The sequence below is a fragment of the Anas acuta genome, chromosome W, assembly GCF_963932015.1.
Source record: "Anas acuta chromosome W, bAnaAcu1.1, whole genome shotgun sequence".
Lineage (NCBI taxonomy): Eukaryota > Metazoa > Chordata > Aves > Anseriformes > Anatidae > Anas > Anas acuta.
In genome coordinates, this window is record NC_089016.1 from 25,951,878 (window position 1) to 26,023,966 (window position 72,089).

General features: G+C 45.4%; 1 long non-coding RNA gene and 1 pseudogene across 1 annotated transcript; one reads left to right on the top strand and one right to left on the bottom strand.

The window, feature by feature from the left end:
• The first annotated feature begins 16,100 nt into the window (after positions 1-16,100).
• Positions 16,101-46,096, top strand: LOC137847441 (aquaporin-3-like; annotated as a pseudogene).
• Positions 46,097-54,214: 8,118 nt separating this feature from the next.
• Positions 54,215-55,552, bottom strand: LOC137846733 (uncharacterized). Its single transcript, XR_011090614.1, has 2 exons — positions 55,456-55,552; positions 54,215-55,380 (listed from the first exon to the last, which is right to left on the bottom strand). It is a non-coding gene; the product is annotated as an uncharacterized lncRNA (long non-coding RNA).
• Positions 55,553-72,089: the final 16,537 nt, after the last annotated feature.

Genomic DNA, 72,089 nt, shown 5'->3' on the forward strand with positions numbered 1-72,089 from the left:
TTTGGGATTCCAGTAGCAATGTCTTCTGATAGAGGTTCACATTTTTGTGCGCAAGTGGTACAACAGATAAGTAAGATCCTAAAGATAGATTGGCAACTGCATACTCCTTATAGACGGCAGGCAAGTGGACAGGTAGAAAAAAATGAACCATTTAATTAAACAACAAATAGCTAAAATCGGCTAATTTGTCATGGCCTCAATCCCTCCCTTTAGCATTACTTAGAATCAGAGTTAAACCTAGAATAAAAGGGAATATGAATCCCTTTGAAATCTTATATGGAAGGCTGTATCAATTTCTATTTAGTGGAGAGGACGTAACGCAGTTAGGATCAGAATATTTATATGCTTATATAACTGAACTTCAGAAACAATTAAATAAAGTACATAAATTTGTTTTAGGGACCAGGGCTAGAGGGTTGGATCAACCAATCCACCCCTTTAAGCTCAGGGATTATATATATATAAAGACTTTTTCAGGACAACCCCTACAGGAAAAATGGAAGGGAAGTGGAGGGGACTATACCAGGTATTACTGACAACACACACCGCCATTAAGATTAAGGAGCAAGCAGCTTGGATCCACTATTTAAGGGTGAAGAAGGCCCCGGCGAGGATATGGACCACCACCCCAATCGGACCAGAAAAAATGCAGTTTTCCTGATCCTAATGATTGCGGGGGTGTGGTTCTCGGATTTGGGGTTGGCAATTTGGGATGAAAACTTACACCTGTCCCTGATACAAACAATATCTCAAGTAATTAATAAGACAAGATGTTGGGTATGTACCCATCTGCCAGAGAATGGGAATAAGGGTGTATCGTTAATCGGGATTCCCTTGCCTGCAAATTTATCTTGGACTAATTTGTGGGAAAACACATCTTGGGGTCGAAAATATGAAGAAGTTTTGGAACTAGAAGTGAGTAGCTTCGTGCCGTTGGAATCCTACTATGTATGTGTACAAAGGTGTAACCCGCCTAAGGGTATGGGAAAACAGGATTGTATAAATACGAATACTACTTATGTGGGAAATCAGACATCTTGTAATCGAGCAATTGATATTAGTACGACTAGCGGCTGGGCAAATTCAACCAGCTGGCCAGTTCCAGAAGGAAAAGAGTGGTATTGGCTATGCAATGATACAGCCCGTAAGATCTTGCCTGAGAATTGGAAGGGAACTTGCACTCTTGGAGCAGTAGTCCCCAATTTGACGATACATGATGTAGTGCCTCGAGGTTACTTGAGAAATCATATCCGGAGAATCAGACAAAAAATTAACAATCCGTTGATAGAGAGACCCACCGCTTTTCATAGTTTTGTTCGATGGTTTATCCCATGGTTAGGAGTGAGTGAATTGGAAAAGGCGATAGTTAATATTTCTGCAATTATAGAGAAGTTAGAAAACAAAACTCTGGATGCTATAAAGGCTCAACAAGAAGAGATATCTAGTTTATCACAGGTAGCATTACAAAATCGGATGGCCCTAGACTTGTTATTGGCTGCTCAAGGGGGAGTCTGTACAGTAATAAACACAAGTTGTTGTATGTATGTAGATCAGAGCGGAAGGATCTCTGCTGACCTGGAAGAAATACGGAAGCAAACAAAGATCATACATGAAATCAGTAAAGATGATCTTTCATGGAATTTTAGTGAAATAAGGAATAAGTTAACCTCCTGGTTGCCCAATTTCCAATGGTTGAAACAAGTTTTCATTGCTCTAATCGTGCTAGTGGTGTTAGGAATATTTGTGTGCACATTGTTTAGATGCCTGCTTTGTTGTGTTACTGCAAATAATAAAAGTATCTGATGCAAAAGAATTTGTATGGAAAAAGAAAAGGGGGGATTGATTAAGGAGACATTGGGGAGGCAAGGACAATAGACATTGGGGAGGCAAGGACAATCCCCAGATAAGGAAGCGGCAGACAGACAGAGAAACAGATGTAAGGACTATAAATCTCAAAACAGAACATTGGAATTCATGATAAAGATACAACAAACAGAAGAATCTGCAAAAGCCAGCTCTTGCAATTAAGAAACGTGCCAACTCAGCAGAATCCTGACCAAAGGTGAAAAGTACAGTGTGAGGAGGACTCGGGGTCTTCCTCCCAAAGACCACTGCCCACGTCCTGAAGACCCCTGCCCACAATTCTTGGTAGGCTCTACGCAGGCGCAAGGTGCCAAAAAGCTAATTAGCATGAGAAACGAGGGAAGGCGGGGATAGGTGATGAATATGTATAGGCACTTGTAGAATATTAAAAGATTGATTGTATAAATTCAAGACTGCTTTCCGCTTTGGGTATGCACGATAGGTGGAGAGATCCCCCGTGAATACACCACTTAAGGAGATTTCGGCTTCAATCTTTGAATCACACCACAACCTTGTCGTTTTTAGTTGCAGTTCCACACCTTGACCTCAGTTTGGTCCCATATTTCAGGCTCATAAACTGTCCAATTGTTAATAAGGAGAATAAGCTGTAAGGTTACCAGGACAGTCTTTGTTCCTAAGGACGTATGATTCCCCATAATGCACAACTGTTTACCAGCAAGGGGCAGTTGTGTGCGTGGGTCCGCTTCTCTCAGCTTGAGCTTTTTCCCAGCTCCGGTGCGCCTATTTCCAGCTACTTTCTGTACGAGCTTCTTTGAGCAGTTTGCCGAGTCTGGCTGAACCTATCTTCATGAGGCAATCAATGTGCCTGTTCCCGTCCTGGTCTCTGTTCTGCTAGCTGGTCCCTATTCATTCCTTCTTTCTGCTTCTTTATTGATGACGTAACATCAATACATCATCACATCGTGTTGCCTTCTTCTTTTTTTTTTTTTTAATCTTGAGGGCAGGCTCCCCTCTTATACCCTTCTCTCCACAGCAGTCCTTTTCAAAACAACTTTTCATTGGTCAAACAACTTTGAATGTAAAAGCAACAGCAAACAAACAGCAACTTCCATGCCTTAATGTCTGGAGAACAAGCAACCCTGAGACTGCATGGCATCTCCTGAATCACCCTTCTTTGTTCCCTCTAAACTCTTTTACATTCCTGACGGCCTCATCCTTAAGAGTCTGATGTTATCATCAACCATAGGGCTTGGCGACCCCCATGGCAACACTCCCACATCTCCCCCTTCTTTATTAATATCAACCATCTTCTTGACACGAATTATTATGCCATATATCACAACCACAACAGCTCTTTCACTCCCCCTCCTTAGATGAGGAGGGGAAGAAGTAAAAGAAAGAACAATTCACAGGTTGAGGTAAGGATAATTTAATTAAAGGGAAATAATAATAATAATAACAATTAAGGAAAGATTATTATTAACTAAACAATTTAACTAATGGGGAAAAAAAACGGAAATGGGAAAAGGGAGGGGGAAAGGGAAAAAAGGGAGGGAAACAAACAAACAACAAATAAAGGCTATGTGGAAGTGCAGAGGAAAGAAAATACTCTCTACTTCCCACAAATGAGCGATGCTTGACCACATCCTTGAAGCAGGGCCTCAACGCACATAGCCGGTGTTCAAGAGAAGGACCGACAGTTTCATAATGAGAGCCCACTCCTCCCCTCTTCTTCCTGTTTCCACCTTTTATTGCTGAGTGTGACATCACATGGTATGGAATATCCCTTTGATTGCTTTAGGTCAGCTGCCCTGGTGATGTTTCCCTTCTCACTTTTTTACCCACCCCCTAGGAGGGTTAGAGAGTCCTGATGCTGTGCCAGCACTGCTCAGCAGTAAACACAACACTGGTGTGATACCACTGCTGTTCCAGCTACAAGTGCAGAGCACAGCACTGTATGGGCTGCTGCAGGGAAAGTTAACATCCAAGCCAGACCCAGTACAACCTCCACCATAACATTCCATAACATTTGTGTCACACTCAGATCCCCATACTTTAGCATACAAGTATTCTCATCATTATTCCTTGTTCTTTAACAGGACAAGGATTTAACAGGACAGGATTAATAGGCAGGTGTATCTTTTCATTCCATAGGTCTTTCTTGGAAAATGTTCATAAGAACTGTTGACAATTAGGTCTTCATCTGCCAAAGTGGTCACTCAGGGCAGGCAGAGTTGGATGTCTGGACACCAGCACCAGCTTAGCTCAAGTCCTTGTTGCACTGCCCGGCTCTTTGCAAAATTACCTGTCGTTGATCCTACAGCATCTTCCTACAACATATAACTTAGATTACAGATTAGTTTTCTCTCAAGGTTAAATCACCTTGAGGAACGCACTTGATACCCCCATTCTTTTGCATGACCCACCAGCTATACCCTGGTCCTTGGGCAAAGACAATCCCACGAGTGGGTTTGCCTTTTCCCGAGGCAGGAGCAACCCACACTGCCTTCCCCATCCACCTTCCTACATGCACTACGGGAACTTTAGTTCCTTTCACAGTGTGTAGGGGTTTTGTTTTGGCAGGACCAGCACGGCTGTCAGACCCCCTATTGTTAACTAGCCAAGTGGCTTCTGGTAGATTTATGTCCCATTGTTTCCAGTCCCAGCACCCAATGCTCGTAACATAGTCTTTAACAGTCCATTGTACCTCTCAACCTTCCCAGAGGCTTGTGAGTGATAAGGGATGTGGTACACCCACTCAATACCATGCCTCTTGGCCCAGGAGGTAACAAGATTGTTTCGGAAATGACTCCCATTGTCAGACTCAATTCTCTCTGGTGTACCATGACGCCACAATACTTGTCTTTCCAGGCCCAAGATAGTGTTTCGGGCCTTAGTTTTTAGTCATTCTTTTAACCCATGGTCCACCAGGCAGCCATGAAAATAAATCCCATTCCATATCCTTCCAGGTTTGTGCTGGGACGTGGGCCAATTTTCTAATTTCCTTTGTTATCTTTTTAACCACTTTTCCATTATCGTCAATTTGTAAGCAACAATTAGAATCATTTAGTTTACCACACACACACCCCTCTTCTGCTAGTAGATAGTCTAAAACCATTCTATGTTGAAAAATAGCATTCCTCATCTGGGTAGACTGGTCAGCTAAGAGATCCAAAGCTGTCGCTGTTTGATTGGTTATTATTTCGAGGACAGCTTGTAACCTAATTATTTGATTCAAATTATAAATAGGTTCTCGGGCTCCAGATATTACTTCATTCGGGTTCCAGTTAGCTGGTACATAATACTGTATGATTCTTTCAGGAGGCCATTCATTTTCTCTCCATTTTTGAGCACTACCTCCAGCTAAAGAGGCATCAATATATCGTTTTTCCCTATTAAGATCATCATATAATTTTATTCCTAAATGATTCCTTGTATTTGTGATAATAAAAAGAATAAGGGTCTTATGTACCTCACGTAGCATATTCCTGACCAGTCCTTTGTTAGCCTTTTATAGGCCTGTTTACCACATACCCAATAATGTCCTTTTAAAGCCCACGTCCTATTTGGAAAAGGACTGTCCCATTTCTTTTTATTCCTTGGGGCATGAAAATACAAGGTATTCTCATTACCAAGTGGTCCCGTTACAATGTTTGCTTCATTAATACTCGTATATATACACTTCCAAGCTCCCACACTAGATTCCCACTCACAATTACAGCTGAGTTCTCCTTCATGACTTGTCATATTACGAGCTGACCAGAAATGTTTAAAAACACACTTGCGTCCCCGTTCTCATTTTGCCACCTCCAGCAGTAGACTCTTACCACATGCTGCTCCCTAGTGGTGTTATCACGCTGACAACTCAAGATTTGAACGTCGAATTGTCCTTCTGATTGTGCTCTTGCCATGGCTTTACATCCAGGTCCAAAAAATTCCTTATAAGAACATTTCAGCCAAGTCCCATTTTTCAGCTGGACATGTGTAGCATTCCATTTTCCTTTACTTGCTGTACAGTTTATAGGTCCACATTCAGGATCAGTACATTCATATCCAGGAGACAGAGTCCATTTACAAATGCTTTCTCCTACCTTTACTGTTCCTGTTCTGTTTAAGCAGTATATACCTTTTTCTGATGAGTGCAATTGCCACGGGCCCTCTTCCTCTTCCCAGAATTGTGTACCATTATGAACTTCACTCAAATTACTAACCCACCACTTAGGTTCAACTGGGCCAGCTACCTAGGGCCAACTTTCAGCTCCACCTGGTCCCCCACAAACCCAGCAATTGCTAAGATTAAAAGCCACTTCCTCCCCCAGAATGAAAAAGTTATTCCCATGGCTCAATTGCCCTTGTAAGAATAGTACCAGGAAGTATAACATCCTTCTGCATCGTCCAGAGGGTATTGTAGGGGTGTGAGAAATGCCTTCAATCAAGGGGTTGGGCCCACTTCCAGGATCTATAACCCCAAGCAGAACTACAGGCTGGGTGAGGAATGGTTGGAGAGCTGCCAGGCAGAGAAGGACCTGGGAGTGATGGTGGACAGTCGGCTGAATATGAGCCAGCAGTGTGCTCTGGTGGCCAAGAAGGCCAATGGCATCCTGGCTTGTATCAGAAACACTGTGACCAGCAGGGCTAGGGAGGTGATCGTCCCCCTGTACTCGGCTCTGGTGAGGCCGCACCTCGAGTACTGTGTTCAGTTTTGGGCCCCGCGCTACAAGAAGGACATCGAGGTGCTTGAGCGGGTCCAAAGAAGGGCGACGAAGCTGGTGAGGGGCCTGGAGAGCAAGTCCTATGAGGAGCGGCTGAGGGAGCTGGGCTTGTTCAGCCTAGAGAAGAGGAGGCTCAGGGGTGACCTTATTGCTCTGTATAAGTACATTAAAGGAGGCTGTAGCGAGGTGGGGGTTGGCCTGTTCTCCCATGTGCCTGGTGACAGGACGAGGGGGAATGGGCTAAAGTTACGCCAGGGGAGTTTTAGGTTAGATGTTAGGAAGAATTTCTTTACTGAAAGGGTTGTTAGGCACTGGAACGGGCTGCCCAGGGAGGTGGTGGAGTCACCATCCCTGGAAGTCTTCAAAAGACGTTTAGATGTAGAGCTTAGGGATATGGTTTAGTGGGGACTGTTAGTGTTAGGTCAGAGGTTGGACTCGATGATCTTGAGGTCTCTTCCAACCTAGAAATTCTGTGAAATTCTGTAAATCTATTTGAGCTTCGGTCACTGTTCAGCCTTTGAGGGTGATCCAGCTCCTGGAAAACTAATTACAATAGCTTTAAAAAAAAAACTCTTACTATATACATACATTTTCGTTTGCTTGTTTGTTTCTTTTTCTGGGACAACTTGACTTCAGTGCGGGAGAAGTCCGGTTGAGGCCCTCTCACTTGGCAGTCAATACCCATAGGGGTTGCCTCCCTCGGTAGACTATACACACTATACACACCGCAGTAGAGAGTCCTGCCCCGGTCTTGCCTTCTCCCCTTTCTTCGTTGCAGGCTTGTCCCCTTCTTCTGGCATTCTTAATTTATGCAGAGCGAGCCTTATTGCCAGAACATTAGTTCTTTTTTAGCTTTAACTTCAATTCCCCAGGAGCAGACTCAACCCTCCAAGTTTTGGTATTTATTGGTCCTTTTACTCTAGATGCATGGGTCCAACCCCTTTCTGCTGTTCTCACAGCTGTTTCGGTGGTAAGTAAAACAAGATACGGTCCCTCCCACCGGGGTTGTAATGATTCTTCTTTCCAAGCTTTTATTAAGACCTTGTCCCCGGTTGTATTTGATAAATAGCAAATCCTAAAGGTGGTGTCTGAGCCATTATTCCAATTTCTCTTAGTTCTTGCAATCTTTTCCCAATAGTAATTATATATTTCTGGATACTACGATCCTCAACTACATTGTCTCCCAGAGGCATTCCCTGTGAATAAGGCATACCATATAACATTTCATATGGTTATAATCCAGTCTCACTGTGTGGTTTAGTTCTTATGTTTAGAAGTGCCAATGGTAAGCATCTAGTCCAGGGCATTTGTGTCTCAATCATTAATTTAGCCAATTGCTGTTTTATTGTTTGATTCATTCTCTCTACTTTCCCTGAGCTTTGTGGGTGCCACAGAGTATGATATTCCCACTGAATACCTAATGATTGCCATAATAATTTTATTTTTTTAGAAGTAAAGTGTGTGCCCTGATCAGAATCAATGTACTGGATTATCCCATATTTAGGTATCAGGTGTTCCAATAAAATTTTTGCCACCACTTGTGCCATAGCTGTTGCTACAGGATAAGCTTCTACCCATTGTGTTAAATGATCCATGATTACCAATAAATACTTTATTCTCCCTACTTTGGGCAATTCAGTAAAATCAACTTGTACTCTCTCGAAAGGCTGTTAAGCTGTTTTTCTTCCTCCCTGTCTTGGGTCTGTCCCCTCCCAGCTCTTACTGCACCCCCAGCCTGCCCGTTGGCACGACAGAGGAGGCAGCGGTGGCTCACTGGCTTGAGGCGCTTGCATAACCCTGACCTCGCGACGTGGAGAGAGATCTGAGGTCACGGGTTCGAGACGCAGCATGGGGGTGCAACGTTCCTCCTTTTGGATAGATGTCCTGGTTTCAGTTAGAACAGAATTAATTTTCTTCCTAGTAGCTGGTGGAATGCTGTGTTTTGGCTTAGGATGAGAAGAGTGCTGATAACACCCCGATGCTTTAATTGTTGCAGAGCAGTGCTTATACTAAGCCAAGGACATCTCAGCCTTTTGCTCTGTCCTGCCAACGGGCAGGCTGGGGGTGCAGTAAGAGCTGGGAGGGGACAGACCCAGGACAGGTGACCCAAACTAGCCAAAGGGGTATTCCATACCATCTGACGTCATGCTAAACAATATATAGGGGTGGCTAGCCGGGGGGAGGGGGCCGGACTGCTCGGGGTTAGGCTGGGGATCGGTCAGCGAGTGGTGAGCAATTGCATTGTGCATCACTTGTTTGTACATATTATTATTACTTACCTATTATCACCATTGTATCATTATTATTATTATTGTTATTATTATTATTGTTAGTATTATTTTCCTGTCTTATTAAACTGTCTTTATCTCAACTCACGGGCTTCACTTTCCATTTCTCTCCCCCGTCCTAGAGAGGGAGGGGGGAGGGTGAGCGAACGGCTGCGTGGTGTTTAGCCTCCGGCTGGGTTAAACCACGACACCCTGCCACCTGCAAAGTACTGTAGCATGCGTGTTAGATCGGCAATTGTCACACCAGACAGTAGTCATGCACTGTTTTTTTCAGATGACCAGATCTCCCACATCTATAACATATTATCTGATTTCGGGGGGTACATCTTGGGGGTGCACCATTGTTTTGCCTTGCTATAGCAATTGAGGGATCATCAATGGCTGTCATTATAACCTGTGCCACCACAGCTGCTTGCCTGTACTGATCAACTCTTTCTACTCTTTCCAACATCTCTTCTAAGGGTGCAGTTCTCGGCAGTGTGGCTAAGATATTTTGAGTTTTTGCGTTTGCGTTGTCAAAAGCAAGCATTCTAAACATACTCTTTTTAGACTCTGCTGTTAGATCAGGATGATCAATGATTGGGGAAGGAGTTAACAATAAGCGTGCCAAGTTTCGACAGTCAAGTGGACACATTGGTTTTGCCTGAAAAATCCATTGAATTATCTGTCGAGCCTCCTGGGATTGTAATCCATAGTCCAAAACCATTTTTCGAGCTTGTTGTAAAAGCTTGCAGTCATGTGGCTGCCACAACCCAGTGCCTTGCACAGGGTCGATAATAATAGGGCAGGCCAAGGATGTAGCACGCCTATGCCCCTCTATGAAAGCATCGCATATGATGTCGGAGCACCTGTCCCTCCTTGGTGCCGATGGTGTTGTAGAGATGGATAATGAGGGAGTCGGCTCCAGTGGGGCAGACGAGAGAGGAAGCTTCTCTGAATCTGTAATTTTTAAGTTCTCGAATTTCACTAGCAGTTCTTGGAACAACTCCTCCAGTGAAGGTCAATTTTCACAAGCTGCTGCTGCACCTCTCATTGGCGAAGCATCCCGAGTGGATTTATTGCTGCCTGGCAGCGGCACAGATGCTGGCAGCACAGCTTTATCAAGATTTTGATAAAAATCTTGGCACAGGGCGTGGGGAGGGCAGCCTCCACTCCCCATCAGCACTCTTCTCTGATAGTCCCTCAGTTCTTTCTGCCGCTGACTGATTTATTGGAGAGGTCATACCCCGAACTGCGGTGGGTGCAAGAACCGACGATAAAGATCGTGTCAGCCGCATTCCTGAGGTCTCAGGTTTCGTACTCGGCGTTCTGAGAAAGCTTGCGCTGCCGCCATAGCCAGCTGCCGTTCAGTTTTCATACCACACAGCACATTAATCACTGTGTATCTCTATTAATCAATCTCCGCGTCCCACCACGATCTGTATATTCGGGACTGTGCTCGGAGTCTCTCAGCGTCTCTCAGGTCTCTTAGCATCTCTCAGCATCTCTCAGAGTCTCTCAGGTCTCTCAGTGTCTCTCAGGTTTCTCAGCGTGTCCAGGTCTCAGCCTCTTCGGGCGACATATGTTGCAGGAAGAACGGCCAAAAACACGACAGACACTAGTATGGTCAGATCATGCTCTCCCTTTATTACCCAAATAGCCTAACTTTTATAGTGAACTTAACAGGAGCAGATAGTGTCTCACACAAGATTATTGGTCAAAAGAACTCAGGCAAAAAACTACAAGAAAACAACCCCACCTGCAAGAAAACAACCCCCTTGTGATTAGCAGTGATGCAGATCCCGTCCTTGAAGCCAGCTGCTAGCAACAATATTTTTCTAAATTCCTCAATTGGGCGATGTGGGAACACTGTCATGGGAACTTCTCATAGTCGTCCTGGTAGCTTGGTTTGCTAAGCTGCAGCAAGCCATGGGATCTTTGCTGTTTCAAAAATCCCTCAACACAATGGGATGCTTTTGCCATTAATTCCCAGTTAGACTCACTTCAGCTTCCAGTACAGTTAGTTGTTGGGATCCCCCTGTCACTTCAGAGATACAGATGAGTTCTGTCCCTTGGTAGCCTGGTGGCATTAAGGTACGTTGTGAGTCAGTGTCCACGAGAGCTTTGTATTCTTGTGGTTCCGATGTGCCAGGCCATCGGATCCACACAGTCCAATCAATCCGGTTATCCCTCTCCTCTACCAGGCCAGAGGCAGGGACCCTCTAGTCCTGGCTGGAGTGTCTGCCACTTAATTCTTGCAGATGAGAAGCAGAGGTCCCTTCATCAGGGTCAAGAATAACATCAGCCCTTCTACTGCCCCCGTGGTCACACAGATAAAACCACAAGGTGCCACGTGGTATGCGTCTTGGGTACTCTCTCCCTTGAGCAGGAAAATGCTGATTCTTAATGGCTGAAATATCACTCTGTCTAGATGAGGAGGAATATGCTCGTTCTACAAGGTGGTCAAATCTTTTGGACAGTTTTTCCACAGCTGAGACACAGGCCCGTAGCAGAGCAGAGAGATTGTCTTTGTATTTTTGAAGCTGGCAGGACAGATTATACACTGTTGGTCCCATCCCCTCATCCCACTGAATTACTGCCAGTGTACTGGCATGTGCTGATGGTGCACTCCGCACCAATTTATGCCACATGGATGTTGTGCACTGGACTTCATCGGGATCTTGAGGTGTCTGGGTGTTGTACAAATCACTATAAATCATCTCCAGAATAGCTAATTCCTGCAGATGCTGGAGACTTTTATCCATAGTGGTCCACTTGCCTATTTGATATACAATATCTTCCTTATGGGGATATCTTTCTTTCACAGCTGCCAGGAGTTGCCTCCAGAGGCTGAGAACCTGTGTCCCTCTCCCAATTCCTTTGTGTGGTGTAATTACCTGAAGTAACTAGGAAAATAAAACTAACATTCGCATTTTTAAGGAAAAGGTACAGCATTGAAGAGGTTTTCAAGGTAGGGCATAACTGCATTACCTGAGCGTTCCCTAGGCTTCCAACCTTAGATGCTATTGCACTGGGGAAACTTGGTGTGCTAGCCCTAAGGAACACCACGGAACGTGGAGTGGAGTGGAGACACCACGGCTAGGCTCTGTAACCAGGTGGGGCCTCGATTGTTCTTGTGCACAAAGCTGCACTTTTTGCCACCCTGAGCCAAAGACCTGTCATGTTTTGACAAATGCTGTACCCTAGTGTACTTTTTGCTCATTATAATATCATTATAATACCAAAACACACCTCCATCCCAAAAGCTACCCACCTCCAAGGTGCGACCACCCCTCACTGAGCATGCGCTCTGAATTTCTCGGAGCCTATTACTTTAAATGGAGACGGGAAAACTTTACACCAATCATAACTAAGATATGCTTGACTAGAGTCACTCAAGCTCCACCTAAAAGATAGAAAATAATATAAATTGGCCCAAGAGAGAGGGGGTGTTAGGGAAGATACCACCGTCAGGGGAGATACCATCCAGAGGACATACAACATCCTTAGGACCTCCTGACTCCTGGGATCAGTCGACGGGCTGAGCCTCTCTTCCCCCCCCATTGGGACGCCTTTCAGTGAGATCTGAATACTTGCTTATAAATCTCTATAGAGTCTTTAATCCTTTTAACGCGTTTATTTCTAGGCTGCGCACCTGTAACACCTGTAACATCTGTAACACCTATAACACCTATGTATTTCATGCATGCTAGCTTGCTTTTGCAGACAGTCACTATCGCTGGCAATCCAAAAGAACCTGATTATCTGTTGCTGTAATAAACCATACTTGACTGCATTGTGATAGCTCTCATTAAGTGCAACTAGGGTGAGGGTGGTTATCCGTGATAGTTCAGTGTTCTGAATCTAACCAGACCCCCAGACGGTTAATGAGTTTTTGGTGAATGTCTGAATGGACCCCCAGACTGTTAATGCGTTGATGGTGAATGTCTGACTGGACCCCCAGACGGTTAATGTGTTTTTGGTGAATGTCCGACTGGTTCAGTACCCTGAATCCGACCGGGCCCGTAATGGTTAATCAGCTACACCCTTTAATGCGACACTTTGTCAATTACCATTTCTCTAGAGAGGGATCCCAGCTGCTTGGCTTCATTGCCTTCTAATTGTTGGCTATTGGCCCCAGCATCCCAGCATCGAAGTAGCCAGGTGAGGATGTGTTTACCTGGGCGTCGACCATAATCCTTTCGTATTTCTCGCATCTCACTCAGGGATAGGGATCCAGTGGTTTCTGATTCCTTTATGATTTCCATCTCTTCTTCCTGCTGTTTTTGTGATGGCTCTGCTTTAGAGGTGCCTGCCATTTCCCCTTGTTATAAATGGCTCAGGATTCAAATTAGGATTAAATAAAAAAATAGGATTTATTAGAAGAATATAAAGGAATAGAGGTAAGCAAACAGCGCTGGGTGCACCGGGAGTCTCCGCTCCACCAGGACGCACACCAGTTACATCAAGCAGCTGATTTTTATGCTCCTAGACTAATACATATTCATTACTACTTCTAAAAAAATAGATTATTATAATTAGCTTCCGGGGTCCAGTTCCTCCTACTGGAGCATGCGCATCAGTCTCCTCTGGGGGTCTCTAGGGGTCTTTCATGCTGAAGGCTCGTAGTCTTCCTCTCACCCTTTGTACTTACTCGGCACTATTCCAAGTTTATGGAACACTCTCTGTACACTCTCCACAGGTCTTGTCTCCCAACCGTCCTTCAGCTTCTTTTTTCTTCCTCTTAATCTCTTGGCCCCCCCTGGCCAGATACCAAGGATCTCATAACAGTCACCAGCAGTCACCAGTTATTATCAGTTGTTCTGAAACTCCCAAACAGGTTGACGACTCACGAGCAATTAAAACATTCTTTCCCAGCTATTTACAGTCATCTACATAACATCTATAGCAGTGTTAAATCAATCTCGAAGAAGACAGAAAAAAAACCTGTAACTGTTAGAACTAGAAGTCAGGAATAACAAAAGCAAACAGGTTCATAAATTTAAGGAGTGTTTTCTGAAGACGTGATAAATTGACTGGAATGAGGGGGAGACTGGGGCACACTGCATCTGTGGTTCAAGAATTAAATTGCCAGTGCAGGGCCCAGGCAGACAGGATTCAAACAGAATTATTCTTTATGGACACGAATTTATGGACACGAATTGGAATTGTTAAAACATTCCTCACACCCTTCTCCCTCCTTCTTAGGAGAGCCTTCTTCTCTTACTAAACAAGCTGACTTCCATTTCCATTGTTTTGACTTGACTATGGGGGCGACTGATACCATAGTTGGTTGGTCCTCTGGGTCAGCCACAGCGTGTGTTACTTGGTCATCAGATTCAGAGACTTCCTCCCTCTCTTCAAGTTGCTGGATGATGTTAAACAGTGTTTGATAGGAGTAAGCCAGGACCCAGCACAATGCTGCAAGCTGTCGTTCTCCGGCATTATCAGGGTCAGGACATACAACTCTCAAACATTCTACCAGGTTTTTAGGATTTTGCACTTGTTCAGGGGTGAAGTTCAAGACTATTGGAGGAGACACCCGTGACAAGTACCTGCCAACATCATCCCACACACCTTGCCATCTGCTACCAGACTGTTTCGAGACAGATCCCCAGGTAAGCTTTCTAAACAATCAACTAATCTAAGAGAAAAGAGGAAACCCATTATTCAGAATTAGAAATAGCAATATATGAGTTACACATGGATATTCAAAATACTCAAAAATTGTTGTAATTAGCCCACTGTGAAAGAAGGAGGAGGTACCATTCCTGATATTATTCATAAACTGACATCCACATGAGGAAAGGAAGGCAGTGTAGTTCTGAATATTCTCTAACAGACAGTTTCCATGAGACCCAAATGATAACAGTGCAGAGCCTGAATGCCAGATTAAACTCAAGGCCAGTGCTTGGCAGCACAGTGAATTCAAAAAAAATAACACAGATTGTAGCACATTCTCGGATTGGATATAGAGGAGAAAGAGAACATGACACGGATTGCATGACATATGAACAAACAAGCCAGTATTAACAGGACACTGAACATGGTTACTAGCAAGTAAGTGTGTTAGCTGTACGCGTTTTAATCAATTCTATTGTTATCTCAACCCTTCGAGCCCCACATTGGGCGCCAGAAAGGACTGTGGTGGCTTTATCGTGCTAGGCAGCTAAACACCACAAACGCTCTCTCACTCCCCCTCCTTAGATGAGGAGGGGAAGATGTAAAGTAAAGAACAACTCGGGTTGAGATAAGGATAATTTTATTAAAGGGAAATAATAATAATAATAATAATAATAATAATAATAATAATAATAATGGAAATATTATTAATTAAACAATTTTAACTGAAGGGAAAGAAAAGGGAAAGGGGAAAAGGGAGGGGGAAAGGGAAAAAAAGGAGGAAAAACAAACAAACAAAACAAATAAAGGCTATGTGGAAGTGCAGAAGAAAGAAATTACTCTCTACTTCCCACAAATGAGCGATGCTTGACCACGTCCTTGAAGCAGGGACTCAATGCACGTAGCCAGTGTTTGGGAGGACAGATGTTTTCGCAAAGAGAGCCCACTGCTCCCCTCTTCTTCCTGTTTCCACCTTTTATTGCTGAGTGTGACATCATATGGTATGGAATATCCCTTTGGTTGGTTTAGGTCAGCTGCCCTGGTGATGTTCCTTTCTCGCTTTTTGCCCACACCCAGCCTGCTGACTCTGGGAGGGTTAGAGAGTCCTGATGCTGTGCCAGCACTGCTCAGCAATAGACACAACACTGGTGTGATACCACTGCTGTTCCAGCTACAAGTGCAGAGCACAGCACTATGTGGGCTGCTGCAGGGAAAGTTAACATCCCAGCCAGACCCAGTACACCAAGACATTTTGCTGGTGGCATCTAGTTGTTCAGTGATTCCTCTTATCGCATCTCTTATATAGTTTATGAATCTCTGCTGATAAATATAATTAATCCAATCCATATTCTTAGTGATCGTTATCCACCAGAACAGTCACTCAAACCCTGCAGCAATTTGATTCCTGGATTTCTGTTCATCGGGAACTCCCCTAGGCACCCCAATAGAATCTATGTATCTATAATCAAATGATACTCCTAAGTTTCTTTTACTTCTTCTGGGTCTCTACACTAACTCATGGATGGTGGTAAATGCTTTGTGGGGGTGGCTGCGGCAATAGAAACAGAGTAACTGGCAGCACAGAGGTAAACCTGTCTAGGCTGCTACCCTGTGGCAAGATATTGCTGCCCGGGTAGAAAACCTGGCTGTAAAGGTACGTAATGTAGATGCTCACATGCCTAAGAATCGTACCACCGAAGAACATCAGAACAACGAAGAAGTGGATCGAGCTTCGAAAATTGAAGTACCTCAGGTGGAGCTGGAGTGGGGATGTAAGGGTGAGCTGTTTGGAGCTCGATGGGCCCATGAAACATCAGGACATCTGGGGAGGTATGCCACATACAGATGGGCTCTCGATCGAGGGGTGGACCTGACCATTGAGGCCATCACACAGGTTACCCATCAGTGTGAGACCTGTGCTGCAATCAAACAAGCCATGAGGGTAAAGTCTCCCTGGAATGGGGGAGATGGCTTGGATTTTGATACGGTGAGGCCTGGAAAATTGACTACATTGGACCACTCCCACAAACCCGCCAAGGCAAACGGTACATACTCACCATGGTAGAAGCAACTACTGGGTGGCTGGAAACATATCCAGTAAACCATGCCACTGCCTGAAACACTACATTGGGCCTGGAAAGACAAGTGCTGTGGCAACAAGGTACAACAGAGAGAATTGAGTCCAACAATGGGAGTCACTTCCGAAACAATTTGGTTACCTCCTGGGCCAAGAGACATGGCATTGAGTGGGCGTATCATATCCCTTATCACCCACAAGTCTCTGGAAGGTTGAGAGGTACAATGGACTGTTAAAGACTATGCTACAGGCATTGGATGTGGAGACATTGGGACATAAATCTACCAGAGGCCACTTGGCTAGTTAACAACAGGGGGTCTAACAGCCGTCCTGGTCCTGCTGAAACAAAACCCCTGCACACTGTGGGAGAAGCTAAAGTCCCTGTAGTGCATGTGGGGAAGTGGATGGGGAAGGCAGTGTGGGTTGCCCCTGCCATGGGAAAAGGCAAACCCACTCATGGGATTGTCTTTGCCCATGGACCAGGGTACACCTGGTGGGTAATGCAGAAAGATGGGGATATCAAGTGCGTGCCTCAAGGACATTTGACACTGGGAGAAAATTAATCTGTAATCCAAGTTATGTGTTGTAGGAGGACACTGCAGATCCAATGACAGGTCAATGTCACAAGGAACCAGACAAGTGCAACAGTGATGTGAGCTAAGCTGGTGCTGTTATCAAGAAAACCAACTTTGCCTGCCCTGAGTGATCACTTTGACAGATGAAGCTGAAATCATCAACAGTTTTTATGAACATTTTGGGAAAAGACCTATGGAATGAAAAGAAGTACAGACCTATAAATGCTTCAATAGACAGAGAACAATGGTAATGAGAATATCTACATACTAAACTGTGTGGTGCCTGAGTGTGACACAAATGTTATGGAATAAGGTGTGGAGGTTGTACTGGGTCTGGCTGGGATGGAGTCACCTTTTCCCTGCAGCAGCCCCACACAGTGCTGTGCTCTGCACTCGTAGCTGGAACAGTACTGATATCACTCCAGTGTTGTGTCTATTGCTGCGTAGTGCTGGCACAGCATCAGGACTCCTTCCAAGCCCCCAGGAGACAGCAGGCTGGGGGTGGGCAAGTGATGGGGAGGGGACATTGCCGGGGCAGCTGACCTAAACCAACCAAAGGGATATTCCATAAGACCTGATGTCACACTCAGCAATAAAAGGGGGGGCTCTCGTGGGGGAGGGGGCTGTTCCTCCTGAACAACCACTATGCGTTTTGAGGCCCTGCTTCCCAGGACATAGCTGAACATTGCTCGTTGATGGGAAGTAGAGAATATTTTTTTTCCTTCTGTCTGTGCTTCCGCGCGGCCTTATTGTTTCTTTTGTTTCTTTTTCATTCCCATTCCCTTTCCCTTTAATTAAACCTTTCTCATCTCAAACCTTGAGTTCTCTGTGCTGTATTTTCTCCCCCTTCCTCTTTGAGGAGAGGGGGAGTGAGAGAGCGGTTGTGGTGGTGCTCGGCTGCCCACCTGAGTAAAACCACCACGGGTCTGCAGCTTGGCAGTTACCTGAACTGTCATGGAGCATCCCTTGCTTTTGCATCAGAACTTAAAGAGAGGTAGAGGTATTGATCATGGTCACAGAACTCCTACTAGGAGGTGAAGATGCAGTGTAGTTCTGTGGTCTCTTCTTTTAGTATGTGATCTCCTCCTCTGTCTCCGTCTTCCCTAAGATAAGATACTGGAGAGGGTGCTATTGGTAGGCTGCAGGAGTTTGCAGGAGAAGTAGTCACACTTCTGTTTGTTGGATCAATAAGCTTGGGGGGAATGAAATGAAATAAATAGGGGTTAATGAAATGGAACTTGCACTGCAAAGAGTTCTGTAGATTTGATCAGTGGAGCTTAGGTTAGAAGAACAAAGATAATTCTTCCTGAAGGATTATAAACTTTCATGTTTGTTTTCCTTTCATGGTAGAGTACATGGTGTGGAAGTATCTCTGAAATCTCTGAACAAACCCCAAATTTACTTTTCATGAAAAACGCTTTTTGTGTTTTCTGCATCTGTAGAAAATTTCTGCTTACTTTTAGAAACTAATAAATGATGTCTGAGTTGCTGCTTATACCAAGCTCTGAATCTTTATTTTTACTGCACACTGTTTTGTTTGAGACAGCGTTTTAGTAGGAGTTGGTTTGAGCATAGGTAGAAAATGTGTACTTGAATGTATATTTGAATATACACAGGTAGCTGTTCAAATACTTGGATACTGGTCCCAGAGCAGCAGGATATACACAACTCTGTGTCCCCTTGGATCTGTCTGTCTCTGCATCCAGTTCTGGTTTCCCAAAGTAGATGCAGGTTGGTGTAACGAGGCTTTTCCTGAACAGCACAGGCCTGCTCCAAAGTTACCAATTTGTTGTGTATCTGACTGCCGCCAAACAGAATGGGAAATGTTTAATGCAAAAGCATGGGAGTCTGCGTGGTAAAATATTAAATCTGAGAAGTACAAGAAAGAGCAATGAGAAATTTATTATAAGGTTGCCAAATGTGACTCAAAGCCAAACATCTCTTAAAACAATAAAACTTCCCTCACACAATCTGTGTTATCAGATTTTGTGATTTCCAGTTGAACTAGATACGTGTGCTGACTTCTATGCAGAATCTTTCCAGTAATCTGTATTGTTATTGGCACGCTGATTTAAAAATCTTTACTCTCTGCACACTCTGAGTAACTGGATGGTAAACAAGCCTTGTTACTTATCTTTACCTTAGACTTTATGTGCAAACTTTAATACCGTATTCATATAAGGTCTGACCTTTTCTACAGTTGCAAACAAGCTTCCAAATAAATCTTGAATTATTAAACTACCCTTTAAGTGAATGTAATGCAGTTCTCACGCTACTTTAGATTTCTCTAGCTTCCATTCCTGTCTCACAGAAATGCTTCCAAATGGCAAGTCTAAGCAAAGTAGCTTTATATTTCTTAATTAGGCAAAAGCTTCAGAGCTTTTGCCTAATTAAGAAAAACAAAAAGCTTTTGTTTGACCAATGATGAGATCCTATAATAAACATTATGGGCATGGAAGAAACTTTAATTCAGATGTTAATAGGCATACAAGGATCTGTTTCAAGTCATATTAAAGGACTACTGCTGTAATAAAAATTGGGGATTATCTTCTAAATTAGTAACATCAGTCTGGTGACAGCAGCTCATGTTCTAGTAACTGTGCTGTTCCTGTTTAATTGTGTGCATGTTGTCACATTAAGGGGTGTAGCTGATTAACCGTTATGATAGTTACCCACCAGAACAAAGACTCAAACCCTGCAGCAATTCAATTCCTGGCTTTCTGTTCATCAGGAACTCCCCTAGGCACCCCAATAGAATCTATGTATACTCTGTCATCAAATGATACTCCTAAGCCTCTTCTACTTCTTCTAGGTATTTGTGATGTTTCTCTTTCAAATGCCAGAGTGAAGGGCATAGCTAATTGAACAAGTGCACAAGTGCCTCCCCAATTAGATGGTGGGGTGGACCGTAAGATCTTCCCTCCACAGTACCACCAGAGATCTGCCCTGGGGGTCTCAAGTCTTGAGCAGTTTCCCATCAAGTCCTTGGTAGCATTCAAGGTCTTTGTGCACAAGGCAAATTCTCCCAGATGATGGGTAGCACTCACACCCTGCCATGAGAGGCAAGCTGTATAGTTGCCTACAGCTGTAGAGAATGCAGGGGGAAACCTGATATTGCTATCATGCAAGGAACAGCAAAGAGAGAGACTTAGAGTCCTCATTTCCCCAGGCAGTCTTTTCTTGTTACAATGCAATCATACATCACATCCCCTGGGAATCCTTGGTCCACCCCCATGGGAAGGGCACTATCTGGGCAATTGGTCGTACCGAGGCACAAGCATAGAAATAGCTATGGTTGAGACTCTGGATAGTATATTTGACCCATTCTGTCCAGGCATTCACATCCCCATACCCTGTTTGAATCTCAAATGTTTGAACTTCCGCATTTCAAAGAGGACCTCCTGTTTTCTCTCCTGTTTTCTCCTTGAGTTTCTCCCTTTCTCTGATGGCAATAGAGGATTGTTTCCATACAGCTATTCTCAATCTGGCTGTTGGGTCTCTCCCAGTTATTTGTTCTCTCTGCTCAATTGTCGCTGGGCATTTAGATCTCCCCAAGCTAACACCTCACAAGCATCAAACATGACAGACTGTGGTACATAACACTCTGTCACAGTCACCTATATTTTGACGGGGTATCCCGTCTTCCTATTATCTGGTCATGCCTTTTCCAACTTGCCAATTGACCAAGGCCTTCTCTAAGGCCTACAATTACTAGAAACATAATTAACAGTTGAATTTTCCCTGTCATTATTTTTAACCCTTAGGTTTCCAAATAATTATCAATACAAAGAATAAGATATATGTACTACTAGAACAAAAACCCCTTGGGAGCACTTTGATTTGCTATAGGCCAGTCCTTTCTCTCACTCGCAAGCCACACTCATTAGTTACCTGTGAAAATAAAAGGTTAGTTTACAATTGTAAGCTCTTATCCTGCTCAGAGTCCACTATGAGATTTTTCTCTTTGATTTCAACTTCCAACAAGTCTTCTGTAGGAACAGTTTCCCAGGTACTAGGGTCGAAGGATGCTTTCACTCGAGTATAGTGAGTCCAACCTTTTTCCGCAGTTCTTACGACTGATTCAGTGGTTAGTAATGGTCCTACCCTTTCAGGCCGGAGTTGACTCTTTCCAGGTCCGAATGAGGACCCAATTTCCTGGGTGATGGTGGTGAATGGGGAATTCCAAAGGTGGGGTTTGAGCCAACAGCCCACGGGTCCTGAGAGATGACAAAGAAGAGGACAACCCCAGAATGCAGTTCTTAAGAAAACTCTTTTGTTTTGAATTGTGGTATCTCATCCCTTCTGCCCAGATAGGTTAATCCGAACAGCGTCTCATATGGTGAAATTCCTATATCCTTTCTTGGTGCTGTTTGAACCTGTAGGAGTAAGCATTTTACCCAAGGAAGTTGGGTTTCTAACGCTAATTTAGTTAATTGCTTCTTTAATATCTGGTTCATTTGCTCCACCTTCCCAGAAGAGGAGGGCTGCCGGGGGTGGGGGGGGTGAGAATCCATCTCAATTTCTAAGGCCTGCTTTAACCCTTGCAGTAAAGCCAGTCACATGGTCAATTAGGACAAACAAATAACTCAGTAAAGTCTACCAGTATACTTTGAAAAAGTCAAATCCCTGGCTCCCGTCCCCCTCTAGGTGGGTTATGGATGACCTTTTTATTTACCTTTTGACATATGGTACATCCTCTGCATATTTGCTTCACTGAAGTGTATATTCCTACACAGACATACTTTCTTAGGACAACATCACACACTGCTTGCACCTCTGTCGCGTTAAGGGGTGCAGCTGATTAACCGTTATGGGCCTGCACTATGCAGCAATCTACGAATCTGCTTAACCAGAGCGGAAGGCTGTACTTTATTTAACAGATGACTAACCCTCTCCAGCAATTGTTTAAGATGATTATTCTCACTCACAAGTTTATCATTTTCAGTCACAAGTTTATTATTTTCATCCAAATGTTTATCCACTCTGATTCCTAATGTTTTTCCCGTCTCCCTTTCAAAGGCCAATGATGACTTCAATACTTCATTCTCTGATTTGAAAGCTGTATGTTCCACATCAGAGATCAGTTTGGGAGCAGGAGTTTCCTTAGTTTCCTGCTGAGCACAAGATAAACAGGCTCCTAAACACAACGCAAATCGTGCCTTTACCCTTTCTTTGACCAATCTTTCATGAAGCCTGAAACCGCTCAATGTGCTCTACCACTTTCTCCTCATCTTTCCAAAACTTTTGGGCCCACTCCTTCCCTGCCTGGGAAGGGGCACATTTGTATTTTTGCAGCAGTTTATCCATAGCAATCCTGCCGACTATGCCAATTTCTCTGTCGCGTTAAGGGGTGTAGCTGATTAACCGTTATGGGCCCGGTCAGATTCAGGGTACTGAACTATCACAGTCACAGATTCACCAGTAACGCATTAACTGTTAGGGGTCTGGTCGGATTCAGAACACTGAACTACCACAGTCATGGATTCACCAGTAACGTATAACCACCCTTACCCTAGTCGCGTCTAATGAGAGCTATCACAACTAGGAATAATGCAATCAAGTGCGATTTATTACAGCAACAGGTACACAGGTTCTTTGAATTGCCGGCGATAGTGGCTGTCTGCAAAAGCAAGCTAGCATGCATGAAATACACAGGTGACACAGGTGTTACAGGTGTTACAGGTGCGCAGCCTAGAAATGAACGCATTAAAAGGATCAAAGACTCTAGAAAGATTTATAACCAAGTGTTCAAATCTCACCCAAAAGCGTCCCAATGTGGGGGAAGAGAGGCTCAGCCCATTGACTGGTCCCAGGAATCATGAGGTCTTAAGGATGTTGTATTCCCTTGGGATGGTATCTCCCCTGACGATGGTATCTTCCCTAACATCCCCTCTCTCTTAGGCCAATTTATATTATTTTCTATCTTTTAGGTGGAGCTTGAGTGACTCTAGTCAAGCATATCTTAGTTATGATTGGTAAAAAGTTCTCCCGTCTCCGTTTAAAGTAATAGGCTCTGAGAAATTCAGAGCGCATGCTCAGTGAGGGGTGGTCGCACCTTGGAGGCAGGTCGCTTTTGGGATGGAGGTGTGTTTTGGTATTATAATGATATAATGGGAAAAAGTACACTAGGGTACAGCATTTGTCAAAACATGACAGGTCCTTGGCTCAGGGTAGCAAAAAGTGCAGCTTATCAGTCTCGGTGTGCACAAGAACAATCGAATCCCCACCTGGTCACAGAGCCTAGCCGTGGTGTCTCTACTCAACTCTACGCTCCGTACTGTTCCTTAGAGCTAGCACACCAGGTTTCCCCAGCACGATAGCATCTAAGGTTGGAAGCCTAGGGAATGCTCGGGTAATGCAGCTATGCCCTACCCTGTTTGAAAACAAACAAAAACCTGCTGCTCAACAGCAGCTGGGAGAGCGAGGAGCCAGAAACCTCCCTGCACACACCAGTCAGCACAGAAGGAAGGGGAGGAGGTGCTCCAGGTGCCGGAGCCGAAGCCCCTCTGCGGCCTGTGGAGAGGCCCCAGTGGAGCAGGCTGTCCTCCCCCTCCCCCCCCCTTCCTGATACTTGGGAAACTGACCAAACACCACAGCAAATATACCAAAACTTCTAGACTGTTACTTAGATACTGCCTGCATCCTTTTTCCCTGCTCATTCAACTTCAAACAGCTCTGTCAAACACTACATACCACATCTTTTAACACTTTTTAACACTTCTTTCTATCTTTCTCCAGCCTGTACTTTCACCAAAGTCTCAGTCATTGGCCAACTTAATTCCATACCGTTCTCCCTCCTGTGACTTGCGGAAAACGGACTCCACAATCAGCAAGACTGTAAAGTAGGTATGTTTATTCAGCACTGGGCAGCAAGGGGGTTAGTTCCATCAAAGTGGTGCGCACCTGACGCAGCAACTTGCCTTGGTTATATGCAGTAAAGAGGTACATATGCAAGAAGTTTCACAATACGCCTATACAGATTCATAACCTGTCCCCGCTTCGTATTAAAATTAGTTCCAAGGAGTCATTTCCATAAACTCCTCCCATCTGCGCTTGCACAGTGTATTCTGGTGGTGGTCGTCGGGGGTCATGGGGATGAAGATTGATGACTCTTCCTCATCACCACTAGTTGACCTCTTGTCTTTGCACAGACTCAGTTGCTCCTTGGCTCTTGTCCATCCTCAGGACCAGTTTCTGCCAGTTTCTTAAGATAGGCTCACACTTATTAGGAGACTGACCTTGGTAAGCGGCCCAAGGCTTCTTGCTTCAGTTAATTTGCACAATAGTACTAAGTAGCATCCTAGTTTAATGCTGTCAGCGCTCTATCTTTACTTGATAAGATTCTCCTAACTCCCTCTCTCACCTGGATGCTGAAACAACATATCAGTATAGAATATTTCATGCCATTTTCCTTCTTTCCTCTTTCTTCCACTCCGGATATTCCTATTTGAAGTGGCCAGCCTGGCCACACTTAAAACATCTCAAAGCCTATCCCTGCTAGGATTCAGGCTGCAACACATGTAGCTTTCATTGCCTGCCATTCCTTCATCTCTCTTCCTCTCCTTTCCATCCTGGCCCTGACTCCCCTGAAAGATTCTCTTCCTCTTCCTCCACCCCTCTGCCTCACTACCTGCTGCACTGTCAATACCATTAGTTTCGCTCTCTCCTTTTCCTTCTCATCTCCCCTCCAGACACACACCTTCAGGGCCTCCCGCAGGAGGGCCCCCAGTGACTGCTCACTACATCCCCCCACCTTCTGGAGCATTTTCCGTGTATCTTGCCAGGCTTTAATCACACAATGAACTTTCAAGAGCACTTGGGATACCAGGTCCTCAGGATTCATCCCCGACTTTCTCATTCTGACCCCAAGTCTCTCGTATGATTTCTGTGTTGCACACTATTATTATTCCAGCCAGGACTGGCAAGTGGGTATTTCTGCCCTGCCGGTACTACCCTTGGTCCCGGAGGATGAGCTCTTTCCCATTTTTGTATAGCAGGTCTCCTCCTGATCATTCCCCTTTCTTCCCCTGTAAACAACATACTTATAATTCCCTCCAAGAGTATAAGTTAGGTCGTAGGAACTGGTCTAATAGTTCAGCTAGCCTGATGGGGTCCTCAGTTAAAGACTTTGTCTCCTCTTAAAACTCCTAACCTCTCTGCTGGTAAGGAGAGAGGGTGTCCTTCCCTAGAGGGTGTCCTTCCCTAGAGGGACAGTGTTAATTGCAGTCCCTGTCACCCTTCCTGGAGTGACTGCTGCTGCCACGGGTACAATATTAGGATTATAGGGAGCATAACTAGGCTCCTTCTCTGAAAAAGGAATCTTATTGTTTACACATAAATTTAAAGCCTGAATTTCATCAGACCCATATTTTGGCCAAAATACTGCTGTTTCCTTAATTGATTCTTTTGTCCAGACGGATACACAATATTTAACCTTTTTATTATTTTTTTTCTTTTACAATCTCCTCTAATTTTGGGATTATGTTTCCAATTTCTTATCATTCTTCAGGAAGAACTGTTGGTAGGCACTCCCCCAGGGATATCTCCCTGTCCCCTGGAACTCATATTTCCCATTTTTCCTAGCCCTTCTCAGTGTGCTGCTACAGAAATTTCCCTCCTGCAGGGTACCACACACTAACGTTCCGATTCTGGAAAATGGGGGTGTACTGCCAAGTACTTCCCCGTGCAAGGGTCACCGCACACCTATGAGTTTACCAGATTCCCTGGTGTACTACTCAGCACTTCCCTGTGCAAGGATTACCATACACCAAGTTTCCCAAGACTCTTCCTTTCTCTCTCTTATATCACGCTTCGTCCATCTCTGTCCGCACCCCTTGCGGAGCTACGGAACCGCAGATCAGGACTCCACACTCGCTTCATACAAAAGTACGTCTTAATCACACATCACACAGAGTCTCACCTGACCCCCAAGGCAATACTTAATATTTCTTACCTTTGTCTGTGCATAGAGTTATCGGTTCCATTCTTAAACCCGGAGTGCCTACCTTCTTCCCTTCCCCACTAGTTCACGGATCCTGCCTCTTTAATCAGTCTCAGGCCCTCTGTCAGCTCTCCTCAGAACCTCCACCGTTGATGCACAGGACCCCTGAAATCAGCAGGGCATGCCTTCCTGCTGCTGTGGCGGTGATGCTCCCCGGTAGGTGACTGGATCCCGGAGGAGCCCCCAAATTGTGAGAAACACTCTGTAGCCAATAACTTAGGCTCAGGCGAGGATCTTAGTGAAGTAGTAATTTATTCGCGATTGCAATGGTGGGCGCCCCACAAGCAGGAAAGCGCCTACTAGTTCCAAAACACAGTTGATATACTTTTTGATGACAGGACCCTCCCCTGTTTCCCCACTAGGTGGGTAATCTAGGTTCACAACCTATCCCATGCTTCACAAACAATGCATGGACTTCAGTTGATGGCCTGTTAAATTTCAAATTTCTTTTGACATTTTTTACTGATTGAAGTGGTAATGTTTCTTCACTTATCTGACTTGACTTGACACCCTGATTTTCACCTAATTCTCCTAAGGAGTCTGGTTGTCTGCATTTTACAAGGTTGCCTGTTAAGCTTTCTTATCACTGCAAGCATATCTCAATACCACATTACTTTCCTTTAAACAATGGAACTGTGGAAAAACAACATTTCTATTCCCACAGCCTTCAGGCTTCTCTCTTCAATATTATCACTGCCAGCCTAGACTATCAAAAGAGGATAGTAATCAGAGGGGCAAACCAGGTTGGGAAGCTTTCTGGCAATGTCCCTGACCCTGGCCCCAGGGAGGAAGCAGACTTCCCTATGGGTAGGGTCAGGCTGACAAATAGGGCCCTCTGTTCCCCTGAGAAGGGAGTCACCTACAATGATTACCCTTCTATCTTTCTTCGTGGAGGCAGTCTTGAGGCATGGTGTCGACTTCCTCGCTCTAGGCATCCTCCTGGGTACACTTTCTGCCTCAACCTCACCCACCAGTCTCTCAAGCTCCAGGGCCTCAAATCTGTTATGTAAGGGCACCTGGGAAGGTGGGGCCAGTAGGGCCGATAAGGGGGGGGGGGGGGGGGGGGCGTTGCCTGCAAGGTAGAGCAGGGACCTGTCTACATTCCTCCTCAATTCCCAGGCCCCCTCCCTCTGCCCGACTGCAACAGGGCAGGGGGTCCACCCCCATTTGGGGTGTCTCACCCCAGCACCTCTCCTTCAGGCCTGGCAGGGAGTTGCTCCACCAGTCTATCTCCCGCTCACACGCCCTGATGGCCCTCAGCCTCTCCACGTCCTCCTTGAGCTCTGCCACCAGGCTGACCAGGTCATCCTCACACACACAGTATCTGCCTCCCTCAGAGGGCAGCAACAGGCTCAGGCACTCCCTGCATCCAGAGACCTAAATTGCCACATTTTTGAGCGGGCAGTCAGTCTGAATGTTTACAGACTTTCTAGGGAGATCTCTCAGCCTAGCATAGACCATTGCGGCCTAGCTAGTGGTAGACAGCCGTTAGATGAGTTGTTCTTATGGGCGGGGGGGGGGGGGGGGGGGGGATCGCTCTGCTCTGCCCATGCAAACTGCCGCACACCGCCCTGTTTGCCTGTCCTAGTCACCGCGCTCCCTAGGGGCTGCTTTTGAACGGCCGGGGAGGGGGCGCTGCTGGCTCCACCTATGCCTCGTCAGCCTCCCTTGCGAGGACTGCCGGGTCCTGGTGGCTCCCTCGGCTGCCTCAATGCCAGAAAAAAAAAGCCCTGCCTGTCCCGATCCCCTGCTCTGCTGCAAAACTCATCTGCCCTGGAGCCAATCGCCTCGGCAAGTAGTCTGTGGTCTACAGAGAGCTAAGCAGAGGATATCTAATTCCTAAAGGACTAAAGCTAGGAGCTCTCTCCCCTGCACCATTCAACTGCCCAAGGGAAATGGGTCAGCTTGGCATCTGTGCAGGAGGGGGACCCTGCCCAGTGAGAGCCTTGGTGCTTGCTACTCTAGGGTCTGAGTCTACTCTGGGATACGGGGCATGCTCCAAATCTGGTGCATCAGGGCCAATATCACTCTCCTTTGTTCTGATTTTTGCAGCTCATATGAATGCTGCTATCACTATCACACACTGCATTTTAGGAAACCTCCCCTAGAGAAAGCTTACAGCTTATCTGCTCGGCCAGTTCCTGGGCTCCCTTCTGGAAGCAGCCACCATCTTTGATACCTACTATGGTATAGTGGTGTCTTTATCACAGATTCACAAAATCACGGAATTGTCTAGGTTGGAAGAGACCTCCAAGATCATCAAGTCCAACCTCTGACCTAACACTAACCAGTCCTCCACTAAACCACATCACTAAGTTCAACATCTAAACATCTTTTAAAGACCTCCAGGGATGGTGACTCCACCACTTCCCTGGGCAGCACATTCCAATGCCTCACAACCCTCTCAGTAAAGAAGTTCTTCCTAATATCCAACCTAAAACACCCCTGGCGCAACTTTAGCCCATTCCCCCTCGTCCTGTCACCAGGCACGTGGGAGAATACACCAACCCCCACATCACTACAGCCTCCTTTAATGTACTTATAGAGAGCGATAAGGTCACCCCTGAGCCTCGTTTTCTCCAGGCTCAACAACCCCAGCTCCCTCAGCCACTCCTCATAAGACTTGTTCTCCAGACCCCTCACCAGCTTCGTCGCCCTTCTCTGGACCCGCTCAAGCACCTCGATGTCCTTCTTGTAGCGAGGGGCCCAAAACTGAACACAGTACTCGAGGTGCGGCCTCACCAGAGCCGAGTACAGGGGGACAATCACTTCCCTAGACCTGCTGGCCACACTGCTTCTTATACAAGCCAGGATGCCATTGGCCTTCTTGGCCACCTGAGCACACTTCTGGCTTGTATTCAGCCGACTATCAACCAATACTCCCAGGTCCTTCTACACCAGGCAGCTTTCCAACCACTCATCTCCCAGCCTGTAGCTCTGCTTGGGGTTGTTGCATCCAGCCTGCCCCAGGATCCCTGAGCAGGGACAAGGAGCTGGCATGCAGAAGGATCTTGCATTAACATCCTTGCATAAACATGCATGCTGCCTGTCCCTTCTGAAGACCCTATAGCCAGACATTGCAGCACTCCAGTCATGAGAGTGGTCCCACCACATCTCCGTGATAGCAATCAAGTCGTAGCCTGCCTGCTGCACGATGGCTTCCAGCTCCTCCTGTTTGTTACCCATGCTGCGTGCATTGGTGTAGATGCACTTCAGCTGGGCCATTGCCTTCTCCCCTGGCCTTGCCATTGTTCCCCCTGGCACAGCTCCAACAAGCCTTGTTTCAGCCCCATCCCCCATCTTACCGAGTTTAAAGCCCTCTCAATGAGCCCCGCCAGCTCCTGCCCTAGGATCCGTTTTCCCCTTAGAGATAGGGACCTGTCTACAGCCATCAGGCCGGGTGTCGAGTAAAGCGCCCCATTGTCAGAAAAAAACAAAATTTCTGTGTTGGCAGCAGCCTCTGAGCCACGTGTTTATCAGGTTGGCTTTCGGTGTCCTCTCTGTACCCCTCCCTGCCACCATAGGGATAGACGAAAACACCACCTGTACTCCTGCTCCATCCACTAACCGTCCCATATTCAGCCTCACATCCTATATCTGGACTGGAGCTTTTCAGCAGCCACTAAACAGAGCAACACAAGAGGGGCACCAAGTCACCTCACAACACCCAGGTAACTGCTTGTCAGCAGGTCAACAAGTAAGGTGTCCTCACCTGTCCTGGAGGCAGGAAGCAGTTCACACACCATACTCCAGGCAAGGAATCTCATCCCCTGCCCTGGGGTCAGGATGGTCAGTTGCAGTCAAAGGCAGCCTGGTCCCTCACATGCCACTAGCTATGAAGGCTGGCCTCTCTTAGGCACATGGGGTCCTGCAAGCCAGCTGGCCTGGGCTGGACTCGTGGGCTTAGATGGAGATGAGCTGTGTCTAGGTGCATAAATTATGAGGTTTCATATAAGCAAGCAGAAAGAAGTCAAAGACAGTTTCATTTGAGACATGCAAAGTGCAGAGGATGTTATACAGAAGGTTTTTCAGATCCCAAGGAAGATGTTTCAGTCTGTTCCAGGCCAGCATCAGAAATGAGTAGAAAGCTATAGGATATCCTGGGAAGGAAGAGAAGAATACGGGGATAGATGGGAACTATGCAAAACCCCTGCAAGGAGCTAAGCTAGTTTATGATCCCGCAACCAGTAAAACCACCATCTCAGGCACCGTTTCCTGTTAATTTTCAGAAGTATATCCTATTTGGCATCTTCAGTCCAAGAGCTTGCTCTCCTTGTTGTCCATTCGACTCCTTTGTCAGATTCTGGATCAGCCCCAACTGGACAGGTTCTGGTGGGGAAATGCATTGCTAACAGCCCTTTATCTTCAGATCAGCTGCCAGATACACACTGAAGAACAACTCAGACTTAATTTAACATGGTCTTCTGCAGTGATCTCACCCAAAATAAAAAGCTGCAGTTCAATGTGAAGGCTGCAAGACTCTTTTTATGTCCTCTGCCACTCTCCAACATCTTTCTGGCCAAAGGGGAGATGTGCTGCAGCTGGTGGGGCATGAGCTGAACCAGTCTGTCCCCCAGCACAATTCTCAGGGAAAATTGTCCTTCTTCAGCTATAAATGCCACCCAGCCTCAGCCTGTATAACAGTAGATGAATGGAGCCCATCGTCCATGCTCCAGAAGAACAGGATCAGAAGCCCTACAACTACTTAGACTCCCACACTACTTGCGGCCAGATTTACCAATATACTTTGTAGGAGTGTGACTTGCAATCACATGAAAAGGGATAGGACCACATTCCCACAGGTGTATAAATCAGTTTGGTTATATTTCGCACTTGCTTCCCACAGGTATCGCTGATGTACCACTGGTGTGAGAAACAAAGTTGTGTTTTTGCAGTAGAGAACTAATTTTCTGTATTCAAAGGTAGTTGTCTAATCATAATAAGGAGAAATGCTAAGTAGATAAGTGCACAGTAGAAGGCCTCGCTGTTCCAAAATAAGATAGAGGCTTGAGAAAAACAGGATGAGCAGTGTGAGAACAGTAAAACAAAGATCACAAGTTCTCAAAACATAAAAAAGGAAGAAAAAAAAAGGAAAAAGGAGAAATTAAAGGGTGGAAGAAAAAAAAATATACATATATGGTATTGAGGAACGTCGAGTAGCTTGTGAACCTGTAGTAGCCAACCAATAAGGAAACAGGAGAAATCAGGTGTAGGGTAATAGGGAATAAAAGGTTATGATTTGTTTATTATAATGCACTCCTAAATGGTAGGATGCCCACCAATGCAATCACAAATAAAATAGCTTCACAGAAGGTCCTGTCTGAAGAAAATTATTGAGAGTTTTCTCACAATTTGGGGGCTCATCCAGGATCTTGTCGCCTACTGAAGAGTTCTTACCACCACAGTGTCGCATTAAGGGGTGTAGCTGATTAACCGTTATGGGCCCGATCGGATTCAGGGTACTGAACTATCACAATCACAGATTTCACCAATAACGCATTAACCGTTAGGGGTCTGGTTGGATTCAAAACACAAAACTATCACGGTCACGGATTCACCAATAACGTATAACCACCCTTACTCTAGTCGCGTTTAATGAGAGCTGTAACAATTCAATCAAGTGTGATTTATTACAGCAACAGGTACACAGGTTCTTTGGATTGCCGGCGATAGTGGCTGTCTGCAAAAGCAAACTAGCATGCATGAAACACACAGGTGTTACAGGTGCGCAGCCTAGAAATGAACGCATTAAAAGGATCAAAGACTCTAGAAAGATTTATAACCAAGTGTTCAAATCTCACCCAAAAGCGTCCCAATGTGGGGGAAGAGAGGCTCAGCCCGTCGACTGGTCCCAGGAGTCAGAAGGTCCTAAGTGTGAAATGTGTTCATCTGATTCGTGTCAATATGGAACAATGCTAGGGCCACATGGTATGATGAAATGTGACCTTCTGTCTTACATACCCTTGTATAACCACAAATCTAAGAAAAACAGAGTGGTTAATGTATATAGTTCTTGTATCTTGCAAAGGAATGTTTTAGCAATTTGTGTCAATAGAGAGCTTGAAGGGAAATGTATTTGTAGGCTTTTCCTTGAAGTCTCTGATATCTGGGGGGGTTTCAGAATAACTGCTAACTATTATGACTATTGCATGGGACACTATGAAAGTCTCTGATATCTGGCCAGGAGATTAAGGAGACAAGGAAAGCTGAAGGACAACTAAAAGACAAAGCTTGCAGTGGACGCTGCACAAGTCTAACATACAGCCAAGCTGGACAAAGGAGAAGTACAAGAAAAAAAGCCTGGGATGAAGACTATGAGCCTACAGCACGAGAGACCCCCAGAGACCCCCCAGAGGGACCACCGGAGACTGATACGCATGCTCCAGTAGGAGGGTTTGGATTTCAGAAACTAATTATAATAACCCTGTTGATTTTTTTTAGAAGTAGTAATGAATATGTATTAGCCTAGGAGCATAAAAATCAGCTGCTTGATGTAACTGGTGTGTGTCTTGGTGGAGCAGAGACTCCCGGCGCACCCAGCGCTGTTTGCTTACCTCTATTCCTTTAATAAATTGTAAACTTTGATTATAGCCCTATTTTGAAGACTGAGCCATTTATTACAAAGCCTTTGCTATAGATGACTTCCTTTCCACAGCAAAGTTTACAAAGTTTACCTATTTTCACAGAATCACAGATTTTCTAGGTTGGAAGAGACCTCAAGATCATCGAGTCCATCCTCTGACCTAACGCTAACAGTCCCCACTAAACCATATCCCTAAGCTCTACATCTAAACGACTTTTAAAGACCTCCAGGGATGGTGACTCCACCACTTCCCTGGGCAGCCTGTTCCAGTGTCTAACAACCCTTTCAGTAAAGAAGTTCTTCCTAACATCTAACCTAAAACTCCCCTGGTGCAACTTAAGCCCATTCCCCCTTGTTCTGTCACCAGTCACGTGGGAGAACAGGCCAACCCCCACCTCACTACAGCAGAATTTTGAAGACTGAGCCTTTTATAACAGTATTGATGGAGAAATGAGGCAAGCCTTTAGTCATGTGGATGTGCGTTTTCAGAAGGGGTTATGGTTGAAAAAATGTTATTCTTTCTTCCACCTGCTACGACTTGTCCCTACAGCATTGCCACTGTGAGGCGGAGAGGAGTCGGGATGTGCTCAGAGCATGGAAGGGTTTGGTCCAAAATCATAACCAGCTTCCAAAATGAGTGCCCCTCAGCCAGGGACAGCCCCTGGGAGCACCATGCTTGTGTTTTAGTGTGTGTGCACAAATCTTGTAGGAGTGACCTGGGATCTTCTGCATCTCTCATGCAGAGGATGAAGGGCTGTGGGAGCTCTGTGCCTGTATGGGAGAAAATGGGGCAGGTGGTGGGAGAAATAGTAAAATCCCAGGCATGGCAAACACTGCCTGCTTGTCAGCAGGCAGAAACAGGGTATGCAAAGGGGGAAATGAATCCCTTGGAGCTGTCCTAGTCTATTCTTCTGTTAATGAAGTGCAACTTTGAGATTTTGTTTCTTTTAATAAGAAAAATCACTTTTTTTCCTTGTTCTCTACCACCCAGATTCCTGTGTGTCTCTTATCAGCTGCTTGAAACAGAAAGGGCTTTGAAATTGACTCTTTTTCCCCCCTGTTTCAGAGGACCTGGATAGCGGTTTAAACTGCATAATCCTAGGACAGAGGATATCCCTCAGTAGTTCTTGCTGCCTGCCCTGCCAGCAGGCTGAGCTGGGTGTGAATGCATTTATCTGCATCTGAGCCCAGTAAACATCTGTTATGGGCTTCAGAGAATAAATACCTGAGGAAGGCCATGGGATCCAAGAAGAGAGATTCATTCACAGGAGATGGTATTGACTGAACATGAATGTATTAGAACTGAGCAGTACTGAGGATGGATTTAAGGCTTGGTACTATTCACACTGAAGTCAACTTCCTGAGCCCAAAGGGAGGGAGAATGTTTGAAGTTTGCAGCTTACTTGAGATCACACTGTGTAATGTAAAACTTGTCCCACTGTAGATATTGGCATGGCTTCAGCTTCTCTCCTCCCTCACTTGCGTAACTGCAACTCTCTAAAACTCTTCTAGAGCAAAACCATTTCAGACCCCTGCAAAGCCTCTTTGCTGGTAAGAATGGACCTGGTGCTTGATTCTTGCTCTCTTTTAAAGAGGTTGTAAAGGTAGCAGAACATTGCCTAAAAAAGAAAGTGCCTTTTTATTTTTTTTTTGAGAAAAATAATCCAGCTAAGCAGCCAAACCCTGAGCAGCGCAAAGGTGAGGTGCTCTTAACTTGCAAGCAGCTTCCTCTGTGCACAGCACCTTGCACAACAAAGTTGCAGTTTGTGCCTGGTTTCCCTCCTGCTACAGGAATGGCAATGCTGATTCTGTTTCTTTTGATAATTAAGATGACCCTTCCCCTTCAAAATACACTTTCTGAATGGTGCATTAGGTTTGAACTTTATAGCTGTGTTGGAAGCACCCCTTGCTGACAGTGGTTAAGCAATGCAAATGCTGAAGGTATTTTCCAAGTGACTTGCTGTTTGTGTTATTGCTGTAGCAACTCGCTAAAGCGAGATTTCTAGTGGCAGGTCTCTGTGCTTTCCTTAAAGGCTAGGTATGTTTGCTTTGCTCTGCTGGTTGTAAATACCAAAGGTGACTCTGTTAGGTTTTTACATTTGCAAGAGAAGTAACTTGCTGCTGTAACTGATTTTCCAAGTTGGACTAACTATGATTCACTACTGTTGAGGCATGAGGAAAGAACAAAACTATTCTTAACTGCTTTTCAGTCAGGCTGTCCTGGATTTGTGGCCAGGTGGGAGCTTTTTGGGATATGAGTGTGCTGCAGACCACAGAAACCAAAATAGCAAAGTGGTTGGGATGGTCAAGGTGAGGGGAACCTCATTTAACTGTTGGCAGTGCAAAGCTTAAAGTCTGTGCTTGTGCTGCAGCCATCCAGGGTGGCACAGCAATTTCTAGCGTTGCTTGCTTGATTTGTGCCAATTTTCTTAAAGCCAGCTTGTAGCACTTGGAGTTTTTATTATTATTATAACTGTTTTGGTAGGATTTAAAAGGGAGTGGAAATCTTTCTTTTGAAAACATCACTTGGGATGCAGCTTTCCCCCAGCAATGCCCAACTCTGTGAGCAAAAACCCCACCAGAAACTCAGGTCTTTCTGAGAGCTGAAGCCTCCTGATCCAAGGGACATCAGGGATATCAGAATGTGTTCTTGCTTCAATGTGTGGGAGACAAGCTAAAGTAACGAGTTTCCTCACTAATGCCCAAATCCTCCACTGATGGCTGATCTTTTTTTGCTTTTTTTTTTGTGTGTGTGTGTGTGCTGAGAGCAGTCTCTCTCCATCTCTGAGCAGCATTATTGTAGCACATGGTACATGTATGGCGCAGCTCCCCTCAGACTCCCTCTTCTCTCTCAAGTCCTGCTGCCCCACCTGGCTCTGAGACAGCTGGTGATGAAAAGGGTTGTTAAGCATTGGAATGGGCTGCCCAGGTTGAGTCACCATCCCTGGAGGTCTTTAAAAGACGTTTAGATGCAGAGCTTAGTGATATGGTTTAGAGGAGGACTGGTTAGTGTTAGGTCAGAGGTTGGACTAGGTGAACTTGGAGGTCTCTTCCAACCTAGATGATTCTGTGATTCTGTGAAAAGAGCTGTAAGACTACAGACCATCCACCTCTGCTCTTCCCTGCTGGGCTGTTTCTGCCCAGGCTGACTCCAGCTGTGCTGGACAAAAGTAGCCAGACTGGGATCCGATGTTTCTCCCCTGCTTTGCAAGCTCTAAATGATGACCCATCTGTTTGAGAGATATTTTGAGGAAGGGCATAAATGGTGCTCTTTGTACTGTCCCTATGGCTTGTAGAGGTCCCCTCTGGCTGTGTGGGCTGTGGAATTGAGGAAGGTCTGTGGATGCTGGAGATGGATCTACCTTCAGATCCACCCAGCTGGTCCCGATACATGGGGAGGGCAGCAAGAGGTCATGGTTGGGGTTTGCACTGTATTAACTTAGTCTCACATTGAGCTGCAGGGAAGGAGTTGGGAGGTGGCTTTAAACTGGCTGTAGTGAGAGCCCTCCCTCCTCTTCCTCCTTGGGGAAGACTTTGGGAAAGTCCTAGGTTTTGAGTTCCCCTCTGATATGAAGAAAGGGGTCTCTGATACTTAAAATCTTTCATCAGTAGCTCAGGTTCCCTTCCTTCAGAGTATCCCCTGGGTTTGACTGCCCTTCTGGCATCTTCCCCACCTAACCAGAGGGCAGTGAGGGCTGAGCAATGTTTCCCATCCACCAAGGTGATTAGGGTGCAACAACTCATGCAACAAAACTTTCCCATCTTGATTTAGAGATCAGTCTGTCTGAAGTCCAAGTGCAAATGCAGACAGGCCTTTTGTGTTGCACCTGGAGGCGTGAAAGAGCACTGACAAAGAAGGAGGGAGAGGGCGAGTGAGGGAGGGAACCTGACTGCTGTGCAGAAGAGCGCTGAGTGCTACCCTCCTAAGTTCACCTACAGAACTGCTTTGCACAAGAGCTGTCTGTGAACCCAGGTGGCCTTGCTTCTTCATTAGCTCTTTCAACATTTTATTTTTTTGTTCTCCAAGGTTCTTTCATACTAGCTCTGACTAACTCCAGGCCTGTTGCAGGAAGCACGGCCGAAAGCATGACAGACACCAGTAGAGTCAGATCATGCTCCATTTTATTGCCCGAATAGCCTAACTTTTATAGTGAACTTAACAGGGGTGGACAGTGTTTCACACAAGATTATTGGTCAAAAGCACTCAAACAACTACAAGAAAACAACCCCACCTGCAAGAAAACAACCCCCTTGTGATTAGCACAAGCTGTAAATGAACTTGTAAAAGAAATGAAGAAAATTGCACGTGTCCCAGTTCAAATTTGCAATGGAATCGATCGAAGAGGATTATGGGAGGGGGCTTTATGGGTGGTGATTGGTTCCCTAAAATAAGGGTGGTTGTATTGGGGATATGTGGAGGATTGTTAATAATTCTATGTTTAATACCTTTTATTACCAGACTAATACACTCGGTTATACAAGGAATGCAAATATCTGCGGTACCTGTTGACCCAGAACCAGAAACCAGGGAAAGAGAAAACCCATTCCCTGATGATAATAAAAACAAACAAAGATCCAAAATCGGTATCAATTGGTATCAATTCGACAAGTATTGACTTGATTAGAAAGGAAAACACGAATCAATGCCATGAAAAAGGAGATGGGGGATTGTGAGATATGTTCGTCTGATTCGTGTCAGTATGGAACAATGCTAGGGCCACATGGTATGATGAACGTGACCTTCTGTCTTACATACCCTTGTATAACCACAAGTCTAAGAAAAACAGAGTGGTTAATGTATATAGACTAAAAGACAAAGCTTGCAGGGGATGTTGCACAAGTCTCTGACATACAGCCAAGTTGGACAATGGAGAAGGACAAGAGGGAGGAAGACTATGAGCCTTCAGCACGAGAGACCCCCAGAGAGCCCCAGAGGGACCACCGGAGACTGATACGCATGCTCCAGTAGGAGGGTTTGGATTCCGGAAACTAATTATAATAACCCTGTTGGTTTTTTTAGAAGTAGTAATGAATATGTATTAGCCTAGGAGCATAAAAATCAGCTGCTTGATGTAACTGGTGTGTGTCTTGGTGGAGCAGAGACTCCCGGCGCACCCAGCGCTGTTTGCTTACCTCTATTCCTTTAATAAATTGTAAACTTTGATTATAGTCCTATTTTGAAGACTGAGCCATTTATTACAAAGCCTTTGCTATAGATGACTTCCTTTCCACAGCAAAGTTTACTGACAACAGCTTAGAAATACAACTGGCACTAACATTTTACAGTGTGGGTATTGACATTTTATTTTTTAGAAAGGCAAAAAAAAATACATAATTTCAGTGACTGGAAATGTATATAAAGTTACATATTTCAAGGAATTCACACATTAAAGAATCTTTTAAAGCCTGTTTCTTTAACACATTGCAATTCCCCCCTTTTTTTTCTTTTTTGAGCAAACAATGCCCAATATAACATTTTTGCAAGTAACCCTTTAACCACGTTTATCACAATACCACATGCAATGATGATTGACACCACAGCAAACAGAATCCTTAATCCCTCTTTGACTAATCCCAGTAACCATCTATGCATCGTTTCAAACAAATCAGTGAACCATTGATTGAAAGGGTTGATACTATATTGAATCTTTCTCATGTGCTCTTTCAGGAAAGTAATGGATTTGTGAATTGACTCATTATGATCAAAAAGGTTTAAACAGTACATTCCCTTAAAGTCCTCACACCCATTCCTTTGAGCCAAAAGCAAGTAGTCAATAGCAGCTCGATCCTGTAAAAGCACATGTCGCAGACTATTTTGATCTGGAGAGTGATTTTTAAGGAGGAGGATGGGGAATAATCTCTTGAGGAATGGCAGAGCTGGAATTCCTCCGGGTTGAGAGAAGACCCTTGTGGGTAAATGAGGCGGTAGATAACAGGGTGGGGAATTTTTACTTTGTGGTTTCTGTGGCTAATGATCCAACCACCATCCATCCACTTGCAGAACTGTCATTTCTTTCAGTGTGAATAACACAAATACCTTCATCAATAGGAATAAGCTGGGGCCAACCCTGACAAACTCAGGTGCCTACTGCAGCTTTTTGTGGGCTCGTCTCTCTCTGGTCAGACTGATGTGCTTGCTGTGTGGCCTTAGAGGTGAACACCATGGCCAAATACTCTGTTGAAACTTCTGTCTGAAGTGTGCTGGGGCTCCTCTGGGGTAAGAGAAAGAACAGATGTCACCCTGGTCATTAGCCAGTATTTATTTGTTCGGTTGGAGCTACATTCCTGTCAGCAGCTTGGACGTGTCTGGGAGTGATGTCTGTTTGCTGCACAACAAATAAGGCTCATCCCTTCTGCCTTCAGCTGGGCATCTTCTCTGCCGCGGCTTTCCAGTGGATAATCTTGGGGTTAGGACATCGGAGGGGCTGTTCTGATGCTACCCAGTAGAGAGCAGTGCTGGATGTCACCTCCTGTTAACTAACAAGTTCTGCACGTTCCTTTGTTCTTTCTAAACAAAATCCTGTGTTGGGGACCTGGCTTCTTGTCAGGAGGTACCTGTGTACAGTGTCCACCTTGTGAGTTCGCCTCCAGATTATCTGGCCACCCCTTTCCCAGCAGGCTGAGTGCAGTGTTTGCTTTGTTAGTAATTCATCAGTTATCAGGGGGATGAGTTAGCTGTGTTTTGGCTTTGCCCTTCCTCAGATTTGTGTTGCTCAACAGCATGTCCAGCGTTGGCAGGAGAGGTGAAGAGATCTACCCCTGCCTCCCAGTGTCTATTTGGTGTCTTATCCCCTAAGAGCAGATACTGCCTGTGTGGCAACTGAGCAATTCTAGAATGATGGAGTTCACAGAAGCAGAAAAACTTGATGGGTGGGTAGATACGAGCACACATTCAGTGGAAGTAAGGAAAGCTTTGATCTTAACCTGGAGGATCTCTGGCTTCTGGGAGCAGGACAGGAGAAAACTCTAATCTCTGTCCTTGTTTAAGGATGCTTGCAGTACCTGGTGGTGAAGTAATCCCTGGTACATGTTGAGAATCAGTTCAGGTAGAGTCAGTGGAAGGTACAAGCAAACAGAAGATTGGGACCAGGGCCCCTTAAAGTACATGGTAGGTGGTGGAAAGACTTGGCCAGGCAGAAGACATCCAGCTGGATAAGTGATGAACTGAACCACCTGGGGAAACTGCTCACTCTTAACAACCCAGGCCATAGGAAGCATGGCTTTTGGATGTGATTGGGAACATAAAGATCACACATTTTGAGCAAATGTCTTTGAACATGAGCATGTGCCTCCTTTAGCTATTAGGCAATACCCCTTATCACTCAACAGAAATAACTTTTGTTGCCCAAAGTGCTTGATGCATGTTGGTACTGTAGTGACAGGCCAGCTGTGTTGTCCTGGTCCTTTCCTATATAGTTTTGCTATAGGAGGGATGTGGCTGGCTTGGGGTGGTGTGGGCTGTGCTCCAAGTGCCCACAGCAGGGAGCATGCCTTGGGTTTGGGACAACTGCAGGTAGCTCAGCTCAGGGAGACAGCCCTGATCCCTCAGCCAGGGCTGCCTGAAGGAGTGTCTGTGAATGCCAGGCTGATCATGCCCTTCTTCAGCCACGTCTTTTTCATGCAATAGCAAAATAGTGCCCTGCCAATCTATGTGCTACTGGGTCAGACTATTATTAGCCATTTTTAACAGTAAGGTGCCCAGTTCCCTTGTGTGAACAAGTTGTACTGTAAATACCTTGGTTCAGGGTGCTGTCTCACTGATTCTTCTTGCCTACCTTTAGCTGCCTTAAATTGAGATGTTTGGATAGAGATATTAAGTCTCTTAGAGGTGTGAGCTGTGGGATGATCTTTCTTCAGATTTTTTGTTCCTTGTATCAGTTCTCCAGCCAGGTGCTAGGCTTGCCTTGTGTCCTTTCTCCTTCCTTGCTGTTGCTGGTTATAATGACCGAGGGTTGAAGCTTTACAACGCACCCATGATTTGAGGCCTTCAGTGGTGTAAGCAGAGCAGTCAAGGGTGTCAGTCAGCAACTGGCCCTGATGTGAAACAGGGTAACTTCAATCTTTTTTTCTTTCTTCCTCAGCTGTTTGGCTGTGGCTCTGTTGCACAGATTGTGCTCAGCAGAGGGACTCATGGAGGCTTCCTGACTGTTAACCTGGCTTTTGGCTTTGCTGTGATGCTTGGCATTTTGATCTCAGGACGTGTCAGGTACGTTGTGATTTTATGTGGGCTGGAATTCACTTGTGATAACTGGTGTGTAGTCCTAGATGGCTGCACTTTTCCTGTGTGGCACTGGTATGGAGACTGGTGTGCTTTGGCTCATCTCTGGGACCCAAGTTCTGCTTGCAGAAGTGCACTAATCTCCAGTCTTTCTGCAGGTGGACACCTGAACCCTGCTGTCACTTTTGCCATGTGCTTCTTGGCCTGGGAGCCCTGGATCAAGCTACCAATTTATGCCCTGGCCCAGACTCTTGGGGCTTTCCTGGGAACTGGCATAGTCTTTGGGTTCTACTATGGTATGTGCAGATAGTGTGTATATGTGTGCACACATGTGTCTATTATCCAGATTAAAACGTATATTCCAGAAATGTTGATGAAACACTAGTAGTAATGGAGACTTTCAATATGAGCCTTGTTCCAGAGCCATTTTATCCTTCTTGTCAAAAAAAAAAAAAAAAAACTTCACCTGAATTTTTCTGCATTATCTGGATGCTAGTGTGAGACAATAAAACTCTAGCAGCATTGGCAGCCCTTAAACCCTTATCAGGATGACTGTACATCCTGGAAAACATCCCAAAAATCCAGTTCCTCTGTCATGGTGCTCCTTGATACAACAATATTCAGTGGACAAGAACTGAACACTCTTCCTGCTGATCAGGGAAAGGTTTAATGCTTCTAATTTAAAAAAGCAAAACAAAACAAAACAAAAAAAACAGTACTGCTGTAATTCTGTAACATAAACAAGCAAAAGTGATCAGCACTTACCATTGCTCAGGATTTAATGGGTGTTAGAGCTAAGCAGTGTTCCAGTAGTTGGTGGGCTGAAGTCAGATTCTCTGCAGAAGAGAACTAACCCCATCCTAAATAGCTGCCTAAAACAGGGTTGAGCATCTTTTCTTCTTAACTGACCGCGGAGGGAACCTATACAATGTGCTTAGGGTAGTTATCCAGCTTCTATACAGCAGTAGGTGAAGGGCCAACTGCTCTATAGGACAGTCCCAAGAGGTGAAAGTAATTGCATATTGGTTTAGAGGAAGGTGCAAGATTAGCCCAAATCATATTTGCTGCAGATCAGATCCATAACAATATCTTATGACTTCTGTAGCACCACAGGTGTTTAGGCACATTGTGGGGGGGGAAATAGGATTTGGATTAGTGTTTTGTTTTTGGGCTCTAACTCTGGTGCCTTTTCCCCACCTCCAGTTGCCATCTGGGCTTTTGGCAACAACCAGCTGTATGTAACGGGACAGAATGCCACTGCTGGTATCTTTGCTACCTACCCATCTCAGCATCTGAATGTTGTGAATGGATTCTTTGACCAGGTAAGAGGGTGCTGGGAGGATGCCAGAACTTGAAGAGGTATCTTTTGGGATGGTTCTGGGCCTCTCATTTGGTTAGAGAATGAATTGCAACTTCAAGAGGAGATATATTGGCTCTGAAACCCTTGCTGTATTGGTCCCTCACTAGCCTGTAGGAAGGTAAGAGTCATAGAATCATAGAATATCCCAAATTGGAAGGGACCCATAAGGATCATCAAGTCCAACTCCTGGCACCGCACAGGTCTACCCAAAAGTTTAGACCATGTGGCTAAGTGCACAGTCCAATCTCTTCTTAAATTCAGACAGGCTTGGTGCAGTGACTACTTCACTGGGGAGCCTGTTCCAGTGTGCAACCACCCTCTCTGTGAAGAACCTTTTCCTGATGTCCAGCCTAAACCTCCCCTGCCTCAGCTTAACACTGTTCCTGCGGGTCCTATCACTGGTGATTAAGGAGAAGAGGTCACCTGCCTCTCCACTCCCCCTCGCGAGGAAGTTGTAGACTGCAATGAGGTCCCCCCTCAGCCTCCTCTTCTCCAGGCTGAACAGGCCCAGTGACCTCAGCCGCTCCTCATATGTCTTCCCCTCTAGGCCCTTCACCATCTTCATCGTCCTCCTCTGGACACTATCCAACAGTTGTCCTTAGTACAAACTGTGGTGCCCAGAAGTGCACACAGTACTCGAGGTGAGGCTGCCCCAGCACAGAGTAGAAAGACTTAAAGAGTCAGAAAGACTTAAAGCAAGGAAACTTGTCCTAAAGGCACTAACCAGTGTTAGTCCCAATGCTTACCAGGACACCAGTGGAAAGGACATTACTTGGTCTCAGCTCCTGAAGGATGTCTCTTCCTCACTCCCATTGCACTACTGTGGCTGTTGCACAACCTGGAGGTCAAGTGGGTGTGGGGTGGTGGAGGGGTCTGTCTCCTCCCTGAAGTTGCTACCAACCACAAAGACAGAGCAACTGCTTAGCTGTGGCAGATTGGATGCAGGTTCAGGAAGATGTCTTCAGCTGCTTTTGGCTGCTTGGACGGTTGTTCATAGCTCTCCTGTGAGCAGGGGAAAAAGATGTAGGTGTGATGGAGCTTGTTAGCTGCTAGAAGGAGTGAGCTCCGCTGTTCCTTTCCCAACGGGATGCTGTCTGATAATGCCATGGGATGACTTTGTGCAGCTCTTTAGAGAATTATGGTGGTTTTACCTTGCTAAGCAGCTGAATTCCACCACAACCGCTCTCCCCCTCCTCAGAAGAGGAGGGGAAGAAGTAAAGGAAAGAACAACTCATGGATTGAGATAAGGATAATTTAATTAAAGGTGTTAGGAATGTTTTAACAATTCGTGTCCATAAAGAACAGTCCTGTCTGCCTCTGGGCCCTGCACTGGCAATTTAATTCTTGAACCACAGATGCAGTGTGTCCCAGTCTCCCCCTCATTCTAGTCAATTTATCAAGTCTTCAGAAAATACTCCTCAAATTTATGAACCTGTTTGCTTTTGTTATTCCGGACTTCTATTTCTAACAGTTACAGCCTTTTTTTTTGTCTTCTTCGAGATTAACTTAACTTATAGGTGTGACTGTCCCTGTGAATGGCTGGTGAAGAATGTTTTAATTACTGGTGAAGTGTCAATAAGAAAGCTATTTGTGTTTGTATGAAGTCTTTGATGTCTGGGGGTTTCAGAACAACTGATAACAACTAGTGACTGTTATGGGATACTATGCAAGCCTCTGGTATCTGGCCAGGTGGCCAAGAGATTAAGAAGAAGAAAAAAGAAGCTGAAGGACGGCTGGGAGACAAGACCTGCAGGAAATGTTCTATAAAGTTGATACGGTGCCAAAGGAGTACAAAGGGGAAGGACGAGAAAAAACTTGGAGAGGAAGACTACGAGCCTTCAGCATGAAAGACCCCTAGAGACCCCCAGAGGAGACTGATGCGCATGCTCCAGTAGGAGGGACTGGACCTCAGAAGCTAATTATAATAACCTGTTTTTTTTAGAAGTAGTAATGAATATGTATTAGTCTAGGAGCATAAAAATCAGCTGCTTGATGTAACTGGTGTGCGTCCTGGTGGAGCGGAGACTCCCGGTGCACCCAGTGCTGTTTGCTTACCTCTATTCTTTTAATAAATCCTATTTTTTATTTAATCCTATTTTGAAGAATGAGCCATTTCTAACAAAGGGAAAAATAATTATTAAGGAAAAATAGTATTAATTAAACAATTTAATGAAAGGGGGAAAAACAACAAGTAAAGGCTGTGTGGAAGTGCAGAAGAAAGAAATTACTCTCTACTTCCCACAAATGAGCAATGCTTGACCACGTCCTTGAAGCAGGGACTCAATGCACGTAGCCAGTGTTTGGGAGGACAGATGTTTTCGCAAAGAGAGCCCACTGCTCCCCTCTTCTTCCTGTTTCCACCTTTTATTGCTGAGTGTGACATCATATGGTATGGAATATCCCTTTGGTTGGTTTAGGTCAGCTGCCCTGGTGATGTTCCTTTCTCGCTTTTTGCCCACACCCAGCCTGCTGACTCTGGGAGGGTTAGAGAGAGTCCTGATGCTGTGCCAGCACTGCTCAGCAGCAGACACAACCGTGGTGTGATACCACTGCTGTTCTAGCTACAAGTGCAGAGCACAGCACTGTATGGGCTACTGCAGGGAAAGTTAACATCCCAGACAGACCCAGTACAAGAATGAATCCTAAACCCATGAAACTTCAGAGGAGTTAAGTAACTTGGTTAAAAGATTGGTCTGGAATAAATTCTTTCTCTTTTTTTCCCCTCTCTCCCCAGTTCATTGGCACTGCCTCCCTGATTGTTTGCATCTTGGCTATTGTGGATCCCTACAACAACCCTGTCCCCATGGGTCTGGAAGCTTTCACAGTTGGCTTTGTTGTCCTTCTTATTGGAACCTCTATGGGCTTCAACTCTGGCTACGCTGTCAACCCTGCTAGGGACTTTGGGCCTTGTCTCTTCACAGCCATTGATGGCTGGGGCTCTGAAGTGTTCTGGTAAGTGCTTGCCAATGAAGACTTCAGGCATCAAGGGGAAAAAAACATATAAATCCAAGTAGGTGATACTTCTGGTATCACAGAAAGTCTTAGCATCCATGAGGTATCTTTGGACTGTATAGACATTTTAAAGAAGACTGTTAGCTCTGCTGCTGCTTAAGAAATTGTGAAATTGTGCAAGTAGGGAAGTTTCCAGCAAATGACTTAACTTTGCTATCAAGAATGAAACCTTAGAGCATCTATGAGAAGTTCAGGTGCACCTTGAACATGATTTTTTTTTTAGTAGTAGGAAACGTAGGGTCTCTGTTATAACTGTCTCCAGGTATAACAAAATCCAATTAAGAGTCATGAACAATACAGGCTGTGTTGTCAAGGGATGCTTTCCTGCAAGTAGTGGGAAGGAAGTGAAGGTGCCTAGTTCAGACACTGCAATAGTTTCTTTCCTTTCCTTGTGGGGAAACACTTTTGGAAGTCCTGGAAGCAGCTGTTCTGAAATATTTGTCACCCCAGCTTGCAGCAAGAGGCAACATCCGTCTTCCATGTTGCAGTGGACATGGGGTTGCTGTTGTCTTTTGTCTCCAAATATCCCATTGACTAGATCTTGCACTGTTCCATATCCAAACAAAAGTACCCTAATGCCTGTTGTTAACCTTGTGTATTTCCTTTGTGTTTCCCAGGACTAGTAAGCAGTGATGGTGGGTTCCAGTTGTTGCTCCTTTCCTTGGGGCTGTTGCAGGAGTGATGGTCTATCAGCTGATGATTGGATACCATGACGAGCCTTCTCCACCTGCCTCTGATCAGGAAACAGTCAAATTAGCCAACGTGAAGCACAAGGAAAGGGTCTGAGGAAGCTGCCACCCAGGTCTGGCAGATATTATTACTCAGGACTGCAGTCGGCCAAGAGGAGGAAGGAGTTAAGAAGAGCTTCAAGAACAACAGGAAGATTTTTATTTTCATGTCTTGAAATATTCTAGCTTTTTCTATACCCCTGATGCATTTGCTTTAGATGCTTTCCTGTGAGCCTTTTCCCCACATCCAGTATCATGTAGTCTTTCCCTAGGAAAGAGGACTGTAGGAGTCAGGAGAGAGGTGGGCATTGCTATCCAACACCTCTAGCACAGGCCCCGTGTTCAGGAATTTAGGGCTCTCCTGGGCTGAACTGCTGGCCTGGCCTGTGAGTTTGACAAACTGCTTCCCTCTAAACCTGTATCCCACTCTTCAGAGTGGGGACCATGCAAAATATAAATTGTTTTTTTGATCATGGAATGGAAAATTTGACATCCTGGGAAAAAATTCCCTGTGGTTCTATGATGGACCAAATCTGTGCTTGGTGTTGCTCTGAAGTCAATGACTTGACACTAGGAATGGACTTGTCTAAAAGATTTTAATTGGCTAATCTTTTTACATCTCCCATGAGCTTCCAGAAGATCATATCAATCCATTTGATCCATAATGTTAGAGTGGAGAGTGAGAATGCACTGGATTTTAATATAATGCAAAGTCAGTGTTTGCAAACCACTGCACCCTGGTGTTTTAATCACAATTTTTAATATTGCCAACTCATGGAAGGTAACACAGGAAATTCTTGTTTTAGTCAGGGGTTAATGTGGAAAGAAAACTTGGCTTCCTGTAGCAGCCTTTCTAATTAATCAGCTTTGTATATATACTGCAAGCAGCTAATAGCCAAGTTCCACCGAAAACATGGTGTTAAAGTTGTGTGTGTTCATGTAAATTTCACAATAGTATCTTTTTAATAGGTATATAAATGTACTCCTTAAAAAGCTGTTACCACGTACCAGGGTTGGGATGAGTTAAGTTAATTTAAAGATGTATGGGAACTGCCTAGTCTCTGACAGCTTTGAGATCTGTTGGAATTTCACAGGATAGCCGTAGATCATGGAACTGTGTTGTTGGAACATTTCATTTTCTACCTTGCAGAATTGCTGGGATATCTCACAGCACTACTCACAGCACTCTTACCACATTATTTCTGCCCAGCTGAAGGCAGAAGGGATGAGCCTTATTTGTTGTGCAGCAAACAGACATCACTCCCAGACACGTCCAAGCTGCTGACAGGAATGTAGCTCCAACCGAACAAATAAATACTGGCTAATGACCAGGGTGACATCTGTTCTTTCTCTTACCCCAGAGGAGCCCCAGCACACTTCAGACAGAAGTTTCAACAGAGTATTTGGCCATGGTGTTCACCTCTAAGGCCACACAGCAAGCACATCAGTCTGACCAGAGAGAGACGAGCCCACAAAAAGCTGCAGTAGGCACCTGAGTTTGTCAGGGTTGGCCCCAGCTTATTCCTATTGATGAAGGTATTTGTGTTATTCACACTGAAAGAAATGACAGTTCTGCAAGTGGATGGATGGTGGTTGGATCATTAGCCACAGAAACCACAAAGTAAAAATTCCCCACCCTGTTATCTACCGCCTCATTTACCCACAAGGGTCTTCTCTCAACCCGGAGGAATTCCAGCTCTGCCATTCCTCAAGAGATTATTCCCCATCCTCCTCCTTAAAAATCACTCTCCAGATCAAAATAGTCTGCGACATGTGCTTTTACAGGATCGAGCTGCTATTGACTACTTGCTTTTGGCTCAAAGGAATGGGTGTGAGGACTTTAAGGGAATGTACTGTTTAAACCTTTTTGATCATAATGAGTCAATTCACAAATCCATTACTTTCCTGAAAGAGCACATGAGAAAGATTCAATATAGTATCAACCCTTTCAATCAATGGTTCACTGATTTGTTTGAAACGATGCATAGATGGTTACTGGGATTAGTCAAAGAGGGATTAAGGATTCTGTTTGCTGTGGTGTCAATCATCATTGCATGTGGTATTGTGATAAACGTGGTTAAAGGGTTACTTGCAAAAATGTTATATTGGGCATTGTTTGCTCAAAAAAGAAAAAAAAGGGGGGAATTGCAATGTGTTAAAGAAACAGGCTTTAAAAGATTCTTTAATGTGTGAATTCCTTGAAATATGTAACTTTATATACATTTCCAGTCACTGAAATTATGTATTTTTTTTTGCCTTTCTAAAAAATAAAATGTCAATACCCACACTGTAAAATGTTAGTGCCAGTTGTATTTCTAAGCTGTTGTCAGTAAACTTTGCTGTGGAAAGGAAGTCATCTATAGCAAAGGCTTTGTAATAAATGGCTCAGTCTTCAAAATAGGACTATAATCAAAGTTTACAATTTATTAAAGGAATAGAGGTAAGCAAACAGCGCTGGGTGCGCCGGGAGTCTCTGCTCCACCAAGACACACACCAGTTACATCAAGCAGCTGATTTTTATGCTCCTAGGCTAATACATATTCATTACTACTTCTAAAAAAACCAACAGGGTTATTATAATTAGTTTCCGGAATCCAAACCCTCCTACTGGAGCATGCGTATCAGTCTCCGGTGGTCCCTCTGGGGCTCTCTGGGGGTCTCTCGTGCTGAAGGCTCATAGTCTTCCTCCCTCTTGTCCTTCTCCATTGTCCAACTTGGCTGTATGTCAGAGACTTGTGCAACATCCCCTGCAAGCTTTGTCTTTTAGTCTATATACATTAACCACTCTGTTTTTCTTAGACTTGTGGTTATACAAGGGTATGTAAGACAGAAGGTCACGTTCATCATACCATGTGGCCCTAGCATTGTTCCATACTGACACGAATCAGACGAACATATCTCACAATCCCCCATCTCCTTTTTCATGGCATTGATTCGTGTTTTCCTTTCTAATCAAGTCAATACTTGTCGAATTGATACCAATTGATACCGATTTTGGATCTTTGTTTGTTTTTATTATCATCAGGGAATGGGTTTTCTCTTTCCCTGGTTTCTGGTTCTGGGTCAACAGGTACCGCAGATATTTGCATTCCTTGTATAACCGAGTGTATTAGTCTGGTAATAAAAGGTATTAAACATAGAATTATTAACAATCCTCCACATATCCCCAATACAACCACCCTTATTTTAGGGAACCAATCACCACCCATAAAGCCCCCTCCCATAATCCTCTTCGATCGATTCCATTGCAAATTTGAACTGGGACACGTGCAATTTTCTTCATTTCTTTTACAAGTTCATTTACAGCTTGTGCTAATCACAAGGGGGTTGTTTTCTTGCAGGTGGGGTTGTTTTCTTGTAGTTGTTTGAGTGCTTTTGACCAATAATCTTGTGTGAAACACTGTCCACCCCTGTTAAGTTCACTATAAAAGTTAGGCTATTCGGGCAATAAAATGGAGCATGATCTGACTCTACTGGTGTCTGTCATGCTTTCGGCCGTGCTTCCTGCAACAGGCCTGGAGTTAGTCAGAGCTAGTATGAAAGAACCTTGGAGAACAAAAAAATAAAATGTTGAAAGAGCTAATGAAGAAGCAAGGCCACCTGGGTTCACAGACAGCTCTTGTGCAAAGCAGTTCTGTAGGTGAACTTAGGAGGGTAGCACTCAGCGCTCTTCTGCACAGCAGTCAGGTTCCCTCCCTCACTCGCCCTCTCCCTCCTTCTTTGTCAGTGCTCTTTCACGCCTCCAGGTGCAACACAAAAGGCCTGTCTGCATTTGCACTTGGACTTCAGACAGACTGATCTCTAAATCAAGATGGGAAAGTTTTGTTGCATGAGTTGTTGCACCCTAATCACCTTGGTGGATGGGAAACATTGCTCAGCCCTCACTGCCCTCTGGTTAGGTGGGGAAGATGCCAGAAGGGCAGTCAAACCCAGGGGATACTCTGAAGGAAGGGAACCTGAGCTACTGATGAAAGATTTTAAGTATCAGAGACCCCTTTCTTCATATCAGAGGGGAACTCAAAACCTAGGACTTTCCCAAAGTCTTCCCCAAGGAGGAAGAGGAGGGAGGGCTCTCACTACAGCCAGTTTAAAGCCACCTCCCAACTCCTTCCCTGCAGCTCAATGTGAGACTAAGTTAATACAGTGCAAACCCCAACCATGACCTCTTGCTGCCCTCCCCATGTATCGGGACCAGCTGGGTGGATCTGAAGGTAGATCCATCTCCAGCATCCACAGACCTTCCTCAATTCCACAGCCCACACAGCCAGAGGGGACCTCTACAAGCCATAGGGACAGTACAAAGAGCACCATTTATGCCCTTCCTCAAAATATCTCTCAAACAGATGGGTCATCATTTAGAGCTTGCAAAGCAGGGGAGAAACATCGGATCCCAGTCTGGCTACTTTTGTCCAGCACAGCTGGAGTCAGCCTGGGCAGAAACAGCCCAGCAGGGAAGAGCAGAGGTGGATGGTCTGTAGTCTTACAGCTCTTTTCACAGAATCACAGAATCATCTAGGTTGGAAGAGACCTCCAAGTTCACCTAGTCCAACCTCTGACCTAACACTAACCAGTCCTCCTCTAAACCATATCACTAAGCTCTGCATCTAAACGTCTTTTAAAGACCTCCAGGGATGGTGACTCAACCTGGGCAGCCCATTCCAATGCTTAACAACCCTTTTCATCACCAGCTGTCTCAGAGCCAGGTGGGGCAGCAGGACTTGAGAGAGAAGAGGGAGTCTGAGGGGAGCTGCGCCATACATGTACCATGTGCTACAATAATGCTGCTCAGAGATGGAGAGAGACTGCTCTCAGCACACACACACACACAAAAAAAAAAGCAAAAAAAGATCAGCCATCAGTGGAGGATTTGGGCATTAGTGAGGAAACTCGTTACTTTAGCTTGTCTCCCACACATTGAAGCAAGAACACATTCTGATATCCCTGATGTCCCTTGGATCAGGAGGCTTCAGCTCTCAGAAAGACCTGAGTTTCTGGTGGGGTTTTTGCTCACAGAGTTGGGCATTGCTGGGGGAAAGCTGCATCCCAAGTGATGTTTTCAAAAGAAAGATTTCCACTCCCTTTTAAATCCTACCAAAACAGTTATAATAATAATAAAAACTCCAAGTGCTACAAGCTGGCTTTAAGAAAATTGGCACAAATCAAGCAAGCAACGCTAGAAATTGCTGTGCCACCCTGGATGGCTGCAGCACAAGCACAGACTTTAAGCTTTGCACTGCCAACAGTTAAATGAGGTTCCCCTCACCTTGACCATCCCAACCACTTTGCTATTTTGGTTTCTGTGGTCTGCAGCACACTCATATCCCAAAAAGCTCCCACCTGGCCACAAATCCAGGACAGCCTGACTGAAAAGCAGTTAAGAATAGTTTTGTTCTTTCCTCATGCCTCAACAGTAGTGAATCATAGTTAGTCCAACTTGGAAAATCAGTTACAGCAGCAAGTTACTTCTCTTGCAAATGTAAAAACCTAACAGAGTCACCTTTGGTATTTACAACCAGCAGAGCAAAGCAAACATACCTAGCCTTTAAGGAAAGCACAGAGACCTGCCACTAGAAATCTCGCTTTAGCGAGTTGCTACAGCAATAACACAAACAGCAAGTCACTTGGAAAATACCTTCAGCATTTGCATTGCTTAACCACTGTCAGCAAGGGGTGCTTCCAACACAGCTATAAAGTTCAAACCTAATGCACCATTCAGAAAGTGTATTTTGAAGGGGAAGGGTCATCTTAATTATCAAAAGAAACAGAATCAGCATTGCCATTCCTGTAGCAGGAGGGAAACCAGGCACAAACTGCAACTTTGTTGTGCAAGGTGCTGTGCACAGAGGAAGCTGCTTGCAAGTTAAGAGCACCTCACCTTTGCGCTGCTCAGGGTTTGGCTGCTTAGCTGGATTATTTTTCTCAAAAAAAAAATAAAAAGGCACTTTCTTTTTTAGGCAATGTTCTGCTACCTTTACAACCTCTTTAAAAGAGAGCAAGAATCAAGCACCAGGTCCATTCTTACCAGCAAAGAGGCTTTGCAGGGGTCTGAAATGGTTTTGCTCTAGAAGAGTTTTAGAGAGTTGCAGTTACGCAAGTGAGGGAGGAGAGAAGCTGAAGCCATGCCAATATCTACAGTGGGACAAGTTTTACATTACACAGTGTGATCTCAAGTAAGCTGCAAACTTCAAACATTCTCCCTCCCTTTGGGCTCAGGAAGTTGACTTCAGTGTGAATAGTACCAAGCCTTAAATCCATCCTCAGTACTGCTCAGTTCTAATACATTCATGTTCAGTCAATACCATCTCCTGTGAATGAATCTCTCTTCTTGGATCCCATGGCCTTCCTCAGGTATTTATTCTCTGAAGCCCATAACAGATGTTTACTGGGCTCAGATGCAGATAAATGCATTCACACCCAGCTCAGCCTGCTGGCAGGGCAGGCAGCAAGAACTACTGAGGGATATCCTCTGTCCTAGGATTATGCAGTTTAAACCGCTATCCAGGTCCTCTGAAACAGGGGGGAAAAAGAGTCAATTTCAAAGCCCTTTCTGTTTCAAGCAGCTGATAAGAGACACACAGGAATCTGGGTGGTAGAGAACAAGGAAAAAAAGTGATTTTTCTTATTAAAAGAAACAAAATCTCAAAGTTGCACTTCATTAACAGAAGAATAGACTAGGACAGCTCCAAGGGATTCATTTCCCCCTTTGCATACCCTGTTTCTGCCTGCTGACAAGCAGGCAGTGTTTGCCATGCCTGGGATTTTACTATTTCTCCCACCACCTGCCCCATTTTCTCCCATACAGGCACAGAGCTCCCACAGCCCTTCATCCTCTGCATGAGAGATGCAGAAGATCCCAGGTCACTCCTACAAGATTTGTGCACACACACTAAAACACAAGCATGGTGCTCCCAGGGGCTGTCCCTGGCTGAGGGGCACTCATTTTGGAAGCTGGTTATGATTTTGGACCAAACCCTTCCATGCTCTGAGCACATCCCGACTCCTCTCCGCCTCACAGTGGCAATGCTGTAGGGACAAGTCGTAGCAGGTGGAAGAAAGAATAACATTTTTTCAACCATAACCCCTTCTGAAAACGCACATCCACATGACTAAAGGCTTGCCTCATTTCTCCATCAATACTGTTATAAAAGGCTCAGTCTTCAAAATTCTGCTGTAGTGAGGTGGGGGTTGGCCTGTTCTCCCACGTGACTGGTGACAGAACAAGGGGGAATGGGCTTAAGTTGCACCAGGGGAGTTTTAGGTTAGATGTTAGGAAGAACTTCTTTACTGAAAGGATTGTTAGACACTGGAACAGGCTGCCCAGGGAGGTGGTGGAGTCACCATCCCTGGAAGTCTTTAAAAGTCGTTTAGATGTAGAGCTTAGGGATATGGTTTAGTGGGGACTGTTAGCGTTAGGTCAGAAGTTGGACTCAATGATCTTGAGGTCTCTTCCAACCTAGAAAATCTGTGATTCTGTGAAAATAGGACTATATAATCAAAGTTTACGATTTATTAAAGGAATAGAGATAAGCAAACAGCGCTGGGTGCGGCGGGAGTCTCTGCTCCACCAAGACGCACACCAGTTACATCAAGCAGCTGATTTTTATGCTCCTAGGCTAATACATATTCATTACTACTTCTAAAAAAAAAATCAACAGGGTTATTATAATTAGTTTCCGGAATCCAAACTCTCCTACTGGAGCATGCGTATCAGTCTCCAGTGGTCCCTCTGGGGGTCTCTCATGCTGAAGGCTCATAGTCTTCCTCCCTCTTGTCCTTCTCCTTTGTCCAACTTGGCTGTATGTCAGAGACTTGTGCAGCATCCCCTGCAAGCTTTGTCTTTTAGTCGTTCTTCAGCTCTCCCCGTCTCCTTAATCTCCTGGCCAGATATCAGAGACTTGCATAGTGTCCCATGCAATAGTCATACTAGTTAGTTATTCTGAAACCCCCCAGATATCAGAGACTTCAAGGAAAAGCCTACAAATACATTTCCCTTCAAGCTCTCTATTGACACAAATTGCTAAAACATTCCTTTGCAAGGTACAAGAACTATATACATTAACCACTCTGTTTTTCTTAGACTTGTGGTTATACAAGGGTATGTAAGACAGAAGGTCACGTTCATCATACCATGCGGCCCTAGCATTGTTCCATACTGACACGAATCAGACGAACATATCTCACAATCCCCCATCTCCTTTTTCATGGCATTGATTCGTGTTTTCCTTTCTAATCAAGTCAATACTTGTCGAATTGATACCAATTGATACCAATTTTGGATCTTTGTTTGTTTTTATCATCATCAGGGAGTGGGTTTTCTCTTTCCCTGGTGCTGGGTCAACAGGTACCGCAGATATTTGCATTCCTTGTATAACCGAGTGTATTAGTCTGGTAATAAAAGGTATTAAACATAGAATTATTAACAATCCTCCACATATCCCCAATACAACCACCCTTATTTTAGGGAACCAATCACCACCCATAAAGCCCCCTCCCATAATCCTCTTCGATCGATTCCATTGCAAATTTGAACTGGGACACGTGCAATTTTCTTCATTTTTTTTACAAGTTCATTTACAGCTATTCCTTCTGTTGTGGTTTAACCCAGCAGGCAGCTAAACAACACACGGCTGTTTGCTTACCTCCCCTCCTCCTTCTCTGGGATGGGAGAGAGAAACAGGAAAGTGAAGCCTGTGAGTTGAGATAAAGACCAAAAAAAACATATAATAATAATAACAATAATAATAATGACAATAATGATGATAATAGTACTACTAGTAATAATGTGTACGAAACAAGTGATGCACAATGCAATTGCTCACCACCTGCTGTCCGATGCCCAGTCTAACCCCGAGCAGTCCGGCCCTCCTCCCAGCTCTTGTTGCACCCCCAGCCCGCCCGCTGGCAGGACAGGGTGAGAAGCTGAAACGTCCTTGGCTTGGTGTAAGCACTGCTCTGCAACAATTAAAACATCAGCATATTATCAGCACTCTTCTCATCCTAAGCCAGAACATAGCATTCTACCAGCTACTAGGAAGAAACACCCTCATCATCAATCTTTAAACACCAATTACTAAAGTTAAATTTTCCACAGACTTCTCCTTCTTGTGCTAGTAAATAATCCAAAGCTAAGCGATTTTGATACAAAGCAGTTCTCATCTTGGTATTTTGCTATGCAATTAATCCAAGTGCATCTCCGGTTTTATTTATAACTATTTCTATTACAGCTTGTAACCTAATTATTCTATTAAGCATATATATTGGGGTCCTATAGCCCCAGGATCTGTCTTCTGCCCACGTAGCTGGATCATAATAGGCAAACGCCTTCAGTCAAAGGGTTGGGCCCGCTTTCAGGGTTGATTCGGGCTTGTGTTACCATTCAGCCTGTTGCGGTGATCCAGCTCCTGGAAAACGAATCACAATTTTATATAGGTTTAAAAAAAAGAGGTTCTTATGTTATTTTCTCGGGACAACCTGACCTTGGTGTGGGAGAAGTCCGTTCGAGGCCCTCTCACTCGGCAGTCAATACCCATAGGGGTTGCCTCCCTTGGTAGACCATACACACTGCAGTGGAGGATTCCAACCATTGCTAAAAACTTGTTTATAAATCTTGCAGAGAATACTGTGAAAGCATTCTCTTGTGGTTCAATTGGCCTTTGCCAAATTTGAAAACAAGACACGAATCAATTATATTCAAAGGAAGAGGAGGGATTGTTATATATGGAGTGGTAATTCGTGTCGAGAAAATGGTTGATATTAATAAAGAAGGGGGAGATTTTGGAATGTGGCCATGGGGGTTGGAAAGCCCCATGGTTGAGATAACATTAGACTTTTATATTCCTGATGGCCTGGTCATTAAGAGTCTAGAGGGAACAAAGGGTGATTCAGAAGACTCCATACAGTCTCTGGTTTCTTGTTCTCCAGATGGTTCTCTTGTTCTCCAGCCATTAAGGCATGGATGTCTCAGGGTGTTTGCTGTTGTTGTTACATTCAAAGTTGTCTGACCAATTAAAAGTTGTTTTGAAAAGAACTGCTGTGGAGAGAAGGGTATAAGAGGGGAGCCTGCCCTCAAGAAAGAGGAAAAAATAAAAAAAAAAGGCAGCACGATGAAGTTACGTCATCAATAAAGAAGCAGGAAAAAGAAGTGAAGAGGAACAGGCTAGCAGAACGGAGACCAGCACAGGAACAGGCACTTTGATTGCTTCATGAAGATAGGTTCGGCCAGACTCAGCAAACTGCTCAGAGAAGCTCGTACAGAATGTCGCTGGAAACAGGCACACTGGAGCTGGAGAGAAGCTTGAGCTGAGAGAAGCGGACCCACGCACACAACTGCCCCTCACTGGTAAGCAGTGGCGCATTATGGGGAATCATACGTCCTTAGGAACAAAGACTGTCCTGGTAACCTTACAGCTTATTCTCCTTATTAACAATTGGACAGTTTATGAGCCTGAAATATAGGACCAAACTGAGGTCAAGGTGTGGGACTCTGCAACTAAAAACAAGGTTGCAGTGGGATTGCTCGGCAACTGGCGAGCAGTCTCTGAGGCCTTAAAGAGCCATGTGAGACCACAGTCAGAAGCATGTGGTTTGCCAGATAGTGAGGGAGCTGGGGGCTCCTTTACTGATCCGACTGCTACGCCATGGGCCCCTCTGCTGCTACAGCCAACGCAGGCCTTTGCTGTTACGCCCCCTGGTGACCTGAACGTGCCTTTTGACCCAGGCCTTTTGGCCTTGAAAAGGAGATGGATATGCTTTTCTTCGATCCGGGAAGAAGGGGATACATAAGGCCTGAAGACCGAGTTGCTTGACAACTTAAAGCGAGACATACTGTTCAAAGGGAATGGAAAATGGAGACTGTTAAGTCATGGAACTTAAAGGATTATTTGTTACCTTTTCTGATCGTGAATATGTATAGGCGTACTCAATTTTACTAAGCTATGGAACTCAAAGGATTGTTTGCTACCTTTCCTGATTGTACGTATGTATAGGCATACTTGGGTTTAGTATGTAAAGCAATGTTTTGTATATTTAGAATGATTGATGTTTGTGTGTGCGTGTTGGCGGAGCGCAGACTCCCCGCACACCCAGCGCTGTTTACTTGCCTTTTATACCTTTTAGAAATATTTCTTTTATAAATATTACAAAATCCAGATTGAGTTGCGACCTAATTTATAACAATCAGAAAAGGTAACAAACAATCCTCCAAGATCCACGATAACAGTCTCCATTTTCCACTCCTGGACTTTTGGATTTTGTTGGAACAGATTCTCAATTCCCAATTTAACCAGATTTTGGTATTTACCGTTCATTATTTCCGGGGTGACTATAGTCTCAGCGTGGGGTCGGTCAGGGGAATGCAATCGTCAACAGTTCCCTGAGCGGTCCCATTGACAATCTGAGCTCACTCATAAACTCAGGTTGTTTTAAGGGTTAGCTGCTTTTCTGTTTCCATGACAACTCTCTCGGACCCATCATGGTCCCTCTGCCCCAAAGGGCTCACACCAGTGATTTTGAGATCACAGCCTCCTGTAGAGGCAGAACTATTAACATTCCTACATCCTCTTCCCCTGCTCATTCAACTTCAAACAGCTCTGTTAAATACTACATGCCACACCTTTAACACCTTCAACAACTCTTTTAACCCTTCCTGTGTTTTTCTCCAGACTGTACTTTTCTCATGCCAACACCAAAGACTCAGTCAGGGGCCAACTTAATTCCACTCCTTTTCCCTCTAAGATGCTGAAACAACATATCATTATGAGACATTAAATCCTATTTTCCTTCTCTCCTCAAAAACAACATTAATTGCAAGATAGTGTTATAGTCGATTGATCCATAAAGTGGCCATTTAGTTTATGTAGTGGCCACCATTGATTGCAATACTTAGTGAAAGTCCTCTTGCTTTTTGTGCCCCCAGTTCTAACAATATCCTTCCAACGTGACAATATGCACCCAAGGAGGCTTTCTTTAAAACGTCTTTGTTTTGGATATTACTCATTTCCTTGATTTCCCATTCCCTTTTATTTGTTATTTATTTATTACTATTCCTTACTAGTTACTGTCCTTTATTTCAATTTCCACCCAAACCTTTTTACTGCAGGTTTTTAGTATCTTTTCCTAATCTTCTTCCCAAATGTCCTCTGGGATTAAACTCTTCTTCCCACATACAAACTGATAAATTAGTAGGGGTTTGTTCATTGTCCTTGAGAATTTAAAGAATCTACTGAGGAGATAAGGTTTCACAACTCACGGCATTGTAACATGGGGACAAATGGGGAAGGGGGGTTGGGTAAACATCCTTGTTAAAACAAAGATTTTGTAAGATACCACCCACCCACCGCAAGACATCCTATTTTGCCCCCACCTGAACACAAGCACAACACATGATCACTGGAGGAAGAATAACGACCCCAAAAACAGACTGCACAGCCTCAGAACAAGTCTCGACAAGTCGACAGGTCAAGTCTCGACAAGCCAGAACTTGAATGCTATAAAACAGCGACACTGGAAAGGGGAAGTTGCATGCCGTGGTGGAGCGGAGACTCCCCAGCCACCCAGCGCTGTTTTGCTTGTGTCTGCTTACTTGATTAATAAAATAATTTCAATAGACCAGTAAATTCTGTGGTCTAACTTATAACACAAACTTTACTATTTCATTTTATTAATGAGCCCCGTTTCAATCATAAATCCACAGAACTTCAGGAAAAGAGCTGAAGCACTCAGCCTTCCGTCTTCTAGACAAACATTACCACCTTTTCCACAAAAATTTACATTTCAACAGGACCGAATTTCAAGCCGAATGCCAATTTTTCTCATGCACTTTGTTAGTAAGCCCATACAAAACAAGGAATCACTCCTGTGTGTCCGACAATATGGGGGTTTAAAAGGTACTGACGCCTAAATAAACTCACTCTCCCCCTTCTTACCAAATTCCCAGGGCTCAAGCCCGAACCACCAAAGAAATGACTCTCTCCGTTCTACCGCTTTGATAATCAGTCAGCCCCCTTCCCCCCCGCCAGTACTTGAGAAACTGACCAAACACCACAGCAAATACACCAACACTTCTCAACCGTTAGTTACTTAGATAATGCTCCCGCCTTTTTCTTGTCACACTCAAAGCATTTAAGAGCAAAAATAGGATCACAAGATACACAGCCAGGCCCATATATTGGGCACCACCACTCAAAACTTGGATAAAACAGCACTTCTTTCCGGTCTGTCACGCACTTTGTTCATCCCCGGCCGCTCCCCTTGCGGAGAATACGGAACCGCGGATCGGAACTCCTCACTCGTTTTGCAGAGACGCTGTGTCTCACTCACACAGCACAATCACACAATCACACAGAGAGGCCTCTAGCACATCTCATTCATACCACAAGAAAATAATTTAGAATGATAACCAGCCAAACAAGTATTGCCTCTGAATGTGTTCTTCATGGTTAGACTTATTCCACTTTGTTTCAAACCCTTACACTTACAGAAATACTTTCAACACAGAATACCTGGACATTTAAGAATAAGACACACAATTATTAACACTCCAGTTAGTATCCCTCCAGCAGCTGAAAACATACCGTTTGTCCACAACTTCAGGAGGTCTTTGTCTGCTCCTGCGGTGAGTGGCTGAGAGTGGAGTCCCCTCCGAGCAAAACACTCAGGGTGCACCTAGGGGCGTCTGCTCCGCAGCCGATCCCACAGCCAAGCAGAGCGGCTCCTGCCTGGATCACCAAAATGACTCACAGAAAGCTGACTCCACAATCAGCAAGATTGTAAAGTAGGTATGTTTACTCAGTTCTGGGCAGCACGGGGCAGGTAGTCCCACCAAAGTCGTGCACGCCTAATGTGGCAACTTGCTTTGGTTAGATCCAGTGAAGAGTTACATATACATGAAGTTTCCCAACACTCCTATACATATGCATAACCTATCCCTTTGTGAACAGTCCTCCTTATCTCTGACCCCTTGGTTAATGTCCGAACCATGAGGTTGTTTTGATCTGGTTCTCAGGGTCCGAGAGGCTCCTGTTATCTGGAGGTCCAAGCGCAGCACAGGCACAGTACATCACAAATGTAGCACATATTCATTCTTAATCAATTGCTCTCTAATTTCTAATTCCATGTGTCAGCTGCAGCATACTTGCTCTCTTCCGGATCCACAGGTATTCTACTATTAACATTAATGTTCAAAGCCTGACAGACCCCGTCCTCCGTGGACCCAAATATCGACCAAAATTCATGGGGTCTTAAGGGTTCTTTTGGTCATTCTATCATATAATACTGGACCATTTTTAATTTACTCTTTCATTTTCTGGGGCCCCTATTGTTCCAATTTCTAATCATTATTCCTATTGGACTTTCTGGTAATTTGCTCCCTTTCTTCTGGTCCTTGGTCATCAATTCTGTCTGACCCATCTAGGAATTTTACTATGGCAATTCCCACAGCCCTTGGTTACCTTAGTAAGAGTGTCTTGAAGGGGGTTTAGGACCTATCACCCACCCACAAATCCTATAGGAATCACTTCCTTCACTGGCCAAGTCCCTCACGGGAGGCTGGAACCACGGTTAGAAGACCTCCACGCTCGCTTCTGAACTGAGTTCCATCTCAGTCACACTCTTACACACACAGGCAATCGAATCCCACCCAACCGAACGATATACACTTACGACTCCGTCGTCTTCGTTCAGATCTTCGCGTGCAGAATTACGGGCAAAATACAGTGCTGCAGTCAGCTAGGGAGCTCAAAAAAAAAATAAATTAAAATCTTTGCTTACCTTTATTCAGGTTCAAGATGGCATTACTCCTGACCTGACTCGAACAGGAGCCACCAAATGGTGGTGTAATAAATGGCTCAGTCTTCAAAATAGGACTATAATTAAAGTTTACAATTTATTAAACAAATAGAGGCAAGCAAACAGCGCTGGGTGCGCCGGGAGTCTCTGCTCCACCAAGACGCACACCAGTTACATCAAGCAGCTGATTTTTATGCTCCTAGGCTAATACATATTCCACACCACTTTTTTGAAAATGCAGGGTTACTATAATTAGTTTCCCAGGATCCATCACATGGATGCATGCGCATTGGTCTCCGGTGGTCCCTCTGGGGATCGCTCATACTGAAGGCTCATAGTCTTCCTTCCAGGCTTTGTCTTTCGGTCATTCTTCATCTTCCCCCCCCCCCCCTTCCTTATTTGCTCATCTCTTAGCCGGATATGAGAGACCCATGCAGCGCCCCATGCGATAGTTTTCAGTTATTTTGAAACCCCTTTGTTCTCTTATCCCGTAGACCTGAGTTTCAAGGTTTACCTTTCAAACCCTCTATTGACATGAACTGCTAGACCATTCCTTTGCAAGATACAAGAACTACATACATTAACCACTCTGTTTTTCTTAGACTTGTGGTTATACAAGGGTATGTAAGACAGAAGGTCACGTTCATCATACCATGCGGCCCTAGCATTGTTCCATACTGACACGAATCAGACGAACACATTTCACAATACTAACTTGGATAGCAGGAGACATTATTCCTCTTCAAAAACACTACCTTGCTGCTATCCTGAAACTAAGCACAGCAACATCAGTGTTTCACAAACAGCAGCTTTCTGCTGGTTACTTTCCTATCAGCTTCTATGCATCTTAATCTAAGTAACCCTTCCCTAAGGGACCAGTAGGTTTGCAAGTCACCAGATGTTGCAGGAAGAACGGCCAAAGTCATGGCATACCCCAATATGGTCAGATCATGCTCTCCCTTTATTACCTGAATAGCCTGATTCTTATAGCAAATTTAACAGGGGCATACAGCCTCTAACACAAGATTATTGGTCAAAAGCACTCCAACAAACAACTGCAAGAGAACAACCCCCTTGTGGTAACAGTCATGTAGATCTTGTCCTTGAAGAAATGCCAGCTGCTTGCAACAATATTTTTAAATTCCTCAATTGTGTGATAAGGGAACATCGTTATGGCAACTCCTCGTAGTCATCCTGGTAGCTTGGTTTGCTCAGCTGCAGGAAGTCACAGCCTCCTTGCTGTTTCAAAAATTCCTTAACAACCGGAGCTGGGTCATTCTGGAGATAAAGCCATTGCACTGTGCAAAGCTGTTTTCTTTCAGGAGTATTAACAGTTTATGGTAGCATTTATCCTCCCGCACCAGATTCAGTAGTCCCCTCTTCCTCATCAGAAAAGTACATGCTATGAAAGCATAAGACAGTGTGTCAGACCCTCTGTTGTCCCCAAGAGGGCAGGCAGCTTCATTAAGCCTTCCCCTGCTTTCAGCCCCTCCAGCTATCAGTGTTTTCCCTAAACAACCCTGCTGTCACTCCACAGAAGCCTGGAGGACTGCTCTGGATCCCCACCACTTCAGATGTTTTGCCTTCTACCTCAAAGATATCCACCCCACTTTATTCCTCATACCCCATCTCTTTGTGAACCAAGTACTACACAAGCAGAAGAGTTTTGTTGCCATTCAGCACTTCAAAAGACACACGGAGCAACAGCTGAGTACTGCCACGCACACAAGATCAGCTGCCAGCAAAGGCTGCCATGACATCATGCAGTCACACTGATAAGGCTTGAGAGACCTGCAGCAGAAAAAAAAAAATACTGCAGCACTAAGTTCTGGCTTCTTCATAGGATGTACAAATAGAAGAAAGCAAGGAAAAAGCTTTCACTGCCCAGGTGATAGCAGTTGTACTATTTATTTCAGTGTCAAGAAAATATTTCAGGGCAGAGAGGGAAAGGAAGCTTTGCACAATCTCCAGGAAAACTCCTGCTCTTACACAGAGCCTTCTTTGCTCCCTGCACTCCACAGGCACAACACAGCACCCCAGCATCTGCCGAGCACTGCAGAGCCCACCCTTTGCCAGCAACCCTGAAGCTCACCCTACAGCAACTTGCATGAGCTTTTCCCCACTCCGTGGATGAGGACTTCTCTAGTGCCCACAGGGCAGGTTGCACTGGAGCCAGACTCATCCACAGGACAAATCCTAGCAGCACAGCGCCTTTGCCAGGACAACATCCCCCTCACCCCAACACAGACTCACCACCAAGATCAGTGTCCCCAAGCACTCAGCCAGACCTTGTTGCACTAATTTATTTCTGATGCTCAAGTGCTCCTCAATACAGCAAGAACATCCTTTTGCCTCCCCATTGCAGCAGAGGTGCCCTACCAGCAGTATCAGGGAACAGCAATTAACACAGTCTCAGCAAGATTTCTTCCCCAGCAGAGCTGCATTTGCTTATAAGTTTGTGATGCCTGACACACCTCCCAGTGACCACACCCCTTCCAGCATCTTCAAAACTTTTTTTTTCTTCTCCTTTTCAGCATGAGACAGACCAAGCTGTTTTCTTCACTTTCTTTATTGTTCACATAGGTGAGCAAAAGATTCAGGATTTTCAGAAGGAGGAGGAATTAAAGGTGGCAAAGATGTCCTGCCTAAAACCCTGTTGCTTTCACCACCTAATAAGTGGGGCTGTAGCTGCTTCTCTTCAGCTGACGTCCAAAAGCTGGGCTGAACAAACAACATCGTTGCCCATTTGTGTGATCGCAGCATCCTGCTTCCAGCTTGCTTTTCCTCCCAAGCCCACCGCAGGATGGCAAGGGCATTGCTGCCTCTGATTCAGAGGCCATGGATGTTTTTGCAGCAGAGCAGTGGGGCAGGAGGGTTGGCACCCACAGCTGTGCTATGGGCCAGGACCAGGCACCTCCTGCCCCCAGTAACACCCCCAGCAGCAGCTGGTGTTGCAGAGCAAGGCCAGACCTCCCCCCAGCTCCCCATCCCAGCTGAAGGGCCGCAGCTGGGTCCAAACCTTTGGTGAAGTTACAGCTTCCCCTTCCCAAGGCTATGGGAGCGCGTTCACAGCCGAGTCCCCATGAAAGAAAAGAAGAAAAGCCACAAGAGATCCCCAGCACAACCTCAGCAAGGAGACCATCGATTCACAGAGCCCCGCAAGAATCGACTGTCGCTGCCTCCTTGTTCTCAGTGACATCCTGCATCACCCTGGGCTGATTTTATGAGACCACCTGAATGAAAAGCTGTCCCAGTCTGTAGCATCTGGAGCTGCTGGCAGGACATGTGCCACTTGGGGCATCTGGTTTCTGTTAAGCCAGCAGTAAAAATTCCCCAGGCTCTTTGACTCTGTGGGACTTGACACATGTCGTGGTTTAACCCGGCCGGCAGCTAAACACCACGCAGCCATTCGCTCACCCTCCCCCCTCCCTCTCTGGGACGGGGGAGAGAAATGGAAAGTGAAGCCCGTGAGTTGACATAAAGACAGTTTAATAAGACAGGAAAATAATAATAACAATAATAATAATAATAATACAATGGTGATAATAGGAAAGTAATAATAATATGTACAAACAAGTGATGCACAATGCAATTGCTCACCACTCGCTGACCGATGCCCAGCCTAACCCCGAGCAGTCCGGCCCCCTCCCCCCGGCTAGCCACCCCTATATATTGTTTAGCATGACGTCAGATGGTATGGAATACCCCTTTGCCTAGTTTGGGTCACCTGTCCTGGGTCTGCACATTCTTTACATCTGGTCCTGTTCGAACTGGCCCAAGGGCTACTGCATGGACTATTTCCTGCTTGATTTGTTCAAAGGCTTGTCGTTGTTCAGGGCCCCATTCAAACTCATTGTTCTTGCGGGTTACTTGGTAGAGCGGGTTTACAATCAGACTGTAATTTGGGATGTGCATTCTCCAAAACCCCACAACACCTAGGAAAGTCTGTGTTTCTTTTTTGTTAGTTGGTGGAGACATAGCTGTTATTTTGTTGATCACATCCATTGGGATTTGACGACGTCCATCTTGCCATTTTATTCCTAAAAACTGGATCTCTCGTGCAGGTCCTTTGACTTTATTTTGTTTTATGGCAAAACCAGCTTTCAGAAGGATTTGGACTATTTTCTTCCCTTTCTCAAAAACTTCCTCTGCTGTGTCACCCCACACAATAATGTCATCGATGTACTGCAGATGTTCAGGAGCTTCCCCCTGCTCTAGCGCAGACTGGATCAGCCCATGGCAAATGGTAGGGCTGTGTTTCCACCCCTGGGGCAGCCGATTCCAAGTATATTGGACTCCCCTCCAAGTGAAGGCAAATTGTGGCCTGCACTCTGCTGCTAGAGGGATGGAGAAAAATGCATTAGCGATATCAATTGTGGCGTACCACTTGGCTGCCTTCGACTCAAGTTCGTACTGAAGTTCCAGCATGTCCGGCACTGCAGCACTCAGTGGTGGCGAGACTTCGTTCAGGCCACGATAGTCCACTGTTAGTCTCCACTCACCATTAGACTTTTGCACTGGCCATATGGGACTATTGAAAGGTGAATGGGTCTTGCTGATCACTCCTTGGCTCTCCAATTGACGAATTAGCTTATGGATGGGAATCAGGGAGTCTCGGTTGGTGCGATATTGCCGCCGGTGCACAGTTGTGGTAGCAATTGGCATTTGCTGTTCTTCGACCCTCAGCAACCCCACAACAGAGGGGTCCTCTGAGAGACCAGGCAAGGTAGATAATTGTTTAATGCCCTCTGTCTCTAAGGCAGCTATACCAAAAGCCCACCGGAACCCTTTTGGGTCCTTGCAATATCCTCTTCTAAGACAGTCTATGCCAAGGATACATGGAGCATCCGGGCCAGTCACAATGCGGTGCTTTTCCCACTCATTCCCAGTCAGACTCACTTCAGCCTCCAATACAGTCAACTGCTGAGATCCCCCTGTCACTCCACAAATATAGATGGGCTCTGGTCCTTTATAGCTTGATGGCATTATAGTACATTGTGCACCGGTGTCTACTAAAGCCTTATACTTCTGTGCGCGTGATGTGCCAGGCCATCGAATCCACACAGTACAATAAACTCGATTGTCCCTTTCCTCCCCCTGGCTGGAGGCAGGGCCCCCCTAATCCTGGTCAGAATCTTCTTCGTTTCTGTGTCTGAAGGACTGTCTGCTGGAAGTTGGAGCAGCAAACTTTTCAGAGAATCCTTTTTTCCTGATTGTTTTCTTTTGCAACTCACGTACCCGTGCCTCTAGGGTTGCGGTAGATTTTCCATCCCATTTTCTCATGTCCTCTCCATGGTCTCGTAAGTAAAACCACAGGGTGGCACGGGGTGAGTACCCACCATATCGTCTTCCTTGTGTGGATGAACGCCTACCCCTGATAGCTGAGACACTGCTCTGTACAGGTGCGGAGGAGAATAATCTCTCTTCAAGTTGGTGAAACTTTTCAGAAAGTTTCTCCCAGGTGTTCTCTTTCGGTCGTTGGACACTGGTTGGTTCAGGTGGGGAGGAAGATAGATTCTCTTCAAGTTGGTGAACCTTTTCAGAAAGTTTCTCCACAGCTGAGATGCAGGCCTGTAAGGAAGAGGAGAGACTTTCTTCGTACTGCCGGAGTTGTTTAGCCACTTCATCCACTGTGGGTTCCTCATCCTCTTTCCAGGCCATTATTGCCAATGAGCTGGCATATGATGATGGTGCACTCCGTACAAACTTCCGCCACATGGGTCGTGTACACCTGACTTCATCTGGATCTTTGGATGTTTGTCTGAGGTCTGGATCCTCATAAATCACTTCCCGTACGGCTAATTCCCTCAGGTACTGGATTCCCTTCTCCATAGTGGTCCACTTGCCTGGTAGACATAAAAGTTCTTCCTTGAAGGGATACCTTTCCCTCACAGCTGAGAGGAGACGCCTCCAGAGGCTGGTGGATTGTGCTCCATCTGCAATTGCTTTGTCAATGCCGGCGTCTCGAGCAAGGGATCCCAGCCGCTTGGCTTCCCTGCCGTCTAATTCCACACAATTGGCTCCAGAGTCCCAGCACCGGAGCAGCCAGGTGACAAGCTGCTCACCTATACAACGACCAAAATCTTTTCGCACATCTCGTAGCTCGCGCTCGTTTAGGCTTCGGGTAGTTACTGTTGATTTTTCAGCATCCTCATCTTCCTCCTCCTGAATCCCTGATGGCCCAGCGTCATCGTCGTCTCCGTCGTCTCTATACCTAGATTTGGCAGAAGACTCTCTGCGTTCTAAACGACCTGAATCTCTATACCATTTTTTCACCTTCTCTACAGGGGCAGCTTGCACTGCTACTGCTCGTTTCTCTGACCTTGTTACAGGGTCTGCCACAGGGGTTGGAATACCCTCTGCAGGGTCAACTTGCACTGCTACAGCTCTTTTCTCTGACCCAGCCACAGGAGCTGGAGCGGCTGCAGGAGCTGGAGCAGTTGCAGGAACCGGAGCTGGAGCGGCTGCAGGAACTGGAGTTGGAGCAGTTGCAGGAGCTGGGACTGGAGCGGCTGCAGGAGCTGGGACTGGAGCAGCTGCAGGAGCTGGGACTGGAGCGGCTGCAGGAGCTGGGACTGGAGCGGCTGCAGGAGCTGGAGCAGTTGCAGGAACCGGAGCTGGAGCGGCTGCAGGAACTGGAGTTGGAGCAGTTGCAGGAGCTGGGACTGGAGCGGCTGCAGGAGCTGGAACTGGAGCGGCTGCAGAGTCCACCGTAGGGGTCACAGTGGCCGTTGGATCTGTCACAGGGCTTGGAGTGGCCGCAGGGTCTGTGTACTGGGTCTGGCTGGAATGTTAACTTTCCCGGCAGCAGCCCATACAGTGCCGTACTCGGCACTTGTAGCTGGAACAGCAGTGTTATCACACCAGTGTTGTGTCTATTGCTGAGCAGCAGTGGCACAGCATTGGGCCTTTCTCTAACCCTCCTAGGGGGTGGGCAAAAAGTGAGGAGAGAAACATCACTAGGGCAGCTGACCTAAACCAATCAAAGGGATATTCCATACCATATGATGTCACACTCAGCAATAAAAGGTGGAAACAGGAAGAAGAGGGGAGGGGTGGGCTCTTGTTGAGAAGACGTTGGTCCTCCTCTCGAACACCGGCTGCGTGCGTTGAGGCCTTGCTTCAAGGACGTGGTCAATCATCGCTCATTTGTGGGAAGTAGAGAGTAATTTCTTTCCTCTGCACTTCCATACAGATTTCATTTATTTTGTTTGTTTGTTTTCCTCCCTTCTTTTTATTTTCCCTTTTTCCCCTCCCTTTTCCCCTTTCCCTTTTTATTTCCCCTTAGTTAAATTGTTTAGCTCATGGTAGTCTTTATTTAATTATTATAATTATTTCCCTTTAATTAAATTATCCTTATCTCAACCCGTGAGTTGTTCTTTGCTTTACTTCTCCCCCTCCTCATCTAAAGGAGGGGGAGTGAGAGAGCGGTTGTGGGGTTTAGCTGCCCAGCAGGGTAAAACCACCACAGTCTGTCACTAAGTTGATAGCAGTATCAATGGCAGCTCCATAGGCGTGAGCCAGGCCCCAGCACGTTATAATGATTTGTGTTACTTTGGAACTGCCAGAATCATGACACCTTTTTTTCAAACATTCTGCCAGTTTTTGAGGATTTTGCAGTTGTTCAGGGGTGAATTTCCAAAACACTGGGGGTGCCAACTGCTCTAGATGCCTGCCCATATCCTCCCATACTCCCTGCCACCCACAACTATACTGCCTCCGGGCAGATCTCCGGATGAGCTTCCTAAGTAGTTGTTTAACTTTAAGCAGAATCTGAAGTGCATTCAGGAGGCAGAACAACAGGACTATGCTGGTCTGAGTATCCCAAGAATATTCAATATCTTGGAGAGCTATTGTGACAAGCTCGGGGGATAAGAGGGTGGTGAAGGAGGAAGGCAGAGAGATCCAAGAGGATACAGGGGTGGTGAAGGAGAAAGGGAGAGTAATCAAGTAAGAAAAAATATCTTCCCCTTTCCCCTCCACAGATTGACTCTCTAATGGAGAAAAACAATAGGTATAATTGCTAATAGTTCCCAAGATACAGTTTCCAAAGTACAGAGTCGACGATGTTACTGAGTATAAATACCAAGTTAGAGTCATGACCAGATATCTTATCGTCTCATAAGCCATTGCTACAACACTCAGTACCATAATGATCTGAAACGAGGGCCCGGAGAGGATAAACAACATGACAGAGAGCAAATACGGAAAATAATGTACTATAATACTCAATTTGGAAAACAGGCGCAGTAGAGTTGAGATTAAAGCAATCAGCATCATGACAAGTGACTATTAAGCAGGTCTAATCCTTACACCAATTTTAGTTTAACACACTCTGGTCAGATCTGCCGTTATCTCAACCTTTCGAGCCCCACATTGGGCGCCAAAAAGACTGTCGTGGTTTAACCCGGCCGGCAGCTAAACACCACGCAGCCGTTCGCTCACCCTCCCCCCTCCCTCTCTGGGACAGGGGAGAGAAATGGAAAGTGAAGCCCGTGAGTTGAGATAAAGACAGTTTAATAAGACAGGAAAATAATAATAACAAAATAATAATAACAATAATAATAATAATAATACAATGGTGATAATAGGAAAGTAATAATAATATGTACAAACAAGTGATGCACAATGCAATTGCTCACCACTCGCTGACCGATGCCCAGCCTAACCCCGAGCAGTCCGGCCCCCTCCCCCCGGCTAGCCACCCCTATATATTGTTTAGCATGACGTCAGATGGTATGGAATACCCCTTTGGCTAGTTTGGGTCACCTGTCCTGGGTCTGTCCCCTCCCAGCTCTTACTGCACCCCCAGCCTGTCCGTTGGCAGGACAGAGCAAAAGACTGAGATGTCCTTGGCTTAGTATAAGCACTGCTCTGCAACAATTAAAGCATCGGGGTGTTATCAGCACTCTTCTCATCCTAAGCCAAAACACAGCATTCCACCAGCTACTAGGAAGAAAATTAATTCTGTTCTAACTGAAACCAGGACAACACAGCACAGCAGGATGAATGCACAGGACTGAGGGGACCCCTTTCCTAGATTTTTTCCCTCACCTCCTCTGCAAACCACAGATTGACAGCTTTTCCTCTTCTTTAACCATTGACTTTCCTGCTGGAAAAGCACGGCTCTCCACTGTGGTGATGAATGGGCTTTTATTCCCTGCAGAAGCCACAGCCAGTCCAAGGATCCAAGTCAGGAAAGCAGTTAGGAAAGCAATAAGGTGTGAGGAATCAAAAGCAGGGGAACATTTGGGTCCAAATACAATTACAGGGATGGAAAACATCCTTCATTACTTTTGGCCTGGGCCTGGTTTGGTAACACAAGCATCAGCTCCAGCCTCCAGCAAGCACTCCAGCAACATGGGGTTTGCAAACCAGTCCCAAGGACACCCACTTTTCCTTTCTCTCCCTCTCTCTCCCCATATTCCTCTCGCTGTGCATCATCCAAGCCATGGAGGACCCACAGCTGCTCCTCTGCCTCAGTTCTTCCTGCACTTTCCATCTCCTTTATATTCCCCTCTGTCCTTTTCACCCTGACTTTGTCTGAAGCCACTGCAGCCAGAAGTAAAGCCGTGGTGTGTTTCTAAGCTAAGATCTGTGGGCTTTTTTTGCCATTTGTTGAGCCACTGGTGGGCAGATGCTGTGGTGTATGTTTATAATTTATTTAGACTAGGTCCTGGATCCCGTACATTCCTCCATGGTGGGGACAGGGCCATGCTGGGTGCAAGCCATAAGACCAGAGAGCCTACAGAAGAGCAGGAGGGACGTGGAGATGCAATGTTCTCCAGATAAGCAGATACGTGTCTCTCACAAGTTCAGCACACAATCCCCACTGGCTACAAGTAAGAGTTGAGGGTACAGAAATTTCCTCATGGCTGGTGAAGGGAGGGGAGATGTCTGAGCTCCCAGGATGATGATAGAAGATAGTGGCAACACCAGCATCAAAGCTGATGCTTGGAAAAGTCTAGACAGACGCGAGCCGTGGCTGACTCACTGCCCATTAATTACACTGCCTGACCCTGAGCAAAATCTTCACCTTTCCACACCTCAGCTTCTCCAGAAGTAAATTGGAAAGAGTGACAGTGGATTCCCTTCCTGGGGCATCGTGAGGGTGAATCACTACAGCGCAAGACCCAGTGACTTAAACTAAGCAATAGAGACTTATGCAATTGCTTTCCCAAGAGCCATGTTAATACCTAGGAAGGAGCTTGGGGAAGGGACAGTGATGCAATGCTGGGGAAGTGGAAGATCTTTTCAGAAGCAATAATTAATTGAAGTGTGAATAAGGGCTGAAAGGTGCCAATTCTGGAGCTTCTCTCTGCCAATGCAGGAATTGCCCTGCCACACCAAGCAGCTGGACTCCAGGGACACAGGACCTAAGCACAAAATAACTGGAGATATGCGTCACCAGCAACAATTTTTCAAAGAAGCCCATCTGACCTGTTACCTGGTACACAAGGTACTGGTACCTATCCTCATGGTTAGCAGTCTGCGGGTCAGCAGACGTAAACAAGCAAGGACATAGGTAGTAGGACTGACAACATAGAATCATAGAATCATAGAATCATAGAATATCCTGAGTTGGAAGGGACCCTTAAGGATCATCAAGTCCAACTCTTGACACCGCACAGGTCTACCCAAAAGTTCAGACCATGTGACTAAGTGCACAGTCCAATCTCTTCTTAAATTCAGACAGGCTCGGTGCAGTGACCACTTCCCTGGGGAGCCTGTTCCAGTGTGCAACCACCCCCTCTGTGAAGAACCCCCTCCTGATGTCAAGCCTAAACTTCCCCTGCCTCAGCTTAACCCCGTTCCCGCGGGTCCTGTCGCTGGTGTTAATGGAGAAAAGGTCTCCTGCCTCTCGACACCCCCTTACGAGGAAGTTGTAGACTGCGATGAGGTTTCCCCTCAGCCTCCTCTTCTCCAGGCTGAACAGGCCCAGTGCCCTCAGCCGTTCCTCATACGTCTTCCCCTCCAGGCCTTTCACCATCTTCGTAGCCCTCCTCTGGACACTCTCCAACAGTTTCATGTCCTTTTTATACTGTGGTGCCCAGAACTGCACACAGTACTCGAGGTGAGGCCGCACCAGCGCAGAGTAGAGCGGGACAATCACCTCCCTTGACCTACTAGCGATGCCGTGCTTGATGCACCCCAGGACACGGTTGGCCCTCCTGGCTGCCAGGGCACACTGCTGGCTCATATTCAACTTGCTGTCTACCACGACCCCCAGATCCCTCTCTTCTAGGCTGCTCTCCAGCGTCTCATCGCCCAGTCTGTACGTGCAGCCAGGGTTTCCCCGTCCCAGGTGCAGGACCCGGCACTTGCT